The 72,089-nt window shown below is 36.3% G+C and overlaps 1 protein-coding gene and 1 long non-coding RNA gene across 2 annotated transcripts; both read left to right on the forward strand.

Annotated features, from left to right (window-relative positions):
- Positions 1–3,302: 3,302 nt before the first annotated feature.
- Positions 3,303–49,948, forward strand: LOC149554935 (serine/threonine-protein kinase GRIK1-like). Its single transcript, XM_089828946.1, has 11 exons — positions 3,303–3,751; positions 22,883–22,957; positions 23,055–23,099; positions 32,681–32,755; positions 32,856–32,943; positions 46,165–46,289; positions 48,176–48,271; positions 48,437–48,503; positions 48,891–49,006; positions 49,089–49,167; positions 49,277–49,948. The coding sequence occupies exons 1-11, from the start codon at positions 3,494–3,496 to the stop codon at positions 49,357–49,359; spliced, it is 1,107 nt and encodes a 368-aa protein (XP_089685072.1). The 5' UTR covers positions 3,303–3,493; the 3' UTR covers positions 49,360–49,948.
- LOC149554936 (uncharacterized) lies at positions 21,622–21,955 on the forward strand. Its single transcript, XR_016364434.1, has 2 exons — positions 21,622–21,690; positions 21,769–21,955. It is a non-coding gene; the product is annotated as an uncharacterized LOC149554936 (long non-coding RNA).
- Positions 49,949–72,089: the final 22,141 nt, after the last annotated feature.

A 72,089-nucleotide genomic window follows, 5' to 3' on the forward strand; every position in this document is an offset into this window, starting at 1 on the left:
TGGTATTAGTATGTTGGAGTTTTTTTTTAGAGTATTTAATTTTAAAAGTAGAAATCATAACCTATATGTAACATCATTATGCTAATTTTGCATGTAAGCTAAAGTTTGATTGTAACTTTGATGTTAATCTATGTATGTTTAAATCAAATTATGTTCTCTTCTGATGACTCCTCTTGTAATTTATGATGTTAATGTAAGAGAGTGTATGGGGGTACTAGTGTTGGGTTGGCCATGTGTTACAAGATGCTTGGGATTTTTATATGTTCTTTTTCAGTTATTGTTCGAGTGGCTTCATTTTATGAGGTCAACTTAGTGTATTACTTTGTTTTTGACCTAGTTGAATAATAGATGTTGCATCTTGGTCTTAGTCAGGTTCCTTTGTATCTAATTGTTGGAATTAGTTGAATATTGACTTGTAATTATGCATGGTTATCTTGATTTTCTTTGATGAGTGGTGTTCATGTTATTATTATGCTATGGATTAATAATATTGTTGGAGACAAACTAAGAATTTGATAGATCAAGATGATTTATTGTATCTAGTTTGTTAGCATGGATCCAAAAGAGGATCATTCATATGTTATCCTCTATATGGAGTTAGGGGATTATACTTTCTTGCATTTCATGTTGTTTTTATTCCTTCATGGTGATCCTACATTTGGCAAATTACAAGAATTCCAAATATCTATCTTCTTTATAAGATATACATTTCAAGACTTCTATTAATATTACATATGATTTTTTCAAACATTTTTTTACCAAAATGCATGGAATACATTGATTAAATACGAGCATTCTTGGATGAATCTAAACATAAAAATGTCATAAATCTGTCTAATCCTATTCCTATGAAGCCTATTGATAATGATGAATGAGATCTAGCTCCTAATGATTCCATTCTAGTGAAACCTAGATCGTAGTCTCCTCAACCCACCTTAATGTGGATGTGGTTGATAATGATAAGTAAAGAGAAATGTCACAACATAAATATCACACACCAACATAACTTAGTAACTCCACGAATGAAAATATAATTTAACATCTAAACAAAGGAGATCTAACACCAACATTAGAATGAAAAAGTTATGAATTGGGTTGACCAAAATGTACAATAGGAAAATGGAATCAATGTCAAGGGGTAGATCACTTCACCTTTTCAAAGTTGTACATTTGAAAGGATGATGTTCCAATTAGAAAGGGAAGGTCCCAAGCATTAAGTGGGTCAATGATCCTTTACTAATTATACAAAATTAAAATGTGGAGGGATAATGAGTTATGAAACACAAATTAGGGAGGATTTATGTGACCTAAAGACAAGTTAGGCAATATGTTGCTTTATATCTCAATTGATGAAACACAAAAAGCTGAAAAATACCTATAACTACTAATCCAAGACCAAAAGATTGTAACCTATATGTAAAGAAAAATTTAGCTGATTTTAGGAGGAACATAATGCTTGAGCTATTATATACCCAGAGACAAAATACTTGAGTTGTTTTGTATCTAGGAACAAAATGCTTGAGCCATTCTATACCTTAGGTTTTTGACTAAAACTTCTATCTAGAAAAAGTCTTATTAGCTCGGTTAGCTATTATTGTACATAGAAAAATAAGGAAGATGGTCAAATAAATGTGTTTTTCTTAGTTAAAACCCTATTTAGAAACCAACCCTATAATGAAATCAATAAAGAAAAGTGTGTTATCATGTAGCTAAGGCTATATTTAATAAATGAAGTATGTCATACCTTGGCAACACAAATACTTCTTTGGATATGATCAAATATATTGATGCAATAGCTTTGCCTTAATAAAATCCAAAAGGAAATTATGAAAGACAAGGCCTTATGTAGTAGATGTTGTAATTTTCTACAATGTTCGATTGAGAAAGAGAAGAAGGCTTGAATGGATGTAGATGAATATGTATCCCCTTCCTTGATAGTTCAATCTCCTTTGCTTGGCCTTTAATGAGAAAAAAACAAGCTAGATTTATTGAGTAAAACACCTTGAATACTCGAGAAGAATGTTGGATCTTGTATGCTTAGACTTGATAGCTTGAATTAATTTGAACTTGATTTACTTCCTTACACTTGATAGCTTGATTATGAATGTGAATGCTTGATAATCTTAATCATGGGTTCATTACCAAAATAAAGAGAGATAGGGTGTTATATACTTCTCACAACATTTTCAAAATTAAAGCTTAGGCATGCCAAGCACTGAACTTGATTTCCCACCAAAATCCTAACACAAAGCTCTAGTTCAATTTTGGGCTACTTTGGGTAGGAACATGACATCTCAATTGTTATGTTCATGTGTACATAACATCTTAATCATTATGGTTTTGGGTACATAACACCTCAATTGTTATGTACCTAGTAAAAAGGGTCAAAATTTTGAATGGGTGTCAAGATTATATGGTAGGTGCAAAATTATTAGATACAACTAGTTTCAAGGTTGGGACAAAACACAAAGACCACAAATAGTGATATATGATTAAATGAATTATGGGATTAGAGGAAAAATAGAGGAACACATAGAGAACTAAGAGCTTACCTTGATTTTAAACAAGATTGCGATGACAAATGGCCCATATTTGAATTTAGGCATCCCTTAAGTGTCACACGAGGTTCTCCTATAGAAAATACACTAGGGTGGACACAAAATAATCCTTAAATTGTATGTCAATTAAGATGTACAATTTAGGAAGGTACAATAATCTATAATACTTTGTAAGTTTTTTAACAGATGCTTCATCTAGTTAAAAAAGCCGAAAACTAAAATTCTAATAAATGCTCCTACAAAACTTAAATACATAATCCTTATTAGAAACACTTTTTAAATTGTTTTTAATAATTCTAATAACCCCAATAATAATATTATTAGAAAAATATACCAATCTTAGAATCGAAATAAATATATAGAAATATATGACTATACATAGATTAGGTCCAATCCCTCTAATCCATATGATATGGAAGGCACGTCCATTCATTAAATATACATAAAAATATAAAATAAAATAAAAAAGCTTCAAATTGATAAAGAATTATAATAATTTATTATTAAGTTAGCCCAAAATTGAATAAGAATTTCGAGGGGAATTTATGTGGAATGAATAAACCTTTTTAATAATATTGAGGAAGCCAATGAATATATCAAAATTCTATTAATATCCAAAGTTTTCACTTGAGGACAAATTTATGACACAGTCGTTTAGTCATCTTCCACTTGACTCCAAATTTATTCTTCGAAGACCAGCTTGCCATCATCGGCCTATAACAAACACCACACATACATAAAACCAAATACACAATTTTCAGCACCCAAGCAAAAGAATGGACACCGAAAAAGAGAGCCAACTAAATATTTAGAATCTGACATGCACTGCAAGCTCAAAACAAGCCATTTTGAATGGCAGATAGCTGCTGAAATGACATTTCTGTGCACTGAATTTTAATGACTGTAAGTGTATACAATACATACAGTAACATTGGATGAAGCGAATAATGGGATTGTTTAACAGAATTATGCGATGGTTTTGTGGATGTTTTGGTATCAAGAAGGGGAACTCTAGTGTTGAAATGGGTTCTTTCTTTTTTTGGAAGAGATTTCCGTCTCAGCCATATTTTTTGAAGTATATAGCCGGAGAAGCTCATAAGGGAACGCAGGGCGATGTGTATGGTTATTCTACACTGCCAGATAGCCGCAGAAAGATTCCTGTCAAAGAAACCAATGTAATTGTTAAAACAGAGGTATGATATCTTTGTTTGTTTGTGTTCTTCGTTGCAACCTTTTTCTCCAGCATGTAGATTAACACTTTTTAAATCTACAATTCGATGTCATTGTACTTTTGTTTTCTCTAAGCACTATAACGAGTTTAAGTTCTTCCGCTGACGAAACCTTGCCACACAATTTATTTGCAGCGGAAAACTTTGTTTTTTCCAGAAGTAAGCTACTTTAATTTAGGAATGTATGTTTTACTGTTACTGTTGGTAGGGTTGGAATGGCTTTTTTTGAGGTAAGTTTCAGTTCCTTTAGATTGGAGTGGTTCATCTTAGTTCTTGGATTGAAGAATTTCACTCCTTCAATTTCTGACCTTAGAGACTTAACAGTTGAAAATGTTGCTTTTATGGCTGGTTGTACGGCTTTAATATTTTTTCCATTTCCAGCTAATGCACTGTTAGCCCTTGATTTCGTGCTACGTGGATATTTTAAGGCGGTGTTCTTGTTGTGTTTATTGCTTGCCATATATTTTTTTCAACTGGTTAGGGTCAGGACTCACACTTAGTAGGATCCTCGAGTTCAAAGCTCAGATGCATGGAAACTCTGCAACAGCGGATACACACTTCTTAATTGTAGTGATTTGGAAATTTTACCCAATAACAGGGCTATTTTCCTTTTGATTTTCAGCCAGTGGGCAACAGGGCTAAATTTCTAACCCAACATTACTAAGCTTTTTGAGTTCAAAGTTCAGCTACGTTGAACCATCCCGTAAACCAGCAGGTTTATGCACTGGACATTATTAGTGACCTGAATTTTTTTAATGCTTCATCCACCTGTCAAATGTTCCCTATCTTAGTCTACAGAGTTACTAGACTATCAAAGTCTGGTTATTATACTGCAATGCTGTACATTGAACCCACTTGTTTACCTGGTAGCTTGATATTTTTAGCTTCCATTGATGTGTTGATGTTACATTTGTTGTGAGATTCTGAATATTCCATTTTATTTTTGTGGATCACAAACTCACACCCACTTTCGGAAACATGTAACTTGTTTATTGTTATTTTCTTCCTGTGTACATCAGGATTTCAAATCAGGAATGATTGATTATATTTTGCTGGCGTTCATTATTGCTAATAGAGTAAGTGATGATGGATTACTGATCATGTGTATTGATGCATTTTCTCTTTGATGATATTGCCAAATTATAATGGGACCAATAAGGGTGTTATTATATGCATAGATCTGTAAGATCCCGACCAAGAATCTTTGTTCCATATTTGCAATATATCAGATTTTACCGTGCAGATATTTTTGTCAAACACTTTGCATACAAGCTATAATGAAAAGCTTCTGATTTTGATTGATTAAAAGCTGTATCCGAAATTCTGGATCGTTCATTCATCATAAACTGATAACAACATTCATAGGACAGCTAAGGCATTTTGTCAAACAGTTGGCAAACATTAAAGAGTAATGGTATAGGAAATGAATAATATAACCTGTTGTTCCGGGAATCAGAATTACTCATATGCAAATGTTTATTTCTCTAACCTTTGAATGACACCAGTTACAATTGCACTAATGGATACCAAGGATGACAAACTGATTCTAGATTGAACAACACTTGGAACATTAAGGAAACCAACTAGCAAACTTAATTTGGCATTCATTAATGAGCATTGTTGATAATTAATTTGATTTTACATCCACCAATAAGGCTACAATATAACTGAAACAACCTCCGACCTCAAGGTACTGTAGCTGCAATTACTAGTAGATATTGTTGAAATGAGGATTCCAGCCAAAGTTGATAGCTCTGATGAAATTCCTTTGTTAGAATTCTGTTCCAGCTTGTATGTCTATGAAATTTGCTCTTAGTGACTTCCCAAACTGCATAAACTCACCCGAAACTGCTGTGTTCCATTTAGTGGCTGATTACAGAAATTTATGAGGGAAGCACCCAGCTTTTCATTTGCACATTATCACTAAATAATGGTGGTCACCAATTTAATACTCAAATCCCACAACAACGTCATCCAAGAGAAATAAAATGACCAGTGTAAGCTAAAATCATTTTCCACACAAATTTATAACTTGCCTGAAAATCTCCAATTAATCTCTCATTCAACAATTTTATGAACAAACTCAAACTGGAAGAAAGCAATATTTTTTTCTCACAGAATCTCTTTCAATTCTGTATCAATCTGCACAGTTGTGACTTTTGGATGAATCCACCAAGGATTGGCTAGGTGGGTTTTCGTCTATGAAATCAATATTGGCTTAGGGTTTTCGGCATGGACTGAATTGTTGAACAATAAACTAGACTCCAAAAGAGGGTTTTGCTAAATGAATAATAAAATGAGTCTCTTCAACCTCTGGAATTTTCCAGAAATTACATTTTAAATCATTTTTTGAATAAGAATCCTTTTTGCTCCATAAATGTGACTTTAGGTTCCAATTAAATAATTCACATAAGTTGATTAAGGATAACAGATTTCCACAATCCATGATATTGCATTCATGCTTTAGGGTACGATTGTGTGTGAGTTTATTAGCATCAATGTTTCAGATCATACTCAATGATCCATCATTAGGATGAGAGAGCTAAGAATGTAAAGGATCCAATTAAATAATTCATGTAAGTTGATTAAAGATAACAGATTTCCACAATCCGTGATATTGCATTCATGCTTTAGGGTACGATTGTGTGTGAGTTTATTAGCATCAACGTTTTGGATCATACTCAATGATCCATCATCATGCACAATCGTACCCTAAAGCATGAATGCAACATAAGTTGTCTCTCAATTTTTGCTTTTCGACAACTTAACATTTAGTTATTTATTACAAAAAATACAAAAGTAGCTTGAAAGTGAAATTCGAATGCACCAGCATACTCAGAAGCTCATTAAAACTTATACTTTCCAAAAGTAGAATATTCCTCCAAAAGTTTGGAATGCACCTGAAATGAGAAAACTACTCTCAGAAAGCATCATCATTGGAGTCATCGTGATCCTCTAAATAAATGCTATCAACCAAACTTCATTCTGACAAGTATGGTACTGTCAAGTAAAGTTGGAGCTCTCGAGTATATTGGAAGGCCATAAAAAGGGGATACTGTAACCCCATCTTCCCAAAGATTGCTTTCTCTCAAGCAATCTAAACCTGTATGCCAGTACTAGGATCCTAAATGAATTTGAAGAATTCTCCAACATCTTTTTCATTGCACCACTTCATACAAATAAACCCAGCAATCTATCATTCTCTATTATATTGAGAAGTGATCCACCAATCATATAAATTCTTGGATACCAAATGTTTGTATTATCATTTAAACTGAAGGTGAAAGGATGGGCATAAGGGAATAGCATCTGTATTACTGAAATCTACTTGCAAAAATAGGGAAAAAAGTGGTGGAATGATATCTGTAGAATCTAAAATTTATTCCCTTTTAATCACCAACTGAAAATTTCTCCATTCCATTCTGAAAGCACTTGCCAGCTTACCTGAAAATAATCTCTACTATGATGATGCAGTGCTATCTTGATACTCCTATGCTCTTCAACTATAGATCTCCCGGACATACTTGGTGAGACATTTTTCTCATAAGCATGCCTCTCAACATGGTTGTCTTGGAACTCCATCCATCTCAAAAAATGGGTAAAAGAATATTGGTAAATACTCATTTTTTTTCTTGTTTGACTCTATCTTCATCTTGATCCATATCTGGGCTATCTTTTGATACATCAACATCTTCAAAATATAAGCTATAACCATAGATTGTTTACCAACAGTGCTGATTTCAAATTTTCAGCACATTCAAAATTAGCATGCTCCTCGACTGATTTTGGAAGGGTAATTTGACAATCTTCTACACTCTCCTCATTATGGGAGAAGTTTATGAATTCATCTGCCTTTGGTTTATCATATTTGTGGGCTGTGGCAAATCAATTACTCAATTCCCGCTAATACCAACTTTTCTATTTTGGCCTTGCCTTCTGTGACTTCCAACTTTTCCTCTCACAACTTCACATCTTTATTCTTGCATTGGTTGTTGTGCTTCCAAGTTCCTTTGGATAAGAAGGAAATATTTTTTTCTTCTATGTTCATTCTTGCTACCATTATTCTTCCTTGCAATGGAAAAATGCTTCTTTTGTTGGCCACTAGAAAATGTTTTTGCATTTAGTTTGGGCTTTTGCACAGAAGACTCTAGCTCTGACTTGCCTAAGAGATTGTCTCGTCCTCTTTTAACCTTGAACTTCTTATGTAATTTATAAGTCCCCTTCTGCTTGGTTACTTTAATATAAGTAACTTCAAAAATCCATCAAAGAAAATTTGGTCTCTGAATTTATCAGGTAATCTATGATATTGATCAACAATTTTGGTGGCCTCTTGTTCATAGTTTTGTTTTCCTTATGTATTATTATCAAAGCTGTTAGGTCCTTCTAATATTTTCCAAGTACCTACAATAGTTCATTGATGGATTGCTGAAATAATTTGATATTGCTGCGATCACTTTCCAGAAACAATTGGAAAATGGTCTTCTCACATTTAACCCCACAGGCTGGCAAAATGCACTGCTTTAGATTCCCCTGAAAAATTCCCGTATTGGAATATTTCTGAACTTTTGCAAGTGTCATAATTTCACATCTTTGCACTGCTACTACTACCAGTGTAAGATACTAACCAGGAATATTTATTCCGAACTTGCAATATTGCTTATTTTACCTTGCAGACATTTCACAAAACACTCTGCATACGAGCTATTATGAAGAACTTCTAATTATAACTACTTAAAACAATCATATCTGAAATTCTTAATTATCTATTCATCATCAATCCATACCAACATTGATAGAATAGCTAAGGCATTTTGTCCAATAGAACAACTAGAAATTATCCACAAGCTGAAAATAACCAACGTAGAAAAAAATGCAGTATATTGCAAGATTGAGAGATTCAGGTTTTGAGTTTTAGGCTGAAATGGCTTTCTATGGCTAAATGGATATCAGGATGAAACATAGACATCACAGGGACGGTAGATCACATAACCAAGATTTGCAAAGGAAGGTTGGCAAGCTAGCAATTCTATACTATTTTTTGTCTGGAAAAACTACAGCTAGAGTGTGGGTGTAGAAGCTAGATACTTGTTTTTAGCTCAACCCCATGCCAGAAGATGAAGCTATAGACTATTAAGTATGCATCTCTTCATTTGGATGATAGTACTCATATGTGGTGGCATCTTGGAATGGTCACATTGGGTCATGATCAGATTGATTCCTATGCAAAGTTCACTAAGAGGCAGATTGATAGATTCAATAAAAAATTCTCGAAGTTCACTTTAAGGAGTTAGCATAGCTTAAGCCTTAAGCTATGGGGTTCTGTTAATACATACATAGCTGCTTTTCAGAAGCTATCAGCTTTGGTGATTGATATTTCATAATAGAGGTTGATTGTGCTATTTATGGATGGATTATTAGATCTGTTGTGAGGATCAATTAATGCACCTAACCCATCCACACTATAGGAAGCCATCGAAAAGGCAAGGGACATGGAATCCCCTACTTTCGATAGAAAAATTTGTCCAAGGGATTTTCATATAAGGATAAAGTCAAGAAACTGTTTCAGAACAATTTGCCCAAAAATGACAAATGGATGATGATGCTGGAAATGAATTGCATTAAAAAAGCTATGCTTTAGTGACAAGGAGCCTTGGGAACTGGGTCACAACTGTTTAGGAAATGATAAAGTGCATTACATTAAGGTCATCCTTGACAGTGAGGAAGAAGAGAAGGCATAATGAATTTGGGGCAGTGGACAAAGTGATTCAAATGATGAGCATTCACTTAAGGGAATGAAATGTGGAACTATTGCTACAGTGTTTAATATCCCTAGATTTAATTCCTTGAGTATGCATGGGGTCTTCTAGGGGAAGTGTATGATAGTTTTAGTAGACAATGAGGTGATCCATAATATCATACTTAGCTTTATAGCAAAGATGGGCACATAGAATGAAGAATTTGAAGGATCCAATGTTATAGTGGCAGATGCTTTTAACATGGCTTGTATAATGTCCCCTAGTAGGACTCTACTTATCAAGAAGGGGAGATTACAACTTGCACCCAATGAGTCTCAATTGAACTTTATAGTTGACAACTACATTGTTAGTGATGACTTCTATGGTGTGGACTTACGGAATATTAATGCTATATTGGGCATATGGTGGCTTCATTCACTAGGAAAGTACTCAGAACATTTAGACTATGGAGTTGGAAGTCAAAGTGGAAATAGGTATGTGCAGTGGTGCTCCCAGGATTGTGTCAACGAAGAAAGCTATAGGGCATTTTTAGACAAGGTGATGTAGCTTGGATAATGTAGTTTTTAATTTAATCCAAGGCCCCTACAAATGGCAATGATTAGTATTTTGTGGAAATTCAAACAATGTTGGATAAACACAATTTGGTCTTCAGTGAGATTCCTCCAGGGAGGCCTTTAGATATAGGGTCTGAGCATGTCATTGAGTTGGAGGAGGGATTTGAGTCCGTCATCACCACTCCCTAGAGGAAGTCTATACAATTTAACGAGACAGAAAAAGAGATCAAGGAGCTATTGGATATGGGGCACATTAGACCCAATTTGAGTCCCTTTGCTGCTTCTGTTGTCTTGGTAAAGGATGAGTTCATGAGGATGTGTATATATTACCATGCCCTGAACAAAAGACCATAAAAAATAGATATCCTTCCTAGGATTGATGAGTTGCATAGTGTAGTGTACTTGAATAGTGGTCTTCGATTGGAGTATCATGAAATTAGAGTGAGGGAACAAGACATTCATAAGACAACATCTGGTTGTCACTATGAGCGCTATAGTTTGTGGTCATGCCATTTGGATTGACCAATGTTCGTACTGCTTCCTAGTCTTGTATTATTGCACTTTTAATAAGAAATTTTTGAAGTTTCTACTAGTGTTCTTTGATTACATACTAATATACAATAATACTTGGGAAGATTATCTGAGACATATTAATGAGGATTTGGGTATCATGAAGGCACAATTCTTGTATGATAAGGCTTCCAAGTGCGAGTTCAAAATAACAAATTTTCTAGTTGGGACACGTGATCTGACCAGGGTGTTCAAGTTCATTAGGGAAAAATATAGGCAAATTTAGATTGATAACTATTGAGGACAATGACAAAACTGTGGGGTTTTATAGGTCCATATTGGAGGTTTGTTAAGGGATTTTCTTAGTTAGGTACAACTCTAACATATCTCACCAAGAAGGGGGCTTTGAGGTGGACGTGTGAGGTTTAAAGGGCATTTGACAGACTTAAAGAGTTAATGAATACTTACCCATATTGGCTTTACTGGATTTTAATTAGTCATTTATGCTGGAGTCCAATGCTTTGGGTGAGGGGACTGGAGTAGTCTTGATGCAAAATTGACAACCCATCACCTATGAGATTAATCGGCTTTGGGATACAAAGAGATTTTATTCCCTTGACGACAAGGAAATGCTTGCCATTGTGCATGCTTTGACAAAGTTTAAGCAACATTTGGTAGGCAGAAAATTTGTGGCTCAAGCATATAAATTTGACATAGAGAATGTGAAAGGGAAAAATAATATTGTTGCAGATGCTTTATCTAGAAAATCTGCTGTTTGTTGCTTGATATGGATTTCAGGCGATTGGAAGACTCATCTTCTAGTTGAGTATTTTGGAAAACACCTTTGCATGCAAAGTGATGGATGGTAAGGTTGAGGAAGACAAAAATAGGGTAATAGATGATATTATCTGCTACAAGGACATAATTTACTTGGTCCCCAAGTTAGAGTTAAAGGAGAAGATTTTGAGTGCTATTCATCTTACATCTTTAGCAAGACATATAGGACATTTTAAGACTTACAAGTATATTAGAGAGAGCTCCTCATGGAAGGGCCTAAAGAATGACGACTTGTGACATGTTTGGGATTGCATGACTTGTCAACAAAACAAGTCTAAACACACTTTTTAACCCGGTTTGCTTCAGCCATTGCCAATTCCAAAATAGAAATTGGAGTGTATCTATAGACTTCATTACTAGTCTTTGAAGGTACACAGAAGAGATTGCATTTAATAGCAATTGATCGGTTGACCAAGTTTGCACATTTCTTCGCTATTTCATCAGTGTATAAGGCACACTAGGTCGCAAAGCTATTTTATAGGGAGGTTTTCAAATTTCATGCTTTCTCAAGAAATATTGTTAGTGATAAGGATAACAGGTTTCTCAATGCTTTTTGGAAGGACCTAGTTAAGTTAGTTCGAGTCGAATTGATACCTTGTACTAGTTACCACCCTCACATGGATGGCCAAGCAAAGCTAGAACACAAATGGGCTAAGAGATATTTTGTAGCATATGAAATTGAGCTACTAGAGAATAGCTGAATCCATAATGTGTTTCATGTATTGTGCCTCAAAAAGGCACTAGGGCTGTGTATTACATCATAACCTGAGTTTCCACCCCTAGGTGAGGAGGGCAGTTTGGTTCTGATTCTTGATGAGTTTTTGGAAGTTAGAGAGAGGAGATTGAGGACTAGAGTGATCAAGGAGTATCTTATCAGATGGGGAGACTTACCCATGGAGTATGCCCCACTTGGGAGGGTGAAAAAATTCTTCAGCATCCAAGTTTGCAATTTCTTGAGTGCAAACAATTTTGAGAAGGGAGAATCATAATGTCATCTTTAAAGAAATAATTGAGAGAAAATAATAAGCCTATTAATTCCTGTAGGCTAATGTGATGTCCCCTTCTAGCTAGAGACATCACTTTAGCTGGTGATTAGCCTATCAAAGACCCTCGTAGGCTAATAAGATTGGATAGAGGGTCACCTTGGTGTGGAGATCCTCCAAGGACTAGAGCAGAGTACTCTTCTAGGTTGCCAGAGTTTGTTTATGATGAGTTTTCCTTTGAGTTTGGCTTGGTCAGGCTATTTTTAGCAGTTTTGGAGTTATAAAGATAGACCCCTGCTATTTTTAGAAAAGGGGTATGGTCATATGCAGTTCTATCATGTTAGCTCCCAGTCCAAACGACATTCAAAAATGTTGAGTAATAATGGAGATATTAATGTTTATTTAGTTAAAATTAACATTATTGGTTTTGAGCCTATATTGTTAAGTTATAATATATAACTTAAGTGAGGGTCATGATATCATAAAAGGGGCAATTGTTTCAATTAATTGTGGGTCCAAGCTTATGGAAAAATTAAAAGGGGTTTTCTAAGTTTTAATGCAATAACATTTTTTATGTTATTATTATATCTTTTATCCCACATTGAGCGTGGAGACTCATTCTGGAGTTGAGGAGTCCTTATAAACAAACCTTGTCTTCCTTCAAGAGCAGGTTATGAGAATTGCTTAAAAACTTTGCCTTGTGAAATTTCTTGAAGTTGTGGCAACAAGGGTTTCTACAAGTTTGAGAAGAATTCAGACTGTGGAGAACGTAGTATCTTCAGAGTTGATGCAATTTGAGGGTGTGAAATATCACTTGAATTTTGCCTGTGAGTTGACTTCATTCTGGAGTCAATATTGTGTTTTAGTAGGGAAAAAGTGGAGGAATCTGTTTACAGGTTGGAAGGGGTTATAACAGCAGCTACAGTGCTGTGAACAGTACAGCGCTACAGTGAATTAAAAATCAGAGATTTAATATTGTGGTTTTTGATAGGCGTTGCCCAAGGAGGAAGCAACCAGCAGCGTGGTTGCATATTGGAGACAAAAATCAGGTTTTTTTCAACTATTAATGATAATGTTTTTAATGTATTCTTCCAGCAATAAGTATTGTACATACATTAGGAGCCATCTGAATAAATGAATTTGATTAGCATTATAACCAGATTTGAGTTATAATTTTAGGTAAGATTAGTTTTCAATATTTGTATTTTCTTTTCATCAACTCAAAAACCCAAAAATAGCTTAAAACATTAAAAAACAAACCAAAAACAATCATTACACCCAGGGAAACAAACAGTGATCAGCGTAGAGCCTATTTGGGGTTCTTACATTGGTATCAGAGCCTCATTCCTGCCATCTTGAGGGTTTGGGGAGTCATATGCAGCCACTGGAAATTGGACCACACAGGTACCATACTCGTAGGAGAGCTCTGATTGAAAGAGAACAGTTACAGGAAACAGGAAATATGGAAGAGAGGCATGATGGTAGTCCACCTAGAAACAGGAGGAATAATGATGATCAGGATACCAGAGAATTCTACTGTGCTATGGTTACAGGGCAGCAGCAGATGGCACAGGCATTACAGGCACTCACTACTATGGTAGAAAGGATGAACCCACCTGTTAGACAAAATGGGGAGCTGGGAGAACAGGGAGATAACAGGAGTGCTACAGGTAATCAGAGACCACAACGGACCCATTCCAGAACAGCTGATAGGCCTACACGCCCTACATTTGTTCCGGAGGAGCCAGAAGAAGCTCCGGTAGAGGAGGCGACAGGAGACCCCATGTTCGCAGATGCACTCATGGCTGCAAATGATGAATGGGAATTATTAGCTCCGCAGGTTTGGGAGAGGATGACCTTTGAACGCTTTGTAAATCAGAGGAGAGAGCATTACAGGTCACTCAGACAAGATAGGAGGCCTAGAGGTCAAAATAGTGAGCTGAAGAGGGCTACAGGCAAGCTTACTATGCCTACATTTGATGGGAGTGGTAAGATGACAGCTCAAGCTTGGATTCATAAGCTTGACACATTTTTGGCACTAAGGCCAATGACAGAGATTGAAGCTATCAAATATGCCACCTTGCATTTGGAGGGAATAGCACATGATTGGTGGTACCATGGAATGGAAACACTTCAGCGTAACCAAGTGACAGAATACCAGGACTTCGTGGATAGGTTGGTTGAAAGATTTGACAAGAAAGATCCAGAGATTTACTTCCGGGACTTAGCACAGCTGAAACAAACAGGCAACTTGGAGTATTTCATTGGTGAATTTCAGCGGTTGGCAGTCATGGTGCCAAACATTTCAGAGCATAGATTGATAGTTCTTTTCATTGAGGGCCTATCCGAACCACTGAGAGGTTGGATAAAGGCATTTGATCCTATTTCTTTACAGGAAGCGATGAGAAAGGCAAGAAGTATGGAACATGCAGTCCCAACAAACAAATTTCAGTCCAAAGGAGCATCTTCTAGTAAGGATAACAAACCATTTTATAAAAAACCAGAGAGGACTGATTTTAAAATTGATTCTAAAGATAAAACTCCAGCACCTTTTGACAGGGAAACATTAAACGATTTGAGGAAGAAAAAATTATGTTTCTACTGTAAGGGACCCTATGATGCAAACCATGATTGTCCTCTTAGGCCAAAGGGAAAAGCTAACAGAGTTATGTGGGCATACTATGAGGAATCAGAATCAGATAATTCAGATTAGCAGTCTGATATAGAGGAAATAGATGGTGAAAAAGAGGAAGACAAGGCTGAAAACTTGTCTAAAATGGAGTCCAAGGATGGGGAAGGAGATGGGCAACTTAGGGAAGCTCGTCTCACTAGTATTAAGCAAGAAGGGTCATTCCGGATGAGAGGAGTACTTGCTGGACAGCGAGTCATAACCTTGGTTGATACAGGTGCCACTCATAATTTCATTGATGCTAGGATGGTGGAGAAACATGGCATACAAACAGAGGAGTTTGGGGGAATTAGAGTGAGGGTAGCGGATGGCTATGTCTTCAAATGTGATCGTAGGATCACTGGACTCCCATTGAAAGTTAATAATTATGACTTTAAGGCAGATTTTTATGTTGTACCTATGGGAGATACAGATATAGTTCTTGGGATGAGTTGGTTGCACGATATTGGTGAGTTCACTCTTAACCTCAAGGAGATGGAGATGAGGTTTAAAGTGAATGGGAAGACACATATTCTTAAGGCAATCAGGGACAGTGATCTCAAGATGGTCTCTTTTCGTAGAATGGCTAGATTGATTCGACATGATCAGGTAGAGTGGGCAGCAGAGTGCATGTTGATGCCATCACAGGAGGGACAGCATAAGATTGAATATCCTCCTGATATTCAGGAGCTTAGAGTTAAACACTCCAAGGTGTTCAGTGACATTCCACCAGGTAGACCACCAGACAGAGGTATTGAGCACATCATTGAGTTAGAGGAGGGGGCTAAGCCCATCATGATTACACCTTACAGGCATCCAAAGAGGTTGAAGGATGAAATTGAGAAAACCATAAAGGAGTTACTTGCTATGGGCCACATTAGACCAAGTAAGTCTCCTTTTGCTTCTTCAGTGGTGTTAGTAAAGAAGAAGGATGGGACATTGAGGATGTGCATTGATTACAGAGTGCTTAATAGGAAGACGATTAAAAACAGATACCCCATTCCCAGGATCGATGATTTGATAGATGAGCTTCATGGAGCTTGCTTCTTCTCAAAGATAGATTTGAGATCAGGTTATCACCAGATCAGAGTTAGAGAGCAGGATATCGAGAAGACAGCCTTTAGATGTCATTGTGGCCATTTTGAGTTTGTAGTTATGCCATTTGGGCTAACTAACGCACCTACTACTTTTCAGGCAACAATGAATAGGGTTTACCATCCTTAGTTGAGGAGATTTGTACTTGTCTTCTTCGATGATATCTTGGTATATAGTAGATCTTGGGAGGAGCACTTGGTTCACCTGGACACGGTGCTGAGTATATTGGACAGAGAATCCTTGTATGCAAAGGAGTCGAAGTGTGATTTGGGCATGACAGAGTTGTTGTACTTGGGTCACATCATCAGTGCAGAGGGCGTGTGCATGGATCCTGAAAAGATTCGTGCCATTGTGGAGTGGCCTTCACCAGTGAACCTTACACAGTTGAGGGGCTTTCTAGGACTATGTGGTTTCTACAGAAGGTTTGTGGATGGATATTCCAGGCATGCGGCACCCTTGACAGATTTGATGAGAAAGGGAGCTTTCTTGTGGACTCTTGAAGCACAGGAGTGTTTTGAGAAATTTAAGGGGTTGATGACTTCTTGTCCAGTGTTAGCATTACCAGATTTCAGCAAACCTTTTGAGCTACATTGTGATGCTTCCGGAGAGGGCATTGGAGCGGTGCTTATGCAGGAGAAGCACCCTATTGCTTATGAGAGCAGGAAATTGAGAGGGCCAGAGCGGAGCTTCAGCAAATATGATAAGGAGATGTTAGCCATTATGCATGCTTTGGCCAAATTCAGGCAATATTTGGTAGGTAGCAAATTTTGTATCAAAACCGACCATAATAGCCTAAGACACTTTTTGGGGCAGCGAGATCTCAATGATAGGCAGCAAAAGTGGGTGAGCAAGTTACAGTCCTATGACTTTGACATTACATATTTTAAGGGGACACAGAATGTAGTTGCTGATGCCTTATCACGCAGGCCCCATTTGAGCTTACTGACAGACATATCGGAGGATTGGAGACACTTGATCCTTGCAGAGTATGCAAAGGACACTTGGGCAGCTGGATTCATAGATGGGACTATTTAGGACAGCAGATACACCCTTGTGAGTGAGCTCATCATTTACAAACGACGAATATTTTTGGTCCCAGGATCAGTAGTGAGGAGGGTGGTTTTGAAATCTTTTCATGATTCACCTATGGCAGGACATCCTGGTTTCTACAAGACATACCGACAGATTAGAGAGCGATTTACATGGAAAGGGCTCAAAGCAGAGGTATTTCAATATGTTAGAGAGTGTCCCACTTGCCAGCAGAATAAGCAAGAACACTCCTATCCAGCCGGTTTACTTCAGCCACTTTCGATTTCTGATAGGAAGTGGGAGTGTTTGTCTATGGACTTCATCACAGGACTGCCTAGAGCCCAAGGCAGAGACTGCATATGTGTGGTTGTGGATCGCCTTACGAAGTTTGCACACTTCTTTCCGATCACTGCTACATACACTGCTACACAGGTGGCAGAGTTATTCTTCAAAGAGATATTCAGATTACATGGCTTACCTCGGAGCATTGTAAGTGACAGAGACAGCAGGTTTATGAGTCACTTTTGGCAGGAGCTATTCAGGTTGTGTGCGACAGAGCTCACTCCGAGTACTAGCTACCACCCTCAGACAGATGGTCAAACAGAGATAGTAAACAAATGGGTGGAGGGATATCTCAGAAATTATATAGCAGGGCAACAGAGGGCATGGGTAAAGTGGATTTATCTTTGTGAGTATTGCTACAATACCACTTATCACATGTCTATTCAGATGTCACCCTTTACGGCCCTGTATGGGTATGAGGCACCCAATTTTATGGATCTGCTTTTGAGTGACAGTAGAGTGCCCAGTGCAGGTGATTTGTTACAGGAGAGTCAAGACCTTGTTAAGACTCTCAAGGATAATCTAACTAAGGCACAAAATCAGCAACAGCAGTATGCAGATCAGAAGAGGACTGAGCGGACTTTTGAGGTTGGAGACATGGTGTATCTTATGTTGCAGCCTTACCGTCAATCCACTCTCAAGAAGAGTGGTGCCGAGAAACTCAAGCCACGATACTATGGTCCATTTAGGATTATCAGGAAAGTGGGAGAGGTGGCTTATGAGTTAGACTTGCCGGTGGAGAGCAAGGTGCACAATGTTTTTCATGTGTCACGCCTCAAAAAGGCGCTAGGGCATCATATTGTGCCTTCTACAGTACTACCACCCTTGGATGATGAGGGAAAACTTGTTTTGATACCGGAGGCTATCATTGATTTTAGAGAGAGGAACTTGAGGAAACGTACCATCCGAGAATATTTGGTGAAGTGGAAGGATTTGCCGGTAGAGGATGCTACTTGGGAGAGCGAGGAGATTTTACAGCATCCAGAGTTGAGATTGCTCGAGGACAAGCAATTTCAAGGAGGGCGGACTGTGATGTCCCCTTCTAGCTAGAGACATCACTTTAGCTGGTGATTAGCTTATCAGAGACCCTCGTAGGCTAATAAGATTGGATAGAGGGTCACCTTGGTGTGGAGATCCTCCAAGGACCAGAGCAGAGTACTCTTCTGGGTTGCCAGAGTTTGTTTATGATGAGTTTTCCTTTGAGTTTGGCTTGGTCAGGCTATTTTTAGCAGTTTTGGAGTTATAAAGATAGACCCCTGCTATTTTTAGAAAAGGGGTATGGTCATATGCAGTTCTATCATGTTAGCTCCCAGTCCAAACGACATTCAAAAATGTTGAGTAATAATGGAGATATTAATGTTTATTTAGTTAAAATTAACATTATTGGTTTTGAGCCTATATTGTTAAGTTATAATATATAACTTAAGTGAGGGTCATGATATCATAAAAGGGGCAATTGTTTCAATTAATTGTGGGTCCAAGCTTATGGAAAAATTAAAAGGGGTTTTCTAAGTTTTAATGTAATAACATTTTTTATGTTATTATTATATCTTTTATCCCACATTGAGCGTGGAGACTCATTCTGGAGTTGAGGAGTCCTTATAAACAAACCTTGTCTTCCTTCAAGAGCAGGTTATGAGAATTGCTTAAAAACTTTGCCTTGTGAAATTTCTTGAAGTTGTGGCAACAAGGGTTTCTACAAGTTTGAGAAGAATTCAGACTGCGGAGAACGTAGTATCTTCAGAGTTGATGCAATTTGAGGGTGTGAAATATCACTTGAATTTTGCCTGTGAGTTGACTTCATTCTGGAGTCAATATTGTGTTTCAGTAGGGAAAAAGTGGATGAATCTGTTTACAGGTTGGAAAGGGTTATAACAGCAGCTACAGTGCTGTGAACAGTACAACGCTACAGTGAATTAAAAATCAGAGATTTAATATTGCGGTTTTTGATAGGCGTTGCCCAAGGAGGAAGCAACCAGCAGCGTGGTTGCATATTGGAGACAAAAATCAGGTTTTTTTCAACTATTAATGATAATGTTTTTAATGTATTCTTCCAGCAATAAGTATTGTACATACATTAGGAGCCATCCGAATAAATGAATTTGATTAGCATTATAACCAGATTTGAGTTATAATTTTAGGTAAGATTAGTTTTCAATATTTGTATTTTCTTTTCATCAACTCAAAAACCCAAAAACAGCTTAAAACATTAAAAAACAAACAAAAAACAATCATTACACCTAGGGAAACAAACAGTGATCAGCGTAGAGTACCCTTGGAATATGCCCCACTTGGGAGGGTGAAAAAATTCTTCAGCATCCAAGTTTGCAATTTCTTGAGTGCAAACAATTTTGAGAAGGGAGAATCATAATGTCATCTTTAAAGAAATAATTGAGAGAAAATAATAAGCCTATTAATTCCTGTAGGCTAAGGTTAGGTAAAGGGAATAATTTAAAATTAGTTGACAAAATACATTTATGGGTAATAATAGTTAATAAATTAAATGAAGTGTTATAGTGTGACTTAAGTGAAATATCTAAGGAGATTAATAGAGGCATTTTATCTTTTGGATTTATATGATTTATTAAAGGAGAGGGAATTTGAAAAGTTCTAAAGATTTTGAAGAGTAAAAAGAACAATTTGGAGCTCATTTGGTATGCTTGGATTGTTTTTCTTCCCTTTTGGATATAAGTGAGTTTTTGGAGCAATTGGAAACCCTATGACCAAACCCTAAGGGCCTGTTTGGTTGGTGCAATACAACTGGAATAGGAATTAAAAATTAGAATTTGTTTTGTATTCTCCGTTTGGTATGCCAAATCAGAATTAGGAGTAGGAATGCGTATTTCCATTTTGGCCCCAAAATGAGCATATGTCCATTCCCAAAAAAACCTGTTATTGGAGTAGGCTATTCCTATTCCCATTTTGACTTTTTCTTGTTTGATAATGTTTTCAGACCTGCTTCATCTTGACTTCCTGCTCAAGCTCCACGAGATCGGAGATCATCGCCCATTTTCAAACTTATGATAGTCTGAGCCACGAAATAAAGGGTTCTTTGCAGAAAGATCTTGTAGCCACTGTTTTTGATGCTGCTAGAAAATCTCTAAAACTGCGGTTGCAGTTTTATGAGCTGGATGACTATTCTTCAAAAGTTTGCGCTTCATTGCTTTCGACGGACTTAATGTTTCATGCAATCCGCCAAGAAACAATAGATGTGAAACCACAACTCAAGCTTCAGCGGATTTGGAAAATTGTTTCTCAAAGCTCTTTCAACGGGATGATGAAGAAGTTTCCAAAGGGGCGCCTACAAGACAGAGAGCCATTCTCTTTCAGCGAGTTGTGGCCACTGCTGTTGTTTATCAGTCACTCTTGCCTTCCCAATGCAAACAGAGTGTATGTAGGAAGAGCGGTGTTTATGCATGTGGCAAAGTCGATCAAGAAGAACGAAGAAATCAGCATGTCTTACTTTGATGCTCTGCTTCCCCAACCGCCATGAGAGGCCATTTGTGGGATGTGGAATTTCAAGTAAAATCGCAGATGTTGTCTGCTGGCTCAAAGCAATAGTCTCCTAGCTTGAAGCCATGCGGGCAGCTGCATAACTGGAAATTCTCGGAGTTGCAGGTACCAAAAGCACCACATACACCGTATACTTGGCATAAATCACTTGGTTTAGACCAGAACATGATCCATTTATTGCCTGCATCAAGCCTAGAAGACTGATATGTTGCTCTGATGGCACTAGGCATTTTGTACAGCAGTCCCATGTATGCTATTAAAAGGTTTAAATAAATTAAATTCCTATTCCCTATTCCAATTCCAGTTTTGTACAACCAAACACGAGATTAACATATTCTCAATCAAATTCTAGTTGAACCAAACGGGTCTGAAATTGCAATTTCCAATTCCCTTTCTCATTTTCAATTCTAATTCCCAATTCCTATGCCAGCAACCAAACAGGTCCTAAGCTGATGGTTTTGGCAGTGCAAGATTTTACTCTAACATGCTGTTAGAGAGAATATTCAGATTTCTGACTGGTGTTTCAACAATTGAGTTCAAAATTTGTGAAGTCTTATCAAAGACAAGTTTCAAAGATGAATATGGAGTATTCACAGGAAGAATGGACACCTTGCTGGTATAAAAGAATTTCTTGTTCATCTGGGGACTGGATTATGTGTAAAGATATAATTAGCCAATAACATTGAGTTTACAGCAGATGCAGTTCCTCCTTTTCTTGGACGTGTTAATGCTTGGAGGTATGAGACAAATTATAGGCAAATATTTTGAAGTGCACGAGTGAGTTATTTTCTGGTGCATGGATGTCTTCCCGTGGATGTCGACCTTCTTGCTGGATGCCTTGTAAGATGGAAGCTATATGTATTTATTGCCGATTGAGTGAAGTCCTTCTTACCTTCCAGTATATTGCTTTTCATTAATATTCAAGGAGTTAGACAAAAGGGTTAAGAGCTGCAGTGCTGGATGTGGCTTCCTATAGCGGCGAAATAATCAGCTAAAGAGGCCACTGAAGCACTTTGTTTTTCTAATGCATGTTGTTATGAGCTACAGAGAGGAATTATAAATGGTGTTAATTGCCAGTTGCTTTTGTTTTTGCTATTGTTACCATTAATGAGTGCTTAGCTGTTAGGCTTTGCAGTTTTGAACTGAGCTAAACTAGACTGTGTCACAGTTCAATATTATATAATTACTAGATCTATTAAAATCAGAGTTAAAGATTGCAAATGCAGCTGTGTTAATTCTAGTCTATATTTAAGCTTGAAGGTCAGATGGATTGTGTTGGACAAGGTAGAAAGTGGTTCTTAATGGCCCTTGCATGAGAAAATTAATGTTTACTATTAAATACATGAAAGTTGGAAATTATTTGTATATTATTCTGTTTTATGAAAACTTCACAATAGGAGTTCAAAATACTTTCTTGTAATAGGGCCTTAATTGGTGTGCATGTTGTTATTCTTTCTACTTTTACCCTTGGCAACTTTACTGTTGGATTTCTTTACTCAGTTTCGTAGAAAACATATCCAGTTAAGGGTCGGGGTCCACAAGTACAAAACAGTGGAATCCAATAATTACAAATTGTTGTATTTATTTCAACATCTTGGCTCTGTCAAAGTCTGTCAGCACTTATTTACCAATTTTCCTTGAAGGACTTGTTTTTTATTCTACCATGCTTCCTAAATTTTAGTCATATATATCTTATGAGATACCTCTTTATGGTATAGTTGATTATTAGCATTCAGTGCATGATAGGAAAACTGTCAATTTTCTAAATCTCGTGTTGAAGCATCATGTGATCCACTGATATTGTGTAGGATTCAAATGGAAATAAAATGATCAATGAATATGTTCGAGAGTGCAGGATTGGAACGGGCAGCTATGGCAAAGTGGTTGGTGCAACTTATTTCTTTGTACAATAAGCCTTTTTTCTACTTTTTGACCAAGAGCACAATATTGATAATGCTTATTATTTCTGCATGCTATAAGGTACTTCATCGAAACACAAAAGATGGAAAGCTATATGCTCTCAAGGTACTTAGTTTGGACTTTATTTTTGCACTTATTTCCTCTAGAGTTTTATTGTAATTCTGCAGCAGACAACTGTGCTTGAGATACACTATTCTTTGTTTTATATTTTCATGGTATGAAAATCAAAATTATTGTCCTCCAATGAAAGCAGTAGAAACAAAATGCCACTAGTTGGTGTTTCAAACTACCAATCAACAAAATACCTGATACTAGGGTTTAGAAGACAAAGACAAGCCTAAGGGTTAGCTACTTCCTATGATCAAAATGCATTTCTTCAGATCTGGACCCAAAATGAACAGAAACTCAGGGATTCTCTACTCTTCAAGCTTTGCAGGGCTGCACCTTAGGAATAAAAGGGCTATGACACTTGATATTCTCTTCACACTTCATGTAGTGCCTGCCCCTAGATCGCATTTTTGTTATCATTGTCATATTCCTTAGGTTGATATTATGCATTGATTAATTTTAGAGATATTGGATTTACAATATTATGATATTATTTCATGTTTTGGATTACATATATACTTGTTGATTTCATTTCACATAACGTTAATAATGGTCTTAATGATTCCTAGTTAGTAAGTGTGGTTTCTTTCATAAAAATGTTAACATGATGTCTTTAATGATGATTATGTTGTATTGATAGAGATGCATTATTATATGTACGCATTTGATCTTAGATTTGTGATTTTTATACTTACCCCATACTTGCATGTGTATGGTGCGTGTGTTGTTTTATCTTTCTGTCTGACGTGTTGATGTGGTTAAGGGAGGGAGTCGTAGTCACTTGCTAGTCGGGATCTACACAATGAACCACTCCCCGCCATTGTCTGTTTAGTTTAGATATATTATATACATGTACATGCTCGTCTTTTATGCAGTATGCAGGTACCGGGCATCGACTTCCCTGAATTGCCAGGATGAGCGTGCCCTATTACAAATACTCAAATGGTGAGAATGGGAAGATAATGATCAGGTCCAATCCTAGCCATAAGCCTATAATACTTGTCCTGCAAGGAGGACTCGTAACAGACTGTCTACCTTTTTTAAACCCGTGAGTATTTTATGCGTATGTTGTTTTGTGAGTCTTTGATGAATTTCTATTAATTAAGTCTAATTAATAGATTAAATTAATGATTTAATTTAATGGAAAATTATTATGATATTTTGAATATTTAATTATATTTAATTAATTGAGAAATTAATTAAATATAAAGAATTGAATTGAAGATAAAAGTTTTAAGAATAAATTTAGAACGTGATAATATTTATTTAATTTAATAATAATATATTTAGAGTTCATTTTTAAATAAATGCTAAATATTATTGTTATTTAAGTTAATAAATATTTATCAAATTAAACGTTCAAAAATAAATTAAAAAGTGAAAAGATATTAATTAATGAAAAAGATTTAAGTTTGCATGAATGAGTTTAAAATATAGAAATTAATTTAAAAGATAAAATATGTGAACTTGATTAAGATATTTTATAGTGCGCATGAGATTTAAAAAGTTATAAATTAATTTAAAGTTAAGTGGAAAGTTAAATAAAGTAATTTAATGATTCACTTAAAGTGCATGAAGGAATAATAAAAGAATATTTTAATTTAAAAAGAAAATTAATTGTGCATGAATGAATTAATTAAATAAAATAATTATAATTTTAGACTGGTGGTGATAGAAACCCTAAAAGGTAATTAGATTCTATATTAGGGGTTTTCGGGTCATTATTGCACAACAGAGATTTCAGGGCACACACAGGTTTTCAGGACACACACAGGTTTATGGAGAGCAATTTGAAGGGTTTGGAAAGAAAAGAATTTTATGTGGCTTGAAAGATTTTGCTTGCGGTAGGAATTTGCATTTAGTTGTTAAAGGTTAGCATCAGATCCAGGTAGGATCTTGTGATTTAATTGTATAGTAGTTTTCGCTTTTCAAACTTCTGTCTGCTCCGTGTCTTTTGCATGTGTTGTTTTCCTGGTATGCAAATATTTGTTCTTGATTGAGAAATATCTGTACATGGACTTAATGGATACCTCGTTGAGTTTACTTTAGAGGGTTGTATTTTAATCAGAATAAGATTTAATAAGAAATCAAGCAAATACAATAATCTATTGGATTTTGAAATCGGGTTTGAGATTTAGAAGATAAATGTTGTCTTTTTTTTTCTAATAGACTTTAAGAACGATATTAATCCGAGAAAGGGTTTGAAATAAAAAGAAAATTTTGAATTAGAAATTCGAATAATTAAACTTAGTGTTCCTATTAGATTAATAATGTGATATATATATATATATATATATATATATATATATATATATTATTGTGGAGTTTGTTTAAAATGAGTATCATATATTTTAATAAAATAAAAATTGTAATTTATAAATTTACAGAACTCCTTTTAAACATCATATATAATAATTTTATAAAAACATATATAGCAATTGTATTAAATTATAAATGAAATTAAATTAAGAAAAAGAAAAAAGAAAAAAAAAAAAAAAAAATTTGGGGTGGGTACCCCACCGTACCCCACCCATTTCCTTGGATCGGCGGCATAAGGTATGCTGCACGGCAGCTATGACTGCTGCCGTAGCAGCAGGTACTGCCGTAAAGGCAATACGCTGCTGCTACTGCAGCAGCGAAGCCACCATGGCAGCCACCCTTTATAAGGGTCAGCGATTATTAAGCCGTAGGTTGTTTCTTTTAAAAAGTTTTAATATTATGTTTTTTTTATATTATTTAAGTTAGTTAAAATTAATTTATATTAAAATTAAAAATTATTAATTATTAATTTTAAATATTATGATTTTCAATAATAATTTTTAATATTATATATAATAATATACTTATTTAATTATATTAAATTTGTTTAAAATTATAATTAATGAATATTAACAAAGTTAGAGATTGTTAATTAATCTAGTTAAATTTTATTTAATGAGAATTAATTAATAATATAAGATGTTCAGTTAAGAGACAAATGTATTTAATATTGATAAAAGTAATAGGTTATATCTTTAAGAATCAGCAAGTATTAATTTAATAATTTAAATAAATTATTCTTTGATTGTTTTTAGGAAATTGACTAAAAATCAATAAGGGTAAAATTCAAACTAAGAACGAGATAATTTGTATGGGTGATCTTTGAGACTTATTTACTTAAAATTTATGCTTTGAAACACAAATTAAAACTGAAACTCTACTGGTAACTCTATTGTGTATTTCAAATCAAATGCAAACCATGAAATTATATTATTTGCATGTATTGTCTGTGCTTTTGGATTTTGAGGTTGATTAGACATCGACCAGTCTAGAGGGTACACCAGAGGTTTTTGTGAGATTTATTTTATACTATTTATATGGCTGGATGTCATAATGTGTTTTGTGATTCATATTGAAATTATATTTATGAGATTTACTTTGTGGAGCAATTATGTGTACTTGGGTTTGCCATCTTATTTTTGGGTTGCCTGTTAAGGAACCGAGTTTGATCTTTATGAGTGTTGTGGTATGGGACACAACTGTGTTTTTATGTGCTTAGGAGAGGTTGTTTAGGTACGTGACTTGGGAGTGGCTTGCATAGGGGTCTGGGACCCAAAGTGGTCAGTGCCAGGGTAACCTAATGCAAGTTATGTAATAAGTGATAATCTAGTAATTAAAACTTTTGGGGGGAAAACACACTAAAAAGATAAGTTAGAGATTTTTGATCTACCCATGCCTTGAGTGCTTGTATAGACTAAGGATGGGAATGAGATGAGTGCCTCGTCTTCTTGAGAGGGCTTTCTAGTTTCCATATGTGTGATGTTGAGGGTTTGGGGTTCAGAGTAACCAGTTCAGGGTAACTCAACGCTTGAGGGTCCGGGGTCTATTAAGAGATTAGTCCAGGGTAACTCAAGCAGCCATGTGATGACACTCTCTAGTATGTAGCCTGAGTCTCCTCTGTAGATCTTTGTAGATTTTGTGTACCTCTGGTGGTGTATTTATTGTTGGATGTGTTTATGGTGGTGTACTTATTGTTGGATGTGTTTATTATGGTTATTTACTTTCATTGATGAAGATTGGTGATTCATGGATGATATACTTTTGACATGTGGCTTTTGACTTGAGGTGATTGTCTTTTGTTGACTTTATCTTGTGATTTTGGTATTTGGTTTATACTTGGTTTGTGATTGATGTTTGATTATGAGGTGTCGGTATTGGATTGAGTGTTCTTTCTCTTTGGATTATTTTATCTTCTTGAATAGCATGTGTTGCCTTTGAGGTAGTTTTGGCTATTAGGGGTACCTTGCCTAGGAATGTTTTATGTTTGATTTGTCGTATGAGGATCGTTCATTATCTTCCCTGCACGGTGGGAGTGGAAACCTGACTAGGTAACCGCGCGGTCGGGAGGTAGTGCCTTCTTACCATTTGGGTTCCCCTCACATTGCTAGCTGTTGGATGTTCGTTGCAGAAGATGTACCTTTATCATTATTATTTCTTATCTTAGAGACTTCTTTTCAGATGTTGTATATAAGTTATCATGTATTCTGATTTATTCTATCTATTTTCACATACCCTGCGACATGTGCAGTGGATGTTATTTATTGGATGTACTTTCATTGTATTAGTTATGCTTTGCTTATGCGATTATGTATCTGTTATTTCTTTATGATCTTGAGACATTGTACTTGGAACTTAAACTAATTAATTTAAAATTATTAAATGTGACTCAACGTAAAGGAACTCTTGAGGAATTGAAACTGTATCTATATTTGCATATGTGTATTTGATGTGTATGTTCATATTGCTTCCGCATTAATGTTATCTTGATGTTGTTTAAACTTAAAAAAAAAAAATAGTTCAGTAAACATTGTAACATGTTAGGTTTAATTCTCTTGGGTTCCCGAGCGGGGCGTTACACTTCACTCATTCACTAATATTCTTTCATCATGCTTATCACCTATAATAGATATTGGTCACAATTCTTCTTGGTTTTACAGATAATTCTTGGTTACAACAGCTAACCATAACATAGAGATTTATTGCAAATAAGTGCTGACCAGCAGTTAAATTCTTCATACAATAAAGTAAAAATTGATCTGATTTTAAAAATTCTGCTTTATGCAACCCTGTGATTTCTTTAACATGCAACTAAACAAATAATCAGTGCCCTATTCATTGGTATTCAGAGTCTATCCAACAAATTTTGACCGTATCAACAACTAACCCTAAACCCCATTTTTATAAATATCCTTGCTATATGATTGGAAATCCTACCAATTCAATGAAGCATTTACTTAATTCCTTGAATTAAAAGCAACAAAAAACTGATATACAACCCATCCTAGTTGCATTAAATTGCATAGACCTTGCTCATACAATCCCGACATAACCAAAACATAACAATGGAGACAAAATTTAGAGAAAAAGATATGGCAGAACACTTTCTTTGTATTAATTCTTCATGAAAATCATACAACACTGATGTAAACTCAGAAATACTTCAAAAACATGACAACTTCTCATTTTTTGTTCACTTGTATTCTTAGATATGCAAATGAATACGACCCTTCCTCTAGCCTTGGGATCTCATTTATATAGCATGAGATGCAACAAGCTACGGGCTGAGAGGGAAAATGACAGCTGTCCTTAGCACAAAAAGGTTTACAAAAGTGGACAAAGATGTCACTGTCACAAAAAGACAGAACAAAGTGTTTGCTCACTTTTTACAACAAAAAATCTTTGTTATTGATCTTTTGGTGGTGGGACCATTTCTATTGTAACTTTTTGTTGTTGAGAGGCTTCATTTGACAATTGGCCTATTTGTTCTTGTTTTCTTTCTAAGTGTGGGACCATCTGATTTGCACATGAAGTACCAGGTTCGGATATCTGGAAATTGATTGCAACTCGTTGCTCTCCTTTCAGGTCATCAGATTGAACTGTCATGTTCACAGTTACAATTGGCACTTGTTTTATCAGGTCACCCGTTTGTATAACCATGTCTGTTTTTTTAATTAGTTGCTCCTCTTTCCTTTCCTCTATTTGAATAGGAGCATCAATTATCTGTTCTTCATCCTGGTCTGTATCACTTTCTTCAGCTTCTTCTAGTAACAACTGACTCATTTGAGCATACTCTGCCATCCACTTGTTGAAAAGTGTATCATCTAGCCAGTTGATATTCAAGATTTCTTGTTGCTTTTGCAAGATATCCTCTGCTATTTTATCTATCTCAATAAAATCCCTTTTAAAAGAATCAAAGAATATTTGTATTTGCACAATTTCCTCAGTTGTTTTGGCAAACCATATGCGATCTTTTTCATTTATGACCTTCTTGAGTCTAATGCTCATCAACTCATCTAATTCTTTTGCCCATTCTTCTTTATCTTTCAATTGACCTATGCGTTTGAGCGCATGAGGAAAAAGACCAAAACTTTTACAAAGGTACTTTGAAAAACAATTGCTGATTCTCCTTTGCAGCGTATTCCTCTTATTGTCAAAATCAGAGAGGCTATTAGTCAAATCAAATGTTTGTTCTACTAGCTCACAAAAAAAGACTATAACTGAACAATATAAAATAGTGACATCACTATCCTTACTAATCCATTTGTTCATAATTGGCCTCAAAGTTGCCTCATTGTTTGTTTGTTCATTCTGCACATCCGTCAATTTTGACAATTGCAAATACAAAGTAGGCCAGCCTACCCTGTCCACTAGATACATAATTGTATCTCTTAGCTTGTTTTCATATTGAACACCCAATTCCACGTGCATTGACCATAATTTAGTCTTCTCTTCTTCAAGCTCCTCAGCTGTATACAATTGGGGTTCCTGTGGGGTATTTGACATTTCTATGATAGGATTTATGTTGAAAGGTGCAATTGGAGGACGAGGAGGATAAGTAATCCTTGGCTGACTAGATTCTTCTTCTACTTTTCTTTTCCCCAATTGTCTCTCCATTTCAGCAATGATTCCTTCCATTTGGTGTATTCTCCTTCCTCTTTCTTCATATGCTTCTAACAATCATATTTCAGGTTGCGCCGTGAAATTTGAAAACCAGTTGTTGATCTTCATCAAATCGGACGATTGGGCTTTAAAACAAAAAGGCTGCATTACCTTTTCTAGAAATGGGACATGTGTCAAAGCCTTGCTTCTTCACTTTGCTTAAAGTTCGATCAATTTCATAATACGGGGAAGTGACAATCGTCGATCTCCAAATGATCGATGGTCGTGAAAGATTCCTATCATTAATGTATTTTCTTTAAGATTCCAGGCCCACTGAGCCAACTCAATATCCACCTCCGCATACACATAATACACCTTGGCAAGTCAGGATAAGACATCTAGTACGTAATCCATCTTAGCATTACTTGGCAACATTCAAAACAGTTAACTCCACAACGGCCACGTGTCACAGTGTCGCTTCCCTGCTTTCTCTAAAACTCGATCACCTTTATAATGCGGGGAAGCGACAACCATCGATCTCCAAATGATCGATGGTTCCACAAGATCTACTGCATTTTAATCCTATCATTAACTGTGTCCAATGAGGTGATGCCAAACTGCCAACTTGTTCTAAGAACTTTCCATTTGCTTTGACATGTTTCCTTTTGGCAGCCCATAAAAGAAAGTGACCTCACCAACTCCACGTGGCATCATCGTGCTTCCTCGCTTTGGTTAAAGTTCTTACATTTTCAAATTCCGGGGAAGCGCCAATCGTCAATCTTCGCAAGGTCTAATGGGTAGGAAATTCACTCGATCTTACAGTGTTTCAAAAGGCTGAACGTGACCCATAGGGATAGGTGTCACCATTGCGCTTCCCCGCATTGCTTAAAGGTCTAACATTTTCAAGATGTAGGGATATGCTCATCGTTGATCTTCTTTTGATCAACAGTTAGGAACTAAACCCCAAAAGGTTAAGCTTTTTTCAAAAGAATACTGTGCTAGTTAATTTAGAGTACAACCCATGGTTAGAGGAAAAGGCGCTGAGGTAAAAAGATTTTCGGAAAAAAGGTAAAAGACTTTGCCCGGAAATAAGAAATAAAGCCTTTTCAAGGGCATTTAGAGCTCACAAAAATTTCCTATGCATTTTTTTAAAATTCGAACAAATGCAACCATATTATGGAGACTTAGGGCACAACCAACATTTGGATAACACATAATTAGAGGTTTTATCTAAGGCAAACAAAATTTAAAACACACAACCCCTAGTTTCAACAAGTCAACTGGATTTTCGTTGTAAAATGCAGAAATTTTTTGAATGTGAAAAACCAGGGCAACACCACTGATAATATTTACATGGGTTTAATAAGTAGACAATGTAAGATTTATTACATGTATATGATTTGTGTAGAGGTTCTTATTTGTCTTTTTCTTCATACGAGGAGTCTTCCACATGTTTTTCTTATGTTTTCTCTTGTTCTTTGCATGCTTCGTGTACTCTTGCTTTACGTTCTTTTCTGAAATCCTCACTTTTAACTTCAATGATTATAATGAGAATGCTCGCTCTCATTGTCATCATCTTGGATTTATGTGTTAGCATACAATTTTAATGATTGAATATTTGGAAACTACTGACATTGTCCTTTTTTACTGCTTCCTACTTGTTTATGCGATCTAAGTAAAGCTTGTTTTCCATTTTATAATAATTTAGTCAAGTTTTACACAAAATCCCACTTATTTAATGAACATTGAGCAATGTCTTTTGTTTTGCATGCAAAAGTAATTAATATAGATCCATGTCAAGTTTCCAAATTTGTACGGTTTTTTGGGTAAACTAAAGTTAAATAGACTATCAATATCGGATTTCCACCACCCGTTGGAGTTATACTTATTTTCAATGTTTCTGGTTTCAATTGTGTTTAGTTTTTGATTCAGTGTTTCGGATCATACTCCATAATCCATCATCAGGACAATGAAGCACATTTAGAAAGCTCAAGAAGATCCATAATCAGGACAAAGAAGCACAACTAGAAAGCTCAAGAAGACAAATATTAAAATAGACTACATATTATTTTCTCATTAAGAATGCTGGTTCATATGGTAGTTAGCAGCATGGGCAAAACCACAGGCACAAAGCTGTTAAGTTAAAATAATATAAAGCCAGAGTCATGTTAATCAATAAATTTTTGCTAGAGTCAGCAAGGGCTTAGCATGCTACTTCAGAGCAATTGGTTGAAATTATAATTTGTTCCATAATCCATTTACATTGAGCTACTCCTTGCTTGTGTTGGAAACTCAATGTCATAACCATATATTAGTTATCTCCTTTTAAGGAAGCCCCTTCATGATGATTATGAAATTTAGTTTCTCATAGCGCATTGCCATTATTGAAATTTGAACATGGTCAACAATCCTCCTAAATCATGAAAATATTACTATCATGTTCAAGCTATTTGTCAAATGGTTTGGAAAACATAATTTATGCATACATTCACAGTAAAGTTTCTGATTGACAGAAAGATAATCAAGGCTGCACAGTTATTTATGCCATTTCACTTTTATGGTTATTAGTCTTCTAACTGGACTTGTGACTTACCAAACATCCACTACCTTAAATAGAAGTTTCACAAGACAGTCTGTTTTATTCTGGGTCTATATTACAGGTTCTCCACAAGCATCGACTTTCCAAAGTGCGTGTGGCACCTACAGAAACTGCCTTGACAGATGTCCTAAGGGAGGTCAGAACTATATTGCTTTTTATTATTATAAAATATTATCCTTGAATATGGTATGGAGTAGGTTTATGTTTCTTCTAACATTTCTTTTTGTTATCTTAAGGTTGAAATCATGAAAACAGTGGAGCACCCCAATATTGTGAATCTAGTTGAGGTGATTGATGATCCAAATACTGATCAACTTTGCATGGGTATGCAGCTTATCCATTTTAAATGCTTTTGTTTTTGTTGACACGAGGATGCACATTTATCAGTCGTTAAGGTGTATTACTTATAGATAAACTTATTACTACAGTTCTAAACATTGACCACAACAGAATTGCATGCGTTAGTATCCAATAGAAAGGATAGAGAACCTGTACTTAAATAGAATTAATGCTTTATATTTAAATTTTAAAAAATGTGTATATAGAAATTAAATTATGCTATGCCTATTTTGAATGCAAAAGCAATCTGTCCATCTGGCCATATCTTATGAATTCAAAGTTTTAAATAATATATTACAGTCAATTTTATATTTGTTTGATTATTTTGTGGTTGTACTGTGATATATGACTACAAGTTATCCACCACATGATGCACTTATGTGCTACTAACTTTAGTTAGGCGTGGCAAGCTGTGTGGGCAAAGTCTATAACGAGAGTGGTGGCTTTTGTCTTTCAGTGATAAATTACGAGTAGAGAGTTTCTCTCATGTGAATGAACTTTTTCCCTTACGAAGATTTATGTTTAAAGAAAACACTTTCTACATGTAGTTAGCCAGCTCATAAAAACTTAGAACAACAAAATGAGTAGCCAGTTCTAGCACTAGTTTGGAGATCTAACCATATAATATCTAGCACAAATTCATTGAGGACTGATGAAATAGATTGTTTAATAGGATTTCTCCATGTCATGCCAAAAGCTGGTTCTTCCTTAGCTAGCTCTTCAAACAATGGTATTCTCCCTAGCTAGCTGGCCTTGGATAAGGGGATTTCCTGTCCAAGAAGACTCTTAAGGGGTGCACTCTAGAGAAGACAGTGGAATAACTAAGGGCAAGGAAATGCGATCATAGTTAGAGTTATTTTTAATTCTGACATTTATTTTGCAAGTAGTACTTGTCCCAACCCAAACCCTAATAGCGGGGACATTACACAACTGCACTTTTCCTTTGCATAATCATGAGTTAGCAGCAATTACATGAGGATAATGGTAATGAGAAGTTTCCCAATATGGATACCCACATTTTGTGTGAAGTGTCTTGAATATGTACCATAGACATGGGAGAAAGTGAACAAGTCATGAGGACATGTGATGGATAGCTACTAAGCGATAGGGAGGCTAAGTGGTTGACTACACAAGTAGGACAGCCATAGTTACACCGCCCTGGGGGATGGGGAGACGATGAAATGGGGGGACGAAGGGGCCTTAATTTGAGGAAGGCAGGGGGACGATATGGGGATAGTGGCAGGGGATGGGGGAGTTGTATATAGTATGCATATGGTACTTAAAAATGCTAGTTATGAAGAAATGTATTGCAACATAAGATATAAAGATGTAAAAGAGTAAATACTTGAACATTGCATTAAATTGGAACATTGAACATCGAACATAAATAGTTGAATCAACAAATAGTCAACATCGGGACGTTCCTCCATCCTCAACGGAGGTGGAATTTGGTGGCGCCACTAGAGATGAATGGACATAGTCCCCAAGTCTCCGGTGTGTCCTCGTCTTCGAGACGTGGGGCAAAACAGGGGGGTGCGTCTCTGTGTTACTATGAGGGCAACACTTTCAAAAGGAACATTCAGATTTGTGCAAGCATGGAGAGAGGTACGTTTGTATGCACCATAAGATTCACGAGTTTCATGTTTTAGGGAGCTCTTTGAAGGCTCAAGTCATAGAGGAAGACGGGATAGTTGAGGACAGACTAGGTGGATTTGCCACTAGTGCTATATCTATGCATGATGAGAGGGCCAAGTGATTTAGATTTGTTTGGCATGATCGTGGAAAGTTTGAGGAGTTGTCTCTTCTAGAGACTCCTATGATGGAGATTATATCCTTTGGACCAGCCTTTGAGGGAGTATGCATTGATGATGGCATTGTTGAGTTAGCCTTGTCTAGTCAAGTGGACATCTTTGGAAAGGTCATTCACACATTTCTCTCTTCTTATGTATTGTTTGAGTATGGAGCTATTCACTTTGTAGGCCAAGAGGCGCACATGATCCGTGTTCTTCAGGGTTGTTGATGCGAGTTTTGTGTCACTACATAACATATTAGTAATTGGATGCTTGATACAAAATATCAAATACGCAATTCCTCTCTTGAAAAGTTATCTCTCATGGGACATGAGTATAACTCCAATGTTCCTTACACCGTTGGATGCTCAGTTTTATCAATGTGATTTGCTGGTAATCACGTAGGCGGCCTTACGTTTTCTTGTTTGAGAAAAATTTGGATCTTGGTGAGAAAATGGAGATGGTGGTTTGGTGTGAATGCTAGATGATGTTGATGGTGCGATGATGGCAATGTAGGGTGAATGGCGATGGAAGGTGAGAATGCCGATGTTTTGGTTTACTTCTCTAACTAACCTCTTCTAAGCATGAAATTTGGCTACTCAACTACTCCTACTCCTAAGAATGGAAGGTTAGCAGATGGACGGGGATCGAATCTAATGAAGGCTAACCAGTGGCCCTACCTCCATAGATGCAACGCTTCAAAGGAAAGTAAACTAGATCACCACACAAAGCCTCCCAACTAGCCGCTAGGATGCTAGTGGCCTAGTGTTGACCCCTATCAAACATCTACCAAAGCTACCATGCAACAATCCATTTTATTTTACTCTTACTCTAACAACTTGAAATGAAATTGCTTCAACTTGAAAATAAAATTTAACTATGTGGAAGTAGAAAACATGCAATAACACCCAATGTTCTTAGTCAACATGCAATGAAAAAGAGAGCACTTTGGTATTATTTTCGCAACAATTTCTCCAACCCCCCTTCTTTACAAATGAGAGCCAATGGCCTTATATAGAGGTCCAAAATACAATGGACGGTAGAGATCAAAACAAGATCGACGATCCAGATTGGATCCAAAAGCCCTAATTAGGGTTGCCACCCCATCGGCCAATGAGAAGATGCCACCTCATCAATGGACCAATGAAAAAAGTGCAAAAGTGGCAACCAATGAGAAGGCACCAAAATGGTGGCCAATCAGAAACAAACACTTGTCCTATTCTAGAAGAAAGAGAAAGTTGCCACTTGGGCTTACATAAGATGATCTTCTAATATAATTCTTCCTTTTTCTTTTGTTCTTTTAGCTAAGGCAATGAACTTAGCTAGCCTTTCGTTAACTTCTTCCATAGGAGGACAAGGTGTGTGCTTCGCTCGGAGTTCTGCTGACTTTGCCACGCTGTTTGCTGCTTGTAGTATCCTTTCGTGATCCTTCTCATATTCCTTTGCAAACCCAATAAAAGCATTGAGTGAGGAAAGGGTGTTCAGATGTTTCCTTTTGACGGCAGCCTTTCCTAACTCATCGAATCTCGATCCAAATCCTGTCTCACTGACATCCTCCTCTCTAATACCCTCAAAATCAAGCGCCACCCCAATGTCGCTCATCATGGTCGAAATGGAAGTGTCGACGCTTGGGCCGTGTTGTGCAATCTCATCATGAATTTCTTCAAGTGTTCTGAATCTGGTAGTCAATGCGACATACCAAGATTCAACTATGCTCAATCCTCTCTCATCAACCAACCGGGCTCTTTCCAAATATGCCTCCGGTAGCCTAATGAACGCCTGCAGCCTAGGAATAACCAAATCCTTGATGGGAAGAAAATTCTTCCATTCCTCTTCAAATAATCTGAATTTGTTTCTAACAGTCACCAATGACTGGAATGTTGAGATGAAGGAGGGCAAGAAATTTCGCCCATCTTGGATTGTATCATAGATCCAACCCCTTACTTCATGTAACTGAGCTGATACCTCTTCTGAATTGCTCCCGCTGTCTTGAGGAAGGGCTGCCTGATGCAGCTGTTGGATTGGCTGGCAATCTCTCCAATATTTGTTTTCGGCCTCCAACTTTACTATCCTTTTGTTTGCCTTCCTCAATCTTTCTCTGATTGATGCTATGCCTTCCTGAACCTCCTCACATTCCATATCATCTGTATTTCTTCCCAAATTATGTTCTACTATTTCGTACTCCTGGGCTGCAATCTCATCCGCTGCCTTATTGACTGTTGGTATAGCAATTTGAACCCTTCGGTGACCATCACTGTCGCTTCTGATTACCCTTGCCACCGTATTTGCCATCTGTTTTTGGTTCTCGCTATCATCCTTTTCTATTAGTCCTTGGATATCATCAACTGCGTGAGCCATTACCACCTCGCCTCTCGGCATAAGCATTTGCCTTAACCATAGTGGTGCAGTGCATCTCCCCAAATCCGGATTCGGTTCGACCAACAAAGCATCACCAACGTCCTTAGACGCCTGACTTATCTCTTCAATATCAATCGGCCCATCTTCTTCTCTACTAGTTTCTGCCATATTTCCTTGCTAGTTCTCCGAGAGAGGGGAGTACTCCGTACTTTCACTGTAGCCACTTGATTCCGAATCAGAGCTCACCTCCACTGCGGCCCCTTTATCACTCGAATTGACCTCTTGGCTTCTAGCCTTAGTTATACTCTCCCTTGACGGCGCTGCCCGCTGTCTCTTGGCTGGAGGTTCCGAACGTTCTTGGCTTTTCTCTACCTCCAAAGCCCTCTTCTTGCTATTTCTAACTGCCTCCGATTGCCAGCCACTTCCTTCACCCTTCTGTCCGATTGATTCTACTAGACCTTCCTTCGGTTTCATCATCTCATAAGTAAGGAGAACCTTTTGTCTTTGTAGCTTTCTCAACTTGGCATTATACCACGACTCGGTATGCAAATCTACTGTCCTTGTGACTGCCTCCAAGGAAGGATCCTGATGATCGTCCCAATCCACTGGATTCAACTCTGTTCCAACTACTGTCTCATAGTCTTCTCTCAACACACTACGATCATCCTCCAATTGATCGGGAATATCAAGGCCTCTCCATCTGATATCTCTCATCATGTTCACCGACAATCTCGAGAAAGCTAGCTTTCTCACGTGAAAATCATCCTTTGCATTGGCCCAAAAGTCCTCTATAGTGGGAACATGCTTAAATTCGCTTTCATGAGATGCCTTGATAAGACCAACAGGGTCGAATCCTTGCCTTGCTCTGTACCATCCTAGATGATACCACTCCAATTCCTTTTCTGCAGCCTCAAAGGCGGCCCGATTTGGGCAACTATCATTGCCAATTATAATTGAGAAGGAAACGCCTGTTTTCCCCTCATTCCTCATTACTCTATCATAGTGCTCAAGCTGCCTAGCCAATTCCATCAAAACTACCTTGTCGGGCGGGTATCTTGGAAGCCTCTTGGGACAAACTGTACTTCCTGCCACTCTAATGTATGTGAATTGCGGGAATTGGATGAACCAACTCCCAAACTTCTTAATCCTTGCTTCTGCTTCCGATGAAAGTCTCTTAGCAGGCGCCCCTTGTAATACCCTTACTGTCTTCATGGCGAATGCATCGCAAAACATCTTGTAATCCTTGTTATTGTGCAAATGAAGCTGCGGATAGCATTCATGCACCAAATATTGCCCCGGCCCATTACCAATCTCTCCTAAGGCCCTAAGTCCCGGACTCTCATACAATCTAGCAATTAAGTAAAACAGATAGGATCCCATGTAGAATTGCCTTTGGTTTTGAACTGTTCTAAGTTGCAACTCTAAATTTTCACTTATGATCCTAGCCCAATCAAATTTTCCTTTTCCCTTTTCAATTTCATCAATGAAGAAGTACATCCAGTTTTCGAATTGCATAGCTTCAGCTAGGCCCATGATCCGGCTGAGAAGAACAATGAGATCGCCATATTCCGGCTTGAAATCTGCCACTGTAAGCCTTGTTGATTTGTTAACTCCTTTCCTTCCTTCGTGTATCCAATTCCGCTTTAGATGTGAGAAGTAGGCCTCTTGGTTACCTTGAAATGATTTGGCCGCCTGATCCACCATTACAACTGTCATGCCCTTGCTCTGGGGAATATTAAATGTCTCTTCAATTGCTTGTTCGCCAATGTTGGCCAACACTCTCTTCCCTTCGCCAAAAATGATGGATTTACTGTCTAGATCAAATCTGGATGCACACTCCATAATCAATTCCAGACAAGGCAAAGTAGGAGGAAAAGCTGCTGCATGTACAATTCCGCTCTTGTATATCCTCTTTGCCAAGGGGGATTGTCCTTCCTTTAGTCTGTCCCTCATCCGTATCATGTCCACTGTAGCGATATTAGTATCGGTTATTTTCTTCATTTTCGAGAAGAAGGAAGTTTTGGGCGTCATATCCTCTTTGTCTTTCTTAGCGTTTGCCCGCTTGGGATTCTTACTTGCACTATCATCCTCCATGCTCGTCGCCCTATTACGGGATGGTAGAGTGGTGGACCAAAAGGCAAGAAGAACCAAGTAGTGCAATTCTTAGAAAAGAGCGAAAGAATGGATGTCAGCTTAAGCACTCCTTGCAACTCTAGATGATGACTTTCACCTTAACTAATAATCTTACAGCAACTTTTCGGAACCCGGGATATGACATCAAAGAATTACAAATCCCTTTGCAAATTAGAAAACAAAGCCTCTAAGCTTATCCAACACTTGCCTTCTATGCAAAAATCAAACTTTCATATGTATCTCTTCTCCCAACAAAATTGCCCAAATCTGATATAAAAATTGCAGCCCCTCTAGAAAATCAGAATTTTGTCTTCCACAAATTTCGGCCCCCACAAAATTCGGCTCCCACAAAATTCGGCTAAGCATGAAAAAAAATCTGCCCTTCCACAAAATTCGCCCAAGCAAAGAAGGAGCAAAATCTGTAAAATCTGCCACCTAGGGCACAAATCGCAGCCTACAAAGTGGAGCAAAAATCCCCAAAAACGCAAAAAATCTGGCCCTTAGACAAATCGCCCAACAATGGCAATGGAGAAATTGCCCAAAAATCGCCAAAAAACTGCCTTCCACCAATTTCGCCCAAGTCTGGAAATCTGCCCTTGCTTCAAATTCGCCCAAGCATGAGGAGCAAATGAATTGATGAAAATGAAATGGGAGGGGACTCCCTTTATAGAAGCTTTCACCTTCCTCCCAGGCTGGCCGACTTGGTCCTATAGAGGAAAAAAACCCAAAATTAAAGCTAAGTTAGTGGCCCACTTTAAATACTTTGCCAAAATTTTAATTTTCTAAAATGAAAACTGCACTTTTAATTTACTAACTAACCACAAATTGCAAAACGAAATTGAATGGTGCCTTGGGGATGCTAAAAATTTCTATTTAATGATGGTTTGCTAATTAATACATCCTTGAAGTTGAATTTTGGCTAACCAAAAGCCATTTCTTAATTTTAATTTACCAATTTCATTAAATACCAAAAGCTTTCAAGGCAAATTTAATCTATTAAAGCCAATTTTTGCAATTTTCCTCTAAATCGATTTTGCTAAATAATTAAAATTTTATGACAAAAAATAAAATTGCCTCTAGAGTAAAAATCGATTTTGCAATTTAACTTCATCTTACAAAATTAAATTCTATTTCACCAAAAAAAAAAAGATTTTCCAAGAACCTAAGTCTAATGAAAAATTTCCTTATTTGAAAATCATTCAAATTTACAATTAAATCCAAATTTTCAAAAGAAATCGTCTAAGTACAAAATTCACAATCTTATCCTGCCAAGTTGAAATCAATTTTGAACTTATTCGGCCTAAGGATAGAACTGATAGCTCTGGAAAATCAAGTTGAAACCGGGTGAAAAATACATCTAACCTTCTCCACTGGCCCTAAAGGCGATTAAAAAGGGGGTCCCCAAGATTTTGGGGCGATGTGTGAAAACCTCACAACAAGGGTGAGTGGCATCGTTTTGGAGAGAACAAGTTGCAGCTGAGTTTTGATGACTGACTTGGGGCAGCAGCTGATTGGTATGAGAGCATGATGTCTTTGGAACTTGCATTCTGGGGCTTTACTTCTGTTGGATCTTGATGAGTTGCTTCACAACTCAAGGCATGGCCATGTTTGTATCAGAGTAGAACAATGAAAACTTGATGGAGATTTGCACAATGTTTGAGGACTCATTCAACCTACTTCTAGGAGAGTTAAAGAGGTAGTACTTGCAGTCATGGTGTAACATAGAGCCTACAACAAATATTCATTTTGGTATCCAAGTTTGGTTTGAGATCTTGGAACTTTTTAGAGGGCGATTAGTTTGATCACACCTTGCTTAAGGTCAAGCAATCGTTGGGCTGGAGGGCTGTAATGCCCCTTTTATTTAAGGGAAATGTTAATTTGGCCCCGTTCCCTAGACCTGACCTATTTGTTGCAACTTGTAGCACCACTGGCAACCTTCTTGATTTAAATCCAGGGAAGACTTGCTTGTTCAATGAGGTTTGAACCTCATATATTTACTGCTTTCTTGGAGCCTCAATCATCAATGAACATCTCATTGTTTTTTCTACTTGCAATTCCAACTTGGAATTGGTTTTCTGTATATTACTGTTTCAGAGGTGCAAGACCCTAGTCTGCTGAATCAATTTGGTAAAGTCTCAGGTGGAGATAAAATTGCAACTCAGGGAGTCAATGTTGATTTGATTGAAGAATCTCAAAAATTATTGCCTTTCAAAGGTTTGGTGTATTGATGCAATATAAACCACTCTCATGTCATAATTCTTAGGGACAAAATTGGGATATTGATGTTGCCATAGAAAATTGGCAGATGATTCAATTGTGTTGGAACCCTGCCAAAACAAGTATACAAACTTCACACGGGCCTCCAAAAGATTACATGACCAAGCCAAAGAAATGAATTTGTTGCCAATGGAAGACAATCTCTGCACGAAGAAGCTTGATCGATATAAAATTGATGCACTGTCAGCACAAGCGAATAAAGCCATCAACAAAGAGAACCTTGGTCAAGAATTGCGATTTTTCTCACTATGTTCAGGCTGACTCAGACCTCATCCACCTATCAATATAGGCCAATGACAGACGTGACACCATTGCTAATGATTTTTATTTGGGCCACCAAAACTAAAGCTTGATCCCAACAACTGATAGTTTGAATTTGACCACCAATAATAAAGTGCATGCCAACAGATTAATATGTTGCCCTCTAAAGGTAATGTGCAAACAACTATGAGACAAGTAGCCCAATCTCAAAGATGCTTGTAATAACCCCTAGCCAGTTATAACTTTAACCCTGTCGGTTATGACGTCAAATGAACATCGATTCTCTTTACTAATCAATAATTTGTCATTTTGTCAAACACTTGGCAGGCTGTACTATTCTGTTTGTACAAATGAAATTCTAAGATTCCAAACACCAACTAGAGAATGCAATGAAGAGCTTATATTATTCAGAATTTTTTGATTCGAAATAATTTGCACAGATGAAAGTGAAACATGGATTTACAGTTCTGCCCTATAGACTTTACAAATAGACAACTCTGGAATGAGAAATGATTCACACCAAACCTCTAAGTTTATTCATTAGCAATCAATCCCACTCGATTACAATTTATCACACTGAAATTCACAATTGCATATTTAAATTGAATGATCCTAAATGGAACTTGGATAGGTTGCAATAGCTTCCATACATATCTGATATGATAAATATTATGTGAACTGCTTGCCACAATAGAGCCTCCAACAACACAGCAGTCCCAAACATAAATGCAGGTCTGAAACTTATAATTGCTGTTATCAAATCCTTCCAAATCAAACAATTACCCTTGCATAAACCGGCTCCTCTTGCCAGTAATCACAGTTCTGAAAGACAACCAATTCCTCTCAAGAAATCACGCCCAAAAATGAACAATAATAGTGTCCAGATCAGATGTAACCAGTTTCAATTTCTTCAGTCATCAGAAAACTTCCCAGTCACAACATGTATAGTAGGAAAGTCCAGGCAGCAGCAAATTGTAAACAACTCCAAACAATCTCGACTACAATGTTAAGTCCTAGCCACTGTCAAAACAGTAAGGAGAGAAACAATTTTCAGAATTAAATCACTATACCTCAGCAATGATTCAGTGTACCTCTCAGCTTCAAACCCTTATACCTCAGCAAGGGCACAGGAAACAACCTCAGAATATGTCACAAAGATGACAAGCAAATAGACAAATCAATAATCGGATGCTTTTCTCTTCAAATGTCCTCATATTTATAATCTCCAAATGGCACCAGTTTCCCAAAAGAATTCCACTTTAGAAGCTTCCTATACACAACATCAAAATATAATAAAGTGCCATTAATATAATTTATTAATTGCTTTTGGCTCCAAAAATGACATTTTCCACCATAACTTAATATTTTGACGTGCAAGGCCACTGTTTCTTGTTCCCACGATTTAAAACTTTTCGTCTAGGTTCCAACAAGCTATGATACTGGGGTGACCAACCAACAAAACCAACAAAAATAGCAACGTCAGCATATTTAGATGAATAATAATAATAATTCAACCGTCTTGCAAAAACAACTGAAGAAGTATCAGAATTGAAATCTGACAACACCAAAGTGATCATGATGATGAAAGATGATGAATGAACCTGATGGGGTGACTTACTATAAATAGATGCTCCCTCTAAGATTCGTGGAGCTCAAACCAAAAGCCTAAAATAAAAATTGAGAGCATCACCCAACTCCTCTAACTCAACTGAGCTCATCGGAACCAACATATTGACTTACTATAAATAATAAGTTCCTCAAATAGAGCCAAAACACACCATAGGTTGCTGGAAAGCCTATAACCACATGACTGAGACCCTCAAATCCCACTCTCAACTCATGAGGGTGCGATGGTGAATTGACCAAGTCAACTGTAGGAACTTGCTAAAAATGGGGACATTACAATGCTGATTTGCAAACTCCATGATCAAATACATATAACCCCATCAATGTGGATCTTGTGAGTCCTAAGGGATCAAATTACACCGTGAAGGGGGGGGGGTGTGAATGAGTTTTCAGCCAAATAATCACTTTTCGACCTTTCAAACCTTCAACTAATAAACAACTTAATAGCAACACATGAAACTATCCACAAAGGCAACACTGATTTTGGTATTGCAAAATCCTAACTTGGATCAAAACCGCGGTGGGGATTAGTACCCTCAAACTGTGTACTCTTTTGAAGTACGCCTTGTTAGGAGCTTAACCCCGTTAGGAGTTACAAAGACATTTTTAAATGCCATTATGTTATGGGATTTACCTCTAGCCTTGTTAAGAGCTTTTATCCTGTTAGGGGTAGCCTTGTTAAAAGACTTTGAGCACTAGCTAAAGTGTTGCCCTATAAAGGATTTACAACAAAAGACTTATTAGCATCCACCCGATTAAAGGAATTTGGCTGTTGTAATTGTTCGGGAACAACAAAAAGAATTATCTATGTAACAACACTACCTCTGCTTGATCAGATCCACTAAAGATCAAGCTCACTTCTCAACTCTTCTTTAACTTCTTGTTTGGATCACACCTTGCACTTCTTCGCCACACTCGCTTGACCAAGATCAACAACACAATTTTTTCATCCTTCACTTTATATACCGATTTTCCAATTTTACAGCCATAATCAAACCCTAAACATGTTCTTGGATATGAAATTCAAACATACCTCTCATATCCAACTGCCATAAGACAATATCATATGCTCTACAACACTTTTACATGATCGTACCAACTAACTCATAGAATTATGTGCCAGAGGTCAAACACATTTTGACAAACAATTTGCTTCCTCTAGAATCTTCTCCATGCACTGTTCTCGATCAATGTGATGCTAGATCATAACCTCCAAATGTTCATTCATTTGACTGGATCACTATTGACTCGTCCAAAGGCACTATAACCTTGTCACTAATCACCAATCATCAACAAATTGGTTGTTACTCAAGAACTCATTCTTCCTTAACCTGTTCATAAAATCTGTCGCTACTTCACTAGTTACCTTTCCATCCTGGAACTGCTTTACCTGTAATGCTAATGAGTTGCTATCGTAACCACATCAGCTTCACTGACTTCTTCACATCATCGTGCAATTGCTCCACTAACTGTTCTAGTAGTTGCACTATGAATTCATCGATCATCTTACTCTTCTCTTTAGCAGTAGCAGTCACCATATACACTTAAAGAGACATCCTCAATGGTCTCTTGATGATCACTGCTCACTGAGTCTCACTGCAACACTCTATTTGTCACTACTATGCTTAGCAACATCCTAGGAACACTAGGTCAATAGTTGACATCAATGACAACACAATAACTGATCATCATGCAATCAAATCTGTATCATGACATCACCGACATCACCAGTCATCACACCATCAGTTATATCAGTTACACCAACAGATCTGCCTATGAAAATTACTTCTCCAAGATTGTCACCCGCTCTGATACCATGTTGTTTTTATGATTTGTGTGTACGATGGTTAGAGGGGAAGATTTCTTCTCCCCTTATAATTATTGCTGGCACCCCTTCACCAAGGGTCACCACTCTTCAAAGGTGGCCCAATAGAATTATATTTATTATTAATATATAATTATTTTAGCAGAATAAAATAAAATATAATTATATTATCAATAATTAGATCAATACAATTATTATATCACAATAATTATATTATCACAACCTTTATGATATCTATGTTGGTCTGAAGGAATCCGGCCATAGCTGCATTAACATTAACAATCGATAGCTTAGAATATCTAGAAGCCTTCCAATTTTCAAAAACGACATCCTAAGAGTTTTGGGTATGAGGAAATCTCCCTTGAAGATTAATAAGTGCTCTTTGTTTTAGCATCAATCACCTCTATTCTGTTTCTGCCATTGGAAGTAGACATTTGAGGGGTTTCTATTTTCAGATAGCACCTATCCTCCGTTTTGGCCTGGACATGGATTTTGATGATTTTTTTTCTTGGTATGACTGATTATTCCTCACAGACTTGTCGTGCTTTTTCTGTTGCTACAGATGTGCAATTGTGGCCTAAATTTTGTGATAGCTGACTTTGTAAGGAAGTTATTAATCCCACAGATTGCTATCTCTTTCCTTAACCAGCACTTGGCTGATTGCCGAGGTAGCATTTTGTTAGCAAAAGATGCTGTAAATTGTTGATTAAGGAGAGTGGGGAGAACATGGAGAGGTTTGAAGAGAAATCCAGAGCATTGGAAGTAAAGGCTACTTTCTCCAATGGAACTATATTCAAAATACCTATAAAATTGCTGTAAATATAGTAGTCTCTAGTTATGTAGATTACTTGCTATTAATCTCCATAGAATAATTTGATAGCAATTTCTATACAATAGGTAATAATTATTATTCTGTGACCTGTTTATGTTAAGCAGTCCTCGAGTATGTTGAAGGGAGGTGGATTTTTGAAGGCTCTGGACCTGCTGGGGGATTAGGAGAAGATACTGCGAGAATATACTTTAGAGATGTTCTTGAAGGTCTTATATATCTCCACAATTGTGTAAGTCTTTTTCTAGAAAAAAATGCACTTTCAGCAACATCCATTGTGTACTTGTTTGGGATTGGTGCCATATTTTCCATCTAGATCTTTTCCTAGATTGCATTCCTACAGATTGAAATAAAGTGTTCTTTTAAATAGGATACAATTAGCATATGCAGTCTTGAGATGTATTGGTCTATATATGAAAAGTCAGGTTTTTACAAAAGAGAAGGTAATCTGTGGCCTTAGACTAAATTATTGAAAGACCTCAAGGAGGCCAGGATTTCACATAAATAGTAAAATATCAAGCACATGTTTTAATCGTTTTGTAAAATCATTTTGGAGCTTCCCGTATCTTTCAAGAATGTTGGCATCATTTTAATTAGGCTAATATGGTGTGAGTACTCCAGACACAACACCAAATATCTATGAAATCTTAGTTATGGAAAATGGCTATAATTTTTCATATGAAGGCTCTTGGAAAAAAATGTCAATACACTTACCACCACAAAGCTCAAAATATCTCCAATTATTTTTGGAATCAAGCTTTACATTCTCTTACTAAGAATATGGAAAAATTTGCTATTGTTATTTCATACCAAATACAGTACCTGTAGAAATATAAATGAACACAACAAATGAAGAAAGGATTTGTTCAATCTTGCGAGTTACTTGTACTTTCTTGACATGATTACACTTAATTTCTTATCAAGTATCAAATTGTCAATTAAGTTCCACAAAATTGTGAAAAATGAATGTTGGGAAGTGTAAAACCAAAAATGTTAGAGGTGTGCTCTATATATTATGAATCTCTTATTCAGGTGTTTATCATTGCTCTGAAAGATATGAAACTGTTTGTTTTTGGAGTGAGTAGTTGAAAATATGTATTAATTTTTAAAGCCCAAAAAATTTAAGAACGAAGAAAACCCAAAATTTTAAGAACGAAGAAAACCCAAAATTTTAAGAATGAAGAAAATTCAAAAATTTCACTGATAAAATTCAAAAATTTCACTGATAAAATCCAGTTTAGAACAAAGCCTGTCCAATTGATTTAAACTAGCGTGACCCCAGGTCCAAGTGGCTGGCCGCTGTTTGCTGCAGTTAAATATGTCGTTCCTAAGTTTTGCTCTTAGGATACCTCTTTTATATTTATAAAAGTTAATGCAATTTTGACCAACAACATTGCTGTCAAGCTTTGTTTATTATATCTTTTACTAGCCAATCTAACATTTATTAATTTATATTTATTGTTAGACAAGCTGCTCTTTTAACTACCAGATGTGAATAGTTTGCTTCGTTCTGCCAGCTTGCCGGTTTGGCTGAGAGACTTTGCAACTTATCACTCAGAAGCTATATGCCCAACCTGAAAATATTTTCTACAACAAAAAGACACATTCTCAGAGTCCAGTACTTGCTTCCATATCCTCTCCTCCACCTTAAGCCAAATTTAACTTAGAAGTCCTATAGATAAATCCAACGCAACCTGAATCCTAGAGAGGTAGAGTGAGCATGACCATCTGCTTTTGGGTCCAAAGCAAAAAATCTACATAATGTATTCCCTATACCTTGAAATCGTGAATCTATTTAGAGTTGCAATGGAAGATTGTGCAGGCAAACTCAGATGGGCATTATGAAAAATAAGTTTGCTACTGATTGAAGCCTGAAAGCCAAGATATTACCACTAAAACATGCTTCTTCCTGTAACATGGCCTGTTTTCTAAAATAGAAGCAATATCTTCTATGGATTCACAAAGAAGCACAAACAAATCTTGAGTCCACTGATCTAACTATATTTCACTGAGTATCACCTAGACACGTTCAGCTTGTTTTTGACACACAAGTGTTGGATTTCTCTGAATGTTACATGCTTCTAGTTCTAAGCTGGTACTGCTCTGATGATTCTGCAGAATATTGTTCATGGAGATCTCAAGCCAGAAAACCTTTTGGTTACTAGCAATGGAAGAGTGAAAATTTGTGATTTTAGTGTCACTAGGATGTTCACGGTAAGAATTCCATTGTTATAGTGTACCATACCATTTTAAAAAGTGAGTATCTCAATTTCATGCAATGATTTGATAGAATGCTTATAAATGAGGGATATTTGTGAAATGTTAGTTCCTGCATCTGTGTACTATGTTCTTAGATATAATTTTGGATGATGTCCTCAGGGAAGCAATGATGAGCTTCGGAGGTCCCCTGGAACTCCTGTTTATACTGCACCAGAATGTTGTGTAGGTAGAATTCTACAAACTTGCTTCTTACAATAGTTTGTGTTTGAGAGTTCAGGGAAAAGAACATGCATTTTTTACCTGAAGTTGAGCTTGGATTCTTTTACACATGGAGGAGATTGATATTTGGTGGGAAAAAGTTATCTCAATTCTTTGTGATTAGACCTTGGATTATACAGAATCTGTTTATTTCACATGTCATTATCCTGGTTTTTGCTTATTTATAGTCAAGATCCTTTATGATTTTTTTTGCCTCAATCCATTCTTCTCGTGATGTAAATAAAAGTGAGAAAAAGTGGACTCAAGAAGAGGTGATAGAAGAGAAAGGATCATAAGTAGTTTGCTTTTGTTTTTTTGACTACTAAAACCAGTGCCTGTTGTCATTTCTTTACAGGTGTGACATATCATGGTAAAAGTGCTGATGTGTGGGCTTTAGGCGTGACACTTTATTGCATGGTTTTAGGTTGTTATCCATTTATTGGTCATACTCTGCAAGATATATATGAAAAGGTAAATAAACAATAAATCACATTTTAAATAAGAGAAATGACAAAGAGGGATTACTTATATTTTTGTCTGTAAATGGTTGTAGATTGTTCAGGATCCATTGCTCCTACCAGAGAACATGAATCCAGATCTTGCAGACTTGCTTCAAGGGCTTCTTTGCAAGGGTAAGCACTTTCTAAAGTTTGTATTTTTCAGGGAGTTCTAACTAAGAGCTGATTGTCTAATCATTTTGAAATTCAATATATTTGTGAAATTCATTATATTTGAAAACAGATCCGAGTCAAAGGATGAAATTGGATGCTGCTGCAAGGCATCCATGGGTTGTGAAGGTTAATGAGTCAACCCTGCCAGATTGAGGAATACTGTTCTGACTTCTAACATTCCAGTCATTGCAAAACACTACAGCTTCCTCTAAATCATTGTCAAAAGCATTTTAGCAAGTATGCATACATACACTTATTTATGACCACTAAGTCATGGAAGAAATGCTTAGTTTCTTCAGAAGATTGATCTTTCGATCAAGACATTATTGAGCTATCCTTTTGACACATTTCCACTGTTGCCTGGGTCAAGATTTGTCATTTGGAGATATGCATGAGCTGCATGAATAGTGAGTACTGAGGCAATCTAGTTACCAAAATAGCTTCCGTATGAAGGCACCGAAGGACCCATTGCTATCACACCCTGCCCTTTTGAGCCTCAACATGCAATGAAGTATATATCTAATTATTAAACAAGGTTTTAAAAATTTAAAGCAATGAGGTAAGCATGGATTTTGGTCCTAGTGACAACATTGTAGGTTGTATTGTGTAGGGTGTGGTATAAGATATTATAGACAGAAATCTGTGATGGCCATTGATGATATCTGATTTTGAAATGAAACTATATTCAAAATTGTAAATTCTTGTTATAGTAAGGTATCTGGTCAAGGCTTTTTAAAGTACCTTTTGCTTGTTATTTTTGTGTTTTGGATAAGGTTCTTTTCTAAAACATTTTGCACAAGTGGTTTTGGTGTCAGGGTAATGACTTTTAATAACAGACTTGAATTGCTAGTTGACTTCATGCTGGTCATTTCGAGGATCTGGGGCTTACTTTGATCAGCAATTGATGCTTATATTGACTGATTGGTTGACGGAGTGGAAGTTGTTACAAGGGCAGAAATAAAGTGTAAGTTGGCGTTAATATCTTTTTACAACAGACTGCTCATGTTTCAAAGCCACATTTCAGTACAGTATTAACATGAATGGTTTCCCTTGCTATGGTTTCTTCTTCTTTGAGTTTTGTTGATTTGGTAGTGTTATTGTAGAAATTGGTAGAAATCCTTATCCTGGATTGTAACTGCATCTAATGTAGCAAGCCTGCTAAAGAACTTGTCTGTTCATAGATTGCTGTACTAAAGGATGCTGGGATTTTATGGTCACTGTACAATGCTAATTGTTATGATTAGTTTGGAAAATTGAAAGGTGGAACCCATGTGTACAGAAGTAGTATTCATGATGTAGCAATAATTTAACTAATTTTCCACATCTTTAGTTAAGTGATAGCTTTTGAATGCTATGTTTGATGGATGTTGGAGGATATCTGCAAACCAGTGTCGTCCAGTGGTAAAGTACATACTGTGTAAAATTTCTTTTTGAAAACTGAAAAAAATCTGTCCAGAACACATAAAATAGCTGTAGAATTGTTCATAGTTATCAGAAAACTCCAGTAAACAAACAAGGTCTATGTCCCCATCCCAATGACTGCAATTTATGGTGACTTCATATATATATGAATGTTCACACACACACAGCCCCCCACACTCGAAGGCAACTATGGAATTAGCATACGAAATACAAAATGGAATATGAACAAAATCAAATAAAAAATATATAAATGTCAAAGGCGAAATCATTCACTAACACAACATGCCATTTTAATTCACCAGATGACCACCTAAATTTAGCCACGAGAAGTATAAACTATACTACTGCTTATTCAGGAGGATTCTCTTGTTTATTTTGACTTTGCATCAAAGGTTTCTAAAATGTGCATGTGCGACTTTATCAGGTGATTGTATGTTATTGTCCAGGTCATATGTGCAGTAGCACCTTTTTTCCCAAAGATTTAACACTGAAAGATTAGAGTTCACTGAGAGTGATCTGAAGTAAGAAAAATCCCTATTATATCATGTACCTAGCAAAATAAAGAATCAACCAATCTCTGATTATATGTTTAGATTTATCAGAGTTAGATTTTGATCTGTAACTCATAAGGAAGATGCACATTTCATTTTCCTCCCTTCTTATTTAGTCTATTTGGGACGAACCACACATGGCTTTGTCACTTGGAACAAAATATAAATCATCGATTCTTGGGGAATGATATAATGGTTTTCAAAATCATGCATGAGATTCACAATTAGACATTAGAGTTTAAGATGACCAAATGTAGAATAGGAGGGCAAAAATCAAAATTCTGATTCACTGTCCCATCTAAATGTTGCATCAACTGCAAAAGTTTTGTTGACCACTTCTTCCAGTCAATCATGTCCTTGTGATTGATTTGGACACAACACAACATGTTTCTCATGCCTCTCAACCATCTCAACATAGACCTTGGTGCCACAATGTTCACAATTAGTGCTAGAATTTCCATCTCCCTTTAGTTTATTCTCACCATTGTTATAGAGATACTTCTAGTTGTTTGGACAATGGCAAATTTTCTTGCTAAGAATGATCCTCTACCTCTTGATGATGAACATCTTGAAGGTACACACCACATGGTGGGAGCCTCTATTTAATGATTGAAGCGAGCTATATGATTGTGATGTCTCTTCTCACAATTAGTTACATACATCTCTTTGAATATATTGTTTAAGGTTCAACCTTGCATAGAGTATGGGGATGACCCTTCCTAACTACCTTTTATTTAGTAAGGTATTGTCTTCATACAAAATAATGTTAATGACATCGATTAATAACAAAATATTTAATACTTTTTAACATCTTAAGCATTTGATGCCCTAGGAGTTTTTGCCATACTAAAATAACAAACTTTAATTTCCTAGGTTTAGAGTTTAACACGTCTATCTTTAGAAAATTATATCTATAATATGTCAAGATATATCCTTCCAATGTGAGAAGGGTGTATTCTATAGCAATACTAATATCATGAGTAAATATTTTTATTTAAAATAATAATAATTCAAATAACTTTAAGAAAGATAAATTGAAAAATACATAATGTTTTAGTATTTAATAAAAGGTTGGCCATATTAATAGGGGGTGCAAAATGTCGAAGTTCCTTCAAATAGAGTGGGAAGGGAAAAGAGGAGGGTAAGAGTAGAGAGAGAGAGAGAGAGAGAGAGAGAGAGAGAGAGAGAGAGAGAGAGAGGGGAAATGTAAAGATGGAGATATTGATGTGTGTGTGTGTGTGTGTGTGTGTGTGTGTGTGTGTGTGTGTGAGTGAGTGCGAGAGAGAGAGATTTTGGCTATGCCATATTTTTATGTAGTGCTCTTACCAATAGTAACTAATGCGTTACAAAATGAACTTGAAAAAATAAAATCATATTAATAACATTAGTTTTATTTAACCATCAATTAATTTAATTTTGTAGTCATTTAACCATCATGATAGATTGCAAATATTTTACTTTTAGTATAAAATCTCTTTAGTTATACCTTATCCCATTCTCTCCCCTTTACCCTTGTTCCTTCACCCTTCTTAAACCCTAAATGTTTTGAAGTTTACTTGATATTACTCCCTACGTTTTTAATTTGCAATTTACTCATATTACTCCTAGAATTCTTCTCTCATTGTGATGATGGAAAAAAAGTCTGATTTTAAATGTTTTTGATTAATGGTAAAAATAGGTTTTGGAGGGATCTTGAATCTCTGAATGCAAGAGGAAGAAGACGCCCCATAACATGTCAAAAGCTACCGCATAATAACATTACATGTCTAGTAGCCCATAATAGATCAACCAAAGAATGCCTGGGATATCTCTATCTAAGACCAAAAAATACAAGGACAATTAAAAGATATAACAATTAAATCAAACTGTCCTAGAGAGTTAAGCAAGAAGGAACCCACAACCAACAAGGGCAAAGGAAAAACTAAGGTTCATATTGAGATGAGGAGGAAACTTCTTAGAGTTCTTTCCTTTATCTCCCTTCTCTTGAGAATGAAGGGTCATTTCGAGGTGATGAGGAGACTTCTTAGAGTGCTTTCCAATAATTGTGATCCAATCCTCCTCAACCATCGCTTCTTTATTCTACCAAGAAATTAGCTGTTTACTAGAATTGCCAAAAAATTCAACATAAGGTTGCGATCTCATGACAAAAACATCGCGATAACCATTAGCCAAAAGACCATTTTGGATAGGGCCAATATCAACCACATGCAATGTGACTGTTGCCTCGACTACTTAATGTCAAATTGAGGCAATAACCTCAATACTATGTTGTTCTACTACCACTAACCAAGCCACCACTGCAACTTGATGAACCGAGTCAAAAGGAGAACACAAAGTCACCTACTCCAAGCCAGTCATAGGATCAACAAAAGGAAGCTTGCCACCATGGGTGGCCTGCACTTGTGCCAAAATAGTTGTTCCCTAAATCCCTACTGTTACATCTTCTTGAGAGGTGTTTTTAGTAACCAATAAGGCTCCATTCCACATGAAGATGGTCTCTTAGCTTTATTTGTGTTAGTGTCACACTTAGCCGCCAAATGAGTTGTTTTGAAACATATTTTGCATCTATAAGGAATACCTTCATAATCAAGATCTTGAATCCAAGAATCTTCAGAGTAAAGTTTGATCTTCACTAGAAAGCCTTTTGAAGCTGCAAAATCAACTAGAATTCGAGCATATGTAGAGATAACATGTTAGATGATGCAAAATCTAGCATTAGAAAATCTCCTAATCCTTCACCCACTTCCTTAAGAACATAGTCCAACCAAAGATGAAGGGGAATGTAAGGAAGGCTAACCTAAATGGGAAATTGGTTTTCCCAAGTATCAACATGGTCACAAAGAATAACTCTTTTGTCCTCAAGATCATTGATTCTTGCAATAAAGAGACCATTAGCCAAGGGGAAGATTTGCATGGAGTCATAAATATGAGGTTCCCAATGCCTAATTACCCAAACATGAAGCCCAGGGAGGGTAGGCCAAAATCCCCTAAACCAACCAAGAGTAACATCCTTATAGAGAACCTTAGTCTGATGCACAATATATGTGATTATTCCTTCATCAAGATCCAACAAAAGAGAGCGACAAACAGGAAAGGGTTTAAATTCAACCCTTTTAGTAGCTTTCTCTAAGCTCCCACCAACAATTTGGGCATAGATAAGATAAGATAAGATAAAATTATTAATGTCCACGAAAAATCAAAACGATTTATGGGATTGAGCATGCAAACAGAAGAGCCAGCCAAGCAAAGGCACCAAACGGTGACTGAAAAGGAACAAAGGAACAAGAAGAAGGAAAGGACTAAGGGTCCTTCATTGTCACAAAGAAATCCGTAATAGAGAGGTACATCCGTGGAGAATCCATAGTCTTCGGATGCCGTGAAGAACCCCTATAGGATTGATGTTGCCTATAGAGATTGGTACAATGTCTGACAGATCTGGAATGTGAAGTAGTGGAAGGCCTTTTCAAACCTTGCAGAGGAGACAAGGGAGAGAAAAAGGTGGTAATGAGCTGATTAGAAGTCCGTCTCTGATGAAAGGACTGCAGGGTATTCTCTCGAAGATGGGTGGCCTCCTGAAGATAAAGTGCTAAACATCGTTGATCAATATAACTGAAGAACATCGAGAGAGAAGAACAGTCTCTAAAAAGGCAGTAGAATATCCTCTAATCTCATAGTAATGAGGACAACGAAATATGAAGTGTTTCAGTCTCAACCTCCATCAGAGTGCATAACTGGCATAATCGATTAGCCTGATCCATATGGTGATCAGTCCGAGCCTTGAGACGATGAGAACCAACCCTAAAAGAGCCCAAAGAGAACCGTAATGCACGATTCCAACATCGGTAAAGATAGGCAGGGCGAACAACAATACCATCCTGAATAACAAGAAAATGCTCAGCATAGAAGGTCATCTTAGCTCGCAAACCACCCAGGGGATGACACCAAGTAGTGGTAATATACTGCTTATAGATATCCTGTTTGACATGCTCATTCAACTCCTGACGAGAGGGAAGAAGATGAGCCAGGGCATCTAGCGAAAACTGATAGGGAGGAAGACGATCAATCTCAATCCCGATCGAATTGAACAAAGAGGTGGCCTAAGTGTACCAACATCTTGATCTAGCAGAAGTGTCAGATCTCATAATCTCCACCGAAGAACAATATGCCAAAAAAGAGTATCTATGTCGGTCAACACCTGTCTCCATAAAACCACGAAGCCAATGAAGAAACCAAATCAAGTAAAAAATAATGGCAAGTTTGAGAGGATGAGCACCAAACTCCGCTAAAACAGTGCTATGAGGGGTGAATCTGTGACACCTAATGATATGACATAACAATAGTGTCTAGACCCGCTCAGTAGAAGCCTAATCAGAAGCAATAAGAGAAGGTCTCCAAACCACAGAACCATAGAGGACTATCAGACTAACCAAGGAGTCAAAAAGGGACAACTTGGACGAAATATTCTGAAAATGATGCCTGAAGCATTGTCTCTCCAGCAAAGCCAGGGAGCCCATACCCTTACTGACTCTGGACTGAATAGCAGGTCTCAAACTAAAACGTGGTCCTGAGAACTTCACACCAAGATACATGTAAGAGGGAGTAATCTCAACCTCCTTCCCTTGGAAGAAGAAATGGAGATGAGAGGTCTTTAAATAGTTAAAGACCATAACTCGTGTCTTAGATAAATTGACCACAAGTTGTCGCTGAGTACAAAAAGAAGCAAGATTATCAAGGAGTCTCTGTAAGCTATCGGGAGAAGAGGCCAAGAAAATGACATCATCAGCAAAGAGGAGAATAGAGATCAGAACTTGATGTACATAACACCCATCTCCTGGTTGAGAGGATTTCATAAGGAAATCCTCGAACTCATCAATATACAAGCCAAACAGTGTAGGGGAAAGAGGACAACCTTGCTTCATGCCAATGGTGCTCTGAATCGAATCAAAAAAGCCCTCCAGAGTTCTGAGCCTACTAGTAACCTTCTCATAAAGTCTCAAAATATCAGTCTGTAACATATTTGAAATTCCAATCTCCTGAAAACCTAGGAACAGAATCAAAAGCCTTATGGAAGTCCACAAAACAACAATAGACCTTTTGAGAGCGGTATCTAGCCTCCTCAATGATAGCCCGTAGTGTAAAAACATGATCCATATTTTGGTAGTTTGCCCGAAAGCCAGCCTGACCTCTCGCCCTACATCCCCGTTTATCAAGCTCACTGGATAACATGGTGTTCAGAGCAGTGGCATAAAGTTTGGCAAAAGTATGACCAATCATAATAGTTCTGTAATTTCCTGGATCAGAAACAGGCCCAGACTTTTGAATAGGGTAAACAACATGTCTAAACCAGGAATCAGGAAACCCAGTGGAAACCACTCTATTAATGAGTGTAGGAAGGTAAGATCCAAGAATTGAAGCACCAAGTTTGAAAAGTTCTGCCTGAAAATCGTCTTCATCAGTTGCTCTGTTGCATCTCAAAGATCTGATGGCCTCCATAATGCTAGAATAGGTGAACAAATGGCAGTGGGGAGGTGGAGTGGAGTAGAGAGGAGGCTTCCCAGGAATGTCATAAAGTGTCGTGATATGGGAGGTCAAAGAACGATAGTCGAGAGTGGACGATGGGGGCCAACAACGAGGGAAAAGGGTACGCCAGAAGATCTGGGGATTCTGGATAAGCATGGAGCAAAGGGTTCTGCACTGAAAAGAGGCAAAGGAATGTTTCTTATGACGAAGAAAACATAGATAAGAAACACACAGATGGGTAAAGGCAGGAGACTGAGCCTCAAAGGCGACATGAACAGAGCGATGGAAAGCTTTGCAGTCAGCATCAAACCATTTATTCATAGGATAGGTATTCCGATGGTTAGTTGTGAGAGAGAGAGGGGAACGGTGGGGAATAGAAAGGAGAGCGGAATCCCATATGGCAGAGGCAAGCGAATCAAACATGTTTGAGGCAGCCAGCGAGTCATCAAAACTAGCGGGTGACAAAAGATGCCTAAGGTGATAAGTAAAGAGCTCACCATCACTCTCAAGGTAATGGAAGTGAATAGGAAGGGAGACGGTACTAGTCAGGCAGAGCAAGGGTGGGGAAAGATGGGGTGAAACGCAAATAGAAATGCTAAGAAGAACATGATCAACAAGTAGAAGACGCGAAATGGTGAAACTGCGAATGGAAGAAATAAAAGGAGGAGAGGAAATGACATAGTCAACAACACTTGCACCACCATAGTGCGGCCAACAGGTAAAGAGGTCTGATTCAGGAAGGAAGGATAAACCATTCAGGATCAACAACCCATAAGACTCACAAGGCTAGAGGAGGTGGCGACCATAAATAGAGAATGGCCCAAGAACATCCTCCGAAGTGCGTTGCAGGCCCATAGTAGTTGGATCTAACTTAGAAATGCAGTTCGAATCAAAGCTGCGATTATGTAAAAGGATTTGATGATCCTTGGTATGAGCATTGAAATCACCAAGAATAACAATATCTCCTAAAGCACAAGAAGAACGATTGTTATTAGCAATAGAGCTCTTCGCACCAAAACAACCATTGCCTTGGCCGCAATAGGGGACACACCCTTCTTAGGCTCACCATTTGTAGAGAAAGCAACATCCTTCACAATTGAAACTCCCCTCGACATAGATGAAGGCTTTGAAATGAGACCAACAATAGTCCCCGTTCCAACAAAAACTGCGCTATCTTACAACAAAGATCGTATTGCCTAAAACCCTATAGCATGCAGTGCACACAGCTGCTATGAACAACATTGTCTTATTATCTTCAGTGTGATTTTAAATATTGATGTTATAAAAAATGGTACAAAATATAATTTAAAAAAATATTTTATTATTATTATTTTTTACAAACTATTAATAAATTTTTATTTATTTTTTATCAATAAATGACCGAAGCCTAGATTAATTATTGTTATTTATTGCAATTAATTATTTTTATGTGTTAAGGCCTCGTTTGGTTGCAAGATTTGGGCATGAAACGAGAAATCTAAATACCCACATTTGCCAATTTGACATTTGTTTGCAAAATACAAAATTAGAATTAGAATTTGCCTATCCTAATTTGATCCCAAAATGAGTATAACTGAATTTCTTAGAAAAGATGGAATAAGAATAGCTTATTCTTATTCCAGTTTTTAATAAACCCAATTTGATGGGTTGTTAGGTTCGTGACTTTGCCATTTAATTATATTTTGCCACTCAAATGCATTTTTGGACTATTTTCTTCATTCATTATAAGATATAAACTAGGTCAACCTTTTTTTTTGATCAATAAGAGGCTGAAGCCAATATTAATTTAGTGTTATGTGTTGTTATTAATTATTATTATTTATTAATTGCAAGTGGATTTGAACCCAAGATCTCCCACATAAGAAGCTCACAATTTTAGCGTTGTGTTGTAGGCTCTTGCCTAACTAGGTCAACATTATTTAACGTTTAATATGTTTTTTTTTAAATGACAAAAAAAGTTATTAGTAGATTTGATATCTTTTCTAAACTTTTAAAACAAAAATTATTCCAATTCCTATTCTAATTGTTACAACCAAACATAGAATATGCATATTTTGACTCCTGTCTAAATGATATTCCAAAACTTATTTTAATTAATAGTGCCTTATCTACATACTGTGCTTCTGTATGTTTAAAACATCGCCAATCTGGACTTTCAATCTCAATACAAGTGTTCATCACGTTTTCTGAAATAGCCCCATGTGCCAATCAATAAGAAAAAATGATGCCCAAGTGCGTTTGATCATTCTCTTTTGAACATCACTGGCCCTTGAGAAAGCTCCCACTGTAGCTTTGGACAATTGATGGCTTTGTGCATTAGCACCGATGGCACATGCTGGTTCAGTAACACCAATGTGTGAGTGCACAAATCATGAAGGGAGAAAAAAAAGCAATCCGTTTGTCTTTGGTGGGTGTTCCTCAACTGCCAACACGTCTCCTCAACCCACATATTAGATTTCATGAGAAGCGTTTTAAACTGTAGCTTGCATGCTTGCACATGCTTGAATCGAGCTCTCTCCAATCACATGTTTGCATTACTAAAAATGCATCCTCAAGGATAATAATTATGACATCTTCAGTGGCATTCATTAGAAATCGATGCAACTCTTGTCTAGTAAACAATGCCCACGGAAATCAAATACAATTTCAAACCACGCCTCAGTATGAGAATGCTTTCTTCAGTCGTATGTCAACATGGGCCGCTTTTGTAACTTTGGACAATCTCTGTGCATAGTCCCATGCATCCTTTTGATTTGCAAAATCCTTCATGTCAAGCATGTGGCTTAAGACCTACTTCCTCCTGATTCATCATGCCTTGCATGATTTTGATTGCACACTTCTTATTGTGTGTGGCAGCGTTGAAATGATCAAATACCCTCTACTTTTGTTCTTTATTAAACAAGGTTGGTGCTTCTTTATTAACGTTGATCTCCCATACAAGTTACATATAAGATTTTACGGCTTAAACATCATACACTAAGCTTCATTTCAACACTAAAAGTGTTAAATAGTCAAAGTTGACTTATTTTTTTCAAGCTTAATTTTCTCCTTAGTGTGTGATGTTTAAGGATGGCTGGTTAAATGGGCATCACATCTATTGGCGTAACGAACATTTGAAGCATTACATTTATTTCATGTGTTTTAGTGAGCAGACAAGAATGAGATATCAATAAATGGAAGATCTCTATTTTGGCTACAATTATAAGGGTGAAGTACAACTGACTCTAGGATTTGGGTTCGATTCTATTGATGAAAAGCTCATAACAAATTCCTTCATGAGAAATATTTTAGACAATAGCAAGTGTAAACCTGAGGTTTCTGTATGTTCCATTCTGTCCTTTATTGATCACTATGTGTAATCTTATGCATTCCTTTTTATCTCAAATAATGATATGGTGTACTGAACTTCTATAATTCAACAACACTCACTTTTCACCCACTTTGAATTTATACCCTCCTTTGGAACCTTTAGTAAATGTTTTTTGCAAGACTCAAACAATGCCTTCATATACATTGTATCTTTTCAATATGATGAAATTAGTTGAGCCCCAAAGTTAGTCTGGCTAAAAAAAAAGTTTTTGTTTCAAACACCTGACTCTTCAAATTGATTCAATGCCACCCTCATACCGATTAGAATCGAAATTTGACCACTTGTTTATCATTAGAAGATCATTTCTCATCTTTTCTGTAAGCTGTCATTTTTCCATTGAGAGGCCCTAAAATTGGCCTAAAAAAATGATGAAAACACCTGATTTGACCCTGTCATTTGACACATCCACTCTTTGGTATGTAATCTTTCATTCTGCAAATTTATACTTCATGACAATTTATGAGTTGAAAGAGATTTTTATCGTCAAAGTTGCTCACTACATTTTGATCCTGCAAACATGTCAAAAAAAGTTGCATTTGGTTTCGACTTCAAAAACAAGTCAAACGACCACTTGAGAATTTGCAACTTGGGACATAGGTTATCTTTCATATGGAGAGTATACATCTGTAATTTGGATTTGGCAAGCGTGCAAAGCTAGCTTCCAAAACTTGCAGAGCTGGGTATACTGCTAAAAACCATGATTTTTACAAATGGAAAGGCCCTGGGAAAGTGCTCTAATAGATTCATCAAGACTTGAAAACTGGCTAAGTGTGGAATATTTTTAGTGTAGGATACAGGGATGAAATCAGTTTGGTCTCAACTATTACTGATTCAAAGTTATAAGCTTTCAATTAGGGTTACCAATCAATCTATGAAATTGACCTGTACAAACATATTAGAAATTGCATAAGGAATCACATTTGAAAACTGGTCAAATGGATCCATCATAAGCTCAAATTTGAAACTTAACATGTCTTTGACCTTAGAAATGCAACAGAGAAATAATTTCTTCAATTGGGTCAATTGGGTCAAAGTTATGGTCAGCCAAACAAAGATACCATATAATTGTCAAAAGTGCAACAACATGACCACAATAAGCAACTGACTTTGGGAAAATCAAAACCCTATCAACACTTATTGAAATGACTTGAAACTTGAAATTGGTGAGTCATGAAACTTGACCGAGTGCAAGATATTCAAATGCAAACTAGCCTTCTGAACACTGTTTGACACTTAGACAAAAATGTAGATTTGACAAATGCTCCAAATGACACCTCACAAAGTGATTCAAAATCGCACCCTAACAATCTGAATGAAAAGTGATGAGCACTTGAAACACATCACATGCCTCATAATGACAGTTAGGTACACATGCATGAAAAACACTTATAGGGGCTTACTGGCAAAAGTTTTCAAAGAGGGTACTCAAAAACCTCTTGCAATTTTGAGTCCTAACAGTATCTATTAGTTTCTCTATCTTTGACAAAAACTAATAAAAGCTATTTTCTAGATAGTTGAGGCATACTTTTTGTGGTGGAGGTAGTGATTTTCCAAAGCAAATTAGGTTTATTAGTCTATATACTTTTACTCTAGACTTCACTTTCCCTTATTGTCTATTAATAGGTCTTGCAATTATGAGTTGATGTGTAAGGAGAACATCTTACTAAGGAGAAAATATTGTAGTTATCGAGTTTCTTGAAAACAAATTTTTGTATTGCTCAAATTGACTTTGAATATACTCATATATTCCATGTACATAAATGCAACTTTTGTGAAATGAACATTTACAGAAGTTGCAATGCTTTGGAAATAACAATTATAATATTAGATTAGATGACTATTTACAAAAATTGTAGAGGGTTAGAGTTGTAACCCTAGGATTTATGCAAAATCTAGCATACAAGACCAACTTAAGCCCTAAGCTAAACTGTATAAATTGCAGAAAATATACAACAATAAAACATGTAGAGAATGATCCTTCGTCAATGGCTACATGGAAGCCATTCTTTGGCTTTCAAAGCTTTCCAAAGAACGTTCTTCCAAGTTTATAAGACATTTGAGACCATTTTGAAACAAAATCCAGCCAAGAATGAGTTGTGTAGAAATAATTGTAGGTGTATCATTCATCTACTGCTCATTACCTCTTTTTTCCATTGCTACTTCTGTAAAAGAAGTATTAACTTGACAAATATTTCTTAAATTTATTACCATTCAATGAAATAAATGTATTTTGTACTTTGTAAATGGTATAAAGTGACTAATGAGTTTTTCCCTAATCAAAGTGGTATAAAAATATTTTTCTCATTGCTATTTTCTATAAGGGCCTATAGAATTATAAATAAAGAGTATTTTTAAATTCTTTTTATTATATTAGAATTATCAAACTATATAGTATATAAACATGTTCAATAATTCAAAAATTTGATTGGACTACTAATAAATATTTTATATATAATGAATCCAATAGTTTTGATTAAGTAAAAACAGCTTTTGAAAGGACTTGAAACCTTGTACAAATGGACAAGAGAGATATATCAATGAGAATCTTAAAACAATTGTGGAGAACCACCCGACTAACTAGAGGGACACACTAATGTTCCCAACAAGAGGGCAAATAATCCAAGTCACACATAGACCATCAAGATTTACATTTTGGTCCTTTCTTTTGAGAGTGTAAGGCCATATCAAACGAGGGTTCATAGGACTTTCCTTTTTTCCCTTTAATTGTAGTCCAACCATCCTCCACCTTCCTTACAACTTTTGGCCAATCCCCACTAACCCCTGGAAATCCCCCAGCCGAAGAGCCAAAAATAGTGTTCTGGATAGAATCAACAACAGAAGGGACAACAACAAAAATTTGACTTAAAGTAGGCAAAGAGTCTGGAACCACAGAGTCAATAGAAGATGAAACATCAACAACACTTTGAGTCAAAAATGTAGAAGGGACACCATGCACAACATTTGGGACATCAACAGAATCCTCATCCAAAGTGAGATTAGTATGTGAAGAACTATCCAACCCATCCACAACCAAAGTAGCTTTCTGAACTGTATAATGATCATTTGAAGCCCCCAACCACCAAGAAGGCGATTTCTTTGATCTAACCTTATCAGAAGAGCAACGAGCAACAAGATGACCAGTATTATGACACTTCCTACATCTGAAGGGAATACCTTCACAATTGAGAAGTTGGATCCAGGAACCACTTGAAGAAACCAACTTTATCATAGTAGGGAGCCCTTAAGAGATATCCATCTCCATACGGATGTGAGCATACATTGTCCTAAAGACATTGGAGGAAACCAAATCAACCTTTAAGAAATCCCTAAGGGCTTCCCCCACAGCCTCCAAGACTGAGTCTTGCTATAGGTGAAGAGGAAGATTCGACAATCGAAACCAATGAGGAATCTTATCAAAGGACTCCTTAGTTGGGTTGAAAGTCGGATACCAAGGTTTGGCCATCTGGGGAAACCGTTCCTCCCAAGAGAAACCACGACACAACATCGAATTCCTATAATCAACATTAGCAAATTTCACAATAAAAAAACCCCTAGCCACAGGGTAGATCTGAACTAAATCTAAAATGATTGGTTCCCAAAATTTGGATATCCAAGCATGCAGATCTGCGAGAGAGGGCCAAAAACCCCTTAAATGAAAGATAGCAACAATAGCAGAGAAATCATCAACATATGTGTTAATCTCATCAACAATGTCTGATTCAAGGTGAAGCAGAAGCGACTTACAAATAGGAACATACATACCCTCACAGCTAGCCACAGCCGGATGGGACCCCTTCCTCATAACTGGAGCAATACCTGCTTCAAAATTCGCCACATCTACGTAGTAGATAGCAGAGCGACCACCAACCACATGAGAAATGGTAGGAGAGGTGACCTTAGCAGGAACAACTACACCAGATCCATTAGCAACCACAGTAGGAGGGGGCCCAAAAACCCTGACAGAGGAAGTTGTTGTAGGGAGCATGGCCGCAACAGAGATAGCTGCTGCACCACAAGCCTCCCACGCACCATCACAGGCTAGAGCCAAAGCATCATGGGCGGGAGACAATTTTTCAAAAACACGGGCGGAAGCCATCAGATATCACTCTGCCAATTTTTTTCCAAGAGGAGAGTGACTCCCTCATAATGAATTCAATAGTTACTTGCCTATGAAGGAACTAATAAAAGGGATTGAAAAATAATGCATCATTTCATATTCCTTGAAACAAATTTGTAAGAAGCATATCATAACATTTATCTTTCAATTATTTTAGTCTATTGGAAAGTACTTCATCCAATTTTATTCTTTCATAATTGTCATCTATAGATGATAATTCGATATAAACATAAATGTCAAGTCAATTCTCTCTTTTTATCTTTTGTCATTAGCGAGTCTAGTGAAACCACAAATTTGTGTTACACTTTTGGCCAACTCAATAGTTTTTTAAAGACATTTTATGTTGGAAAGGGTTGGTCCAAAATCTTGTGGTACATGTGGGCCCACAAGGTTATACGTGAAAGGGTTTCAACTAAAATTGGATTTGATTTTTCCTTGGTAAAATATGGATTGTTCTTAATTTTGCTGGTAAATCTTTGGTCAACAAGATTTTGAAATTGCATACTTCAACTAAATATTTCTTCATTTTAAAACAAAATTGAATTTTTTAGGAACATAGAATTTACAATTCATTCATACATATATAATATGTATGGAGTGAGTTTTAATTTTTTTAATATTACAAATATATTATTTTAATAAAACATCAAATGAATATAGTGTCCTTCTATAAGACGATCATGTGTACATATATGGTGGAAATAAATAATATAAAATTAAAATAATAAAACATTAGAAATATTTTAAGTCACAATGTAGAATTTATCAATGATCTCACTGAAGAATACCTCAAACTATTAATGAGGTCTTGTGCAACTATGGGAGTGTGCTTAGAAGGCATGATATCATGTCTATGGAAAATAAAAAGACTTTGCAACTTGTGTAGAGAAGGGAGGGGGAATGTCCCCCAAAAAATGAATAATACTTGCATCCTCCCTACTTTCCTTGAAGTAAGAACATAGGAAAAACATTCATTCAAGGAGGAATTTGGTGATAACATGGGAAGTAGTAGGATTGAAATGATAATTTCCCATGGCTTGTTTTCAAGAAGAAAATAGAAAAGAAAGAGAGAAAAGAGCGGATGTGAGAGCTTTTTAGAAAGGGGACACACATTCAAGAAAATGCAACCTAATGAGCTTTTGCATAATTGGTTTTGTATAGTGACAATGTTAAAGGGCACACATGGTGGTGGATAATGTTCTTATAGATTTAGCCTGTGGAAATGGATTTGTGAGAAGGAAACAAAGATACCACAAAATGCTATTCTAGTGGGGTCATGGATACATTTTTAAGGGAGTGGAAGGAAGCTATGGAAATAGAGGATGACAAGAGGAGAATGTGCTTGTCATTGTATCTTTGTGGAGTAGAGAGAAATTTAAAATATTGAAAAAAATGGCTGATTTATGAAAGAAATTGAGTAGAAATGATAGAGATGAGCTTAAGAAGATGCCAATGATTTTCAAATTATGTGGAAATAATGGAAGTGAAAAACTATGGTTGCATTCGACCTGAGTGTTCCATTTTTATTTGATAGAACCCAATGTATATGAATGCATGGATATGGTTATCTAATATCCTTCAAATTTGACACGAGAGCATCAATTATGGTATACTTCTCTATAGTGGTGAAAGAGATCGTTAAATATACTTAGACCCTAACAAATAATAATTTCCTATTGTTGCTAGATGCATTCTTTATTACATTGAGTATTAATGGACCCAGATGATGTTTTTTTCAAGTAAAAGAAAATCTATCTTAAGAAGGTTTTCAATACATTCATTAGAGATATATCAAACATCATTGTGAGAGCTAAGTGTCTCTCTGTAATAGTCCCCTAAAATAGTATCAATTTTGTGTTATATCATTTCTCAGGTTTTTTGAAGTTGTGGCATCTTATATTTTTTGTTTTTAAATCTATACCTCTTAAATTGGACACACTTCAATTAATGACCTTTTAGCTCATCTTTAGTATGTTTGCATTCCATAATTGCACCCCGAGCACACACTTTCCCTCTTTTCTCTTCTTTCCCCTAGGAGAAATTGAGGTAGGACCTAAGAAGGCCTCCTTGGTTTCCCTTTTTCTCGTACATTGGTTGAGGTAGGATATGATCTTAGAGCATCCTCCTTCTGGGCCTCATATCTTAGATTTGGTCTCAGATTATCAAACTCTAACATTCATTACACCTAGAACTTCTGCAAACCCAAAAACTAGAACATTGAGATTTTAGCTTCTCACCTCTTGGACTAGGTTGACCTAGGTTGAATTGTTCCAGGAGATTTTTGTGATTTCAGGCTTGGTGCTATTTTACTCTCGGTAAAATCTCGCTCATTGCAGTCGACTCTGGCGAGGTAATTTCAAACATGAATGGAGAAGGCAAGAAAGAAGCAAGCGCATGTGGACACCCCAATATGACATATAGCAATTGCAAGGTGGAAGAAAATGAATGGTTTCTTATTCTTCATTATAAAGTGAGGTTATCATTTTATATCGAGAACTCAAGCATGACATATTATAATTGAGATGCAAGGGGATATTGAAGATGGTTAGAGTACTTTAGCATTGGGGGCTTGATATGTTATCTATATTGTATTCAGATATGGTTTTTTGTGCCTTCATACTTTTACAAACATACACACTTACATGCTAGGGTTTCACTAATAGAGTAGATTCTTAGCATTTGAGCATATTTGCATTCTAGATGTACAAATATAGGATATACATATAGTACATACAAATACAACATCTTTCTTAATGATTATTCATAGAGGTGGAAATCACCAAAGTGGGGGGTTGACTAAGGAAAAACCCTTTATAGCCACCCCTACACACCAAATCTATTGCATAGTTGCAGTATATCGAAATGACAATTGAGGATCTTAAAACTAATTTTTGAGAGCTTTCCGAAGAATTTGGTTTGATCTCATTATAGTGCCCCAACAGGAACACAATGACCTTGTGGGAATTTTTTTGCATAGTTACAATCAAGTCAACTTGTTCTCTATTTCTTTTCTAGAAAATACATTTATGTATTTTTCACTCCATTCAGGAATCCCCAATCAAATCATAAAACACAGGCCTGGATCTACTATTTTTTGAGTGAAAAGATACTCTTCCAAGTGCATTTCAAGGTGATTCCATCTCTTATTTTTCCTTTCAGTATTTACTTATTTTCAAATCTATATTGCGTTGTTTTTGTACATTTCAGATCTACAATCATCTTGAATACATTATTTAGATCCCATTTGCTCATAATTAAATAGATAACATTGACTGAAAGAGGTCTTGCTAGTGTACTTCCTTGATAAGTTTCTAGATTTGGTATTGACTGTTAAAAATGTTAGCATGTGTGAAATTGTATCTATATTTTTTATGTCTATAGATCTATACTCAAGTTAATATTACATAAATGATTCATTAATTGTATATATATATATATATATATATACACTTAAGATTATATTGAGAATCTAAGTAATGTAATGTTACATTAATCATTTTGTATTTAATCCAACTACCAATAGCACATTATATTCATGAAAAAACTTTATTATCGGTGGATAATAATTTGTATACTTACCAACCATCATGATTGGAGGCATTGTTATCGATAGATTATTATCATGCTAATCATCATGACTGTCAAGTTGTAGTGCTATCGTAACCTTTCAATATGACTGTCCACCATGACTATTCTCTCTTATATGCACATATATATTATGGTCTGCATTGAGAAGTTGATCAATTACAATGACAATCATACTCTCTCATCACAAACTATTATATATATCAGTTTCAAATTATATTTTAGTTTTCTTCCTTCGAATACATTATCTCATTCTACAATCAACATCAAGGAATTAGAGTATTAATAGTACCACACTATAATTCAAATTCTGCATTATCAAGATACATTGAAATTGAGATTTACACCAATAAGAAGACCTCAACAAATTAAAACTTTACATGGTATTACAGCCAAATTGGCAGAGAAATCTAAAATTTTGATTGAAGGAAGAAATAATGACAAATAATGTCAGAGTGGAAGATAGACTTGAAGGTGCATCAAATTTTTTCTCTTGGAAAACCCATATCATTACGATTCTGGAAGAACTAGAACTAGAAAACTACATTGAAAAAGATATCCCAATACTTCAAGATGAATCCGAAAGACTCACTTGGAAAAGACGTAATAATAAAGCAAGGAAAATCATTGTTGATTTAGTTAAAGATCACATCCTTCCTTCTATATCAAATATCAAAAGTGCATATGAAGTATTAATTCAAGATTATAAAAAATACATTTGAGATAAATAACTCAAGTGGACTAATCACCTTAAAATCTCAATTACTGAATATTAAAATGGAAAAAGGAGATTCTATTCACACTTATTTTGAGAAAATTTCTAAAATGAAGAAACAATTATCTTCCATTGGAAACAAAATAGAAGATCAAGAACTTTCATTAATAGCTCTGAGAGGTCTTCCAATGCCTTGGGATACCTTCATACAAGTGGTAAGCAGACCTTCAATTCCTACTTTTGATCAATTGAAAAATGAATGCATAGTTGAATAATCAAGGTTAATCTCTAGAGGGATCACTTCAAATCAAGAGGGAGAAAATCAAGCTCTTCACACTGTCTCAAATAAATGAAAGAGGAAATTCAATCAAAGAAAATTCAATAATAATAAAAAGAATTTTAAAAATAAAGATCATTCTCAAGTTAAGTGTTATAAGTGTGAGAAGATAGGACACATCTTTAGAAGCTGTCTCGAGAGAGAGAGAATTCTAGCCTCCCTTACTGAAACAAAAGAAAATGAAAATCAACTATACTATTCTGCACTTTCAAGTGAAGTAAATTCAAATAAAGAAGCTTGGATCATAGACAGTGGTGCATCCTGTCACATCTCTGGATTCAGAGATATGTTTGATACATTTGGAACTTATATCACTGAAGGAGTTACAATTGGAGACAACTCTACTTATCCTTCTAAAGGTATTGGGACCTGTTCTATAAAATTAAAATATGGAACTACACTTAATCTTAAAGATGTTTTGTTTGTACCAGGCATAAAGAGAAACCTAATTTCTATCTCAAGTCTAATCGATGATGAATATCATGTCACCTTCAACAAAGAAAAAGTACTATGCTAGCCTAATAACTCAAATATGAAAAGTGCTATTATCATAGGGTCCAAATTTGGAACATTATATAGATTAAACAATATTCAAACACAAGCCCTTAGTCTTGAAACATCCAATGCTAATGAATTATGGCATAGACAACTTGGGCACATTGGGTTTAGTGAACATAAAACAACATTGGGGACTTGGGCAACTTGCAAAGGGTGTGCTCCATGGAAAATCATAAAACAACCTTTTCCCTCTAGTGAACATAAGTAAAAATCAGTCTTGGAAGTAGTCCACACAGACCTTTGTGGACCCATGTCCACACCACCACTAGGAGGTTTCCTTTATTATATATCCTTCATTAATGATTTTTGTAGAAAGACTTGGATCTATTTCTTGAAAGTCAAAGAATCAAATGAAGTTCTATCAAAATTCAAAACCTTCAGAGCATTAGTAGAAAATCAAACAAGTAAAAGGATTAAAACATTAAGATTAGACAATGGAGGAGAATATATATCTGAAATCTTCAAAAGTTTTTGTAATTCTATTGGGATTAAGAGGAATTATATAGTACTTTATAATTCTCAACAAAATGGAGTCACAAAGAAAAAATAGAACCATCATTGAAGCTACAAGAGCTATGTTACATGATCAAAATATGCATGCCTCATTTTGGGAAAAAGCTTCTAAAACTGGAGTATACATTCAAAACAGATGTCCACATTCAATTCTAAAGAATACCACACCTAAAGAAGTCTGCTCAGGGACCAAACTAGATTTAAGTCATCTTAGAATATTTAGATGTCTAGTCTATATACACATACCCAAAGGAAAAGGGACTAAACTTGAGCCTTCTAGGAAGAGAGGTGTATTTATAGGATATAGTGAAAATTCCACGGGTTATAGAATTTATATTCCTGGACAAAGATTAGTTGAAATAAGTAGAGATGTAAATTTTGAAGAGGACTTTTCTTTAAAACTTTCAACCGACATAGAAGATGAATCAAAGTCAAATGATGAGGAAATTTGACAAACTGAAAATCAGAGGGAGCACACATCTGAAGAAAGAGAACCAGATATAACTAATGGGAAGAAAAGACCATTATGGGCAAGGAAGATGCTTGAAGAAAACAATGTAGAACCAGATGAGATCTCAAAAGAAAACAAGAGAACTCGAAATCAATCATGTTACATTGCTCTTATAATTGAGCTAAACAAATCAAACCATCAACAACTGAAGAAGCTCTAAAGTCACAAGAGTGGAAAGATGCAATGGTAGAAGAATACAATTCCATAATTCAGAACAATGTTTGGGATATTGTAACTAGGCCTAAAGACAAAACAGTTGTATCTTCAAAATGGTTATACAAAATCAAATATGCCACTGGTGGAAATATTGAAAAACACAAAGCTAGATTTGTTGCTTGAGGATATTCTCAGAAAGCTGGCATTGACCATGAAGAAAATTTTGCTCCAGTAGCTTGTTACACTTTTGTAAGAACAATTATTGCAATTACAACATCAAAAGGATGGAAGATTCATCAAATGGATGTAAAAACTGCATTCCTAAATGGAGTCATTAATGAAGAAGTCTACATAGAACAACCTGAAGGGTTCACCATGAAAGATAAAAAATAGTATGTATGTAAACTCAAGAAAGCACTCTATGGTCTCAAACAGGCTCCTCGAGCTTAGTATGAAAGGATAGACAACTATCTATCCAAACTTGGGTACTCAAAAAATGAAGCCAATTCAAACATATACTTCAAAACCTCAAATGATGGGATGTTAATACTTGTTCTATATGTTGATGACTTGTTAATAACAGGTGATGATAAATTAATTGAAAAATGTAAACAAGATCTGATAGCTGAATTTGAAATGAAAGATTTAGGGTTACTACACTACTTCTTGGGATTAGAAGTAAATCATAAGAAAGACTACATTTTATTACATCAAGGAAAGTACACTCAAGATATTCTGACTAGATTTGGAATGATGGATAGTAAGCCCTTATCTACTCTGATGGAAACAAACTTATACAAGCTAAAAGAAGAAGCATCAAAATTTGAGGACATTGATCCTACTCTCTTTAGATAGATAATTGGATCTCTTATGTATCTTGTGAATACCATACCTAACATATGCTATGCTACAAATGTCCTTAGTCATTTTACGTGTAAACCTAAAAAAATTCACCTAATGGCTACAAAACATATCTTAAGATATTGACGAGGATCTATTGGCTTTAGATTAAAGTATGAGAACGTTGAGATAAATCTGGAAGGATTTACTGATTTAGATTGGGCAGGTTGCTTCTCTAACCGCAAAAGTACTATAAGTTTTTGCTTTAGTCTTGGGTCAGTAGTGATATCTTGGTTCAGTAGGAAACAACTAGTTGTTGCCTTAAGTTGTACTGAAGCTGAGTATGTAGCTGCTTCCACGAGAGCACATGAAGTAGTTTGGTTAAGGAAACTACTATTTGGGCTATTTGGAAAACCTCTAAAACCAACAGTGATTCATTGCGATAATCAAAGTTGTATCAATCTGTCAGAAAATCCAGTTTTCCACAATCGATCAAAGCATATCGAGACTCCCTATCACTACATAAGAGACATGGTCGATAGAGACATCATTAAATTGAGTTATATCAGTACAAATGAACAAAATGTTGATATTTTCACCAAACCTCTTGTGAAGTTGAAAATTGTGTACTTCTAAGGAAAACTTGGTATGACATTATTGTAAATGCATTTATTATCTAATATTCATG

Source organism: Cupressus sempervirens, chromosome 5 (assembly GCF_028749045.1).
Source record: "Cupressus sempervirens isolate cs-2001-9-10 chromosome 5, ASM2874904v1, whole genome shotgun sequence".
Lineage (NCBI taxonomy): Eukaryota > Viridiplantae > Streptophyta > Pinopsida > Cupressales > Cupressaceae > Cupressus > Cupressus sempervirens.

Excerpts from the sequence above, each read along its gene's own strand:
- LOC149554935 (XM_089828946.1), top strand. The coding sequence starts at position 3,494 with ATGAAGCGAATAATGGGATTGTTTAACAGAATTATGCGATGGTTTTGT. Across the intron at positions 3,752-22,882 it reads ATGTAATTGTTAAAACAGAG|GATTCAAATGGAAATAAAAT; the intron begins GTATGATATCTT and ends GATATTGTGTAG. Across the intron at positions 23,100-32,680 it reads GAAAGCTATATGCTCTCAAG|GTTCTCCACAAGCATCGACT; the intron begins GTACTTAGTTTG and ends TCTATATTACAG.